Source organism: Nyctereutes procyonoides, unplaced genomic scaffold (assembly GCF_905146905.1).
Source record: "Nyctereutes procyonoides isolate TBG_1078 unplaced genomic scaffold, NYPRO_anot_genome, whole genome shotgun sequence".
Classification (NCBI taxonomy): domain Eukaryota; kingdom Metazoa; phylum Chordata; class Mammalia; order Carnivora; family Canidae; genus Nyctereutes; species Nyctereutes procyonoides.
Genome location: NW_026575059.1, coordinates 1 through 60016, shown reverse-complemented (window position 1 = coordinate 60016; position 60016 = coordinate 1). Strand labels below are relative to the sequence as shown.

At 40.8% G+C, this 60016-nt stretch overlaps 1 protein-coding gene and 1 pseudogene across 5 annotated transcripts; both read left to right on the top strand.

Annotated features, from left to right (window-relative positions):
* The first annotated feature begins 31360 nt into the window (after positions 1–31360).
* Positions 31361–48314, top strand: LOC129514397 (collagen alpha-1(I) chain-like). Of its 5 annotated transcripts, none has more exons than XM_055332956.1 (3): positions 31361–32548; positions 46138–46260; positions 47960–48308. In XM_055332956.1, the coding sequence occupies exons 1-3, from the start codon at positions 32108–32110 to the stop codon at positions 47972–47974; spliced, it is 579 nt and encodes a 192-aa protein (XP_055188931.1). In that variant the 5' UTR covers positions 31361–32107; the 3' UTR covers positions 47975–48308. The 5 variants fall into 5 exon arrangements, with proteins under 5 accessions (XP_055188931.1, XP_055188928.1, XP_055188926.1 ...); XM_055332953.1 differs by having other exon boundaries at positions 32108–33048; positions 48258–48314; XM_055332951.1 differs by having other exon boundaries at positions 32108–33048; positions 48206–48308.
* Positions 48277–49486, top strand: LOC129514396 (Y-box-binding protein 1-like; annotated as a pseudogene).
* Positions 49487–60016: the final 10530 nt, after the last annotated feature.

Below are 60016 nucleotides of genomic sequence, written 5' to 3'. Positions count from 1 at the left end.
TTTTTTTTTTTTTTTTTTTTCTTTTTTTTATTTTATAAATTAATTTTTATTGGTGTTCAATTTACCAACATACAGAATAACACCCAGTGCTCATCCCGTCAAGTGTACCCCTCAGTGCCCGTCACCCATTCACCCCCACCCCCCACCCTCCTCCCCCTCCACCACCCCTAGTTCATTTCCCAGAGTTAGAAGTCTTTATGTTCTGTCTCCCTTTCTGATATTTCTCACACATTTCTTCTCCCTTCCCTTATATTCCCTTTCGCTATTATTCATATTCCCCAAATGAATGAGAACATACACTGTTTGTCCTTCTCCAGTTACTGTGGCCAAGTTCAAAAAGGGTGTTGCCTGAGTTCTTCTCTGGGATTTTGATGGAATCTTGTCTCACATTTAGATCTTTCATCTATTTTGAGTTTATCTTTGTGTATGGTGCAAGAGAGTGGTCCAGTTTCATTCTTCTGCATGTGGATGTCCAATTTTCCCAGCACCATTTATTGAAGAGACTGTCTTTCTTCTAGTGGATCGTCTTTCCTCCTTTATCGTATATTAGTTGAGCATAAAGTTCAGGGTCCACTTCTGGGTTCTCTGTTCTGTTCCATTGATCTATATGTCTGTTTTTGTGCCAGTACCACACTGTCTTGATGAACACAGCTTTGTAGTACAACCTGAAATCTGGCATTGTGATGCCCCCAGATATGGTTTTCTTTTTTTAAAATTCCCCTGGCTGTTTGGGGTCTTTTCTGATTCCACACAAATCTTAAAATAATTTGTTCTAAGTCTCTGAAGAAAGTCCATGGTATTTTGATAGGGATTGCATTATACGTGTAAATTGCCCTGGGTAACATTGACATTTTCACAATATTAATTCTGCCAATCCATGAGCATGGAATATTTTTCCATCTCTTTGTGTCTTCCTCAATTTCTTTCAGAAGTGTTCTGTAGTTTTTAGGGTATATTTTGAGAACCATTTGAATGGTAAATGGTTCTCCAACCTTTTATTTTCAGGTTGTAGGTGTCCTTCTGTCTAAAATGAGTCTCTTGTAGACAGCAAATAGATGGGTCCTGTTTTTTTATCCAGTCTGAAACTCTGCGCCTTTTGATGGGGTCATTAAGCCCATTCACGTTCAGAGTTACTTGAACTTCTTCTTAAAGGGGAGTTTTAAGAGTCCCCCTTAAAATTTCTTGCAGAGCTGGTTTGGAGGTCACATATTCTTTCAGTTCCTGCCTGTCTCGGAAGCTCTTTATCTCTCCTTCCATTTTGAATGAGAGCCTTGCTGGATAAAGTATTCTTGGTTGCATGTTCTTCTCATTTAGGACCCTGAATATATCCTGCCAGCCCTTTCTGGCCTGCCAGGTCTCTGTGGAGAGGTCTGCTGTTACCCTAATATTCCTCCCCATGAAAGTCAGGGACTTCTTGTCTCTTGCTGCTTTAAGGATCTTCTCTTTATCTTTGGAATTTGCAAGCTTCACTATTAGATGTCGAGGTGTTGAACGGTTTTTATTGATTTTAGGGGGGGATCTCTCTATTTCCTGGATCTGAATGCCTGTTTCCCTTCCCAGATTGGGAAAGTTTTCAGCTAGGATTTGTTCAAATACATATTCTGGCCCTCTGGCCCTTTCGGCGCCCTCGGGAACCCCAATTAAACGTAGGTTTTTCTTCCTTAGAGTGTCATTTATTTGCCTTAATCTGTCTTCGTGGTTCTTTAATTGTTTATCTCTTTTTTCCTCAGTTTCCCTCTTTGCCATTAACTTGTCTTCTATGTCACTCACTCGTTCTTCCACCTCGTTAACCCTCGTCGTTAGGACTTCTAGTTTGGATTGCATCTCATTCAATTGATTTTTAATTTCTGCCTGATTGGATCTAAATTCTGCAGTCATGAAGTCTCGTGAGGCCTTAATGCTTTTTTCTAGAGCCACCAGTAGCTGTAGAATAGTGCTTCTGAATTGGCTTTCTGACATTGAAGTGTAATCCAGATTTTGTAACTCTGTGGGAGCGAGGGCTGTTTCTGATTCTTTCTTTTGAGGTGAGGTTTTCCTTCTAGTCATTTTGCTCAGTGCAGAGTGGCCAAAAACAAGTTGTATTGGAACACGGGGGAGTATCACTGGTCCGTCCAGCTGGTCTTCTGGGGGTGGGGCCTGCTGTGCTGATTTTCAGGTGTTAGCACTTGGGGGAGCTGCTCTGCCCCTGCCTGCTGCAGGGCTCAGCGGGGGTTGTTTACCCCGTGGGGCCCCAGGAGGAACAGTCGCAGTTGCTATGGCAACTCTGGAAGCCTGGATTCAGCCTCCGCAGGAACTACGGGGCTCGGGGCTCTCGGTTCTCCGTCCGCAGGGCCTGGAGGCTCCGGGGCGGGGCCGCTGATCTGCTCAGCTCGGGGCAGGAGCGTCCTCGCTGTCCTGGGCCCTCCCGGCCTCTGCCTGTCCCGGGGGAGGCCGGATCCTGGGCTGTGTCCCGGCGCCCTGTGCTCCGGGGCCTGCGCTGTGGGATTCGCGCTCCCGCCCCGCAGCCCCCTCCGCGGAGCCGCCGCCCGAGCCCCTCCGAGCTGCTCCGGTCGGTCCCGCGGTGCGCGCTGCAGCCCTTAGGGAGCTCGGAGCACTCTCCTGCGCTCGCAGGTGTCTGTTAGTGTCCCCGGGAGCCCGAGGGCATCCCCGCCCTCCTGGGTCCTGCTCCAACTCCCTGCGAGCCCCTTTCCGCCCGCCCGGGAAGGTTGGTGCAGCTCCTGCTCCTCCGGGACGGGGCTCTCCTGTCCTGGGGACACTCGCCCCGGCCTCAGCCGGCTCCTCGCGGGGCCCCTCCCCCTCGGAGGCCTTTTGTTCCTTTATTTCTTTTTCCCCGTCTTCCTACCTTGATAGAAGCGCGAACTCTGCTCACTGTAGCGTTCCAGCTGGTCTCTCTTTACATCTCAGGCCGAATTCGTAAATTTTCAGGATGGTTTGAAGGTTATCTAGGTAATTTGGTGGGGACAGGTGATTTGGGGACCCTGCTCTTCCGCCATCTTGCCCCTCCCCCTTCCATCAATAGGGAATGTTGAGTAATTAAAAATCATCTCTGGAAACTGTTGCTTTGGTCTATAATTTCTGAATTCCTAACCTCTTATTGTTTTGCATTTTCTATGTCTTCTTTCAAGCCTAATGTACTTGTGCCCAGGTGCATATATACATGGATTTTTTGAGTAGGTGACACTGTGTTATATCATTTCATTGTTAAATTAGGCTCTTTTCAGTAAATGTTAAACCTATTTAACTGAAAACATGATCTCTGGGTGGGTTGGTGGGGAATGACAAGAGAACAGAGCCACCACATAGAGATGAAGAATATGTAATGTATACTGACAGCGATCAGGACTTGGTGATGCAGAAAGAAATTCCTTGAAGATGGCCCATAGCAGCTTCCACCATAGAAGTAGGGGTCAATGGCAGATTGTGTCCTCAGAGACAATGACCTTTGGATGGTAGGAGCTTCTGCACTCAGAAAGCCAAGGAGAGAATCTGAGGCTGAGGGAGGCCTGGCTGTGAAAGCACACTACCAAACTCAGCTTGATTATGCAAACCAAAAACATGTCTTTCTTAAAATAAACAAAAAAAAATAAAAAAATAAAAAAAAATAAATCTCTAGAGTCTGATACCTGAACTGAACCCACTAGATCACACCAGTAGAATTTTGACATCTTACAGGATTTCAGTGCCTCCAGATTGTAATATGCAGTAATTGATGGCCAAAGAAAATAATCACCTTGGAGTCTGATCAAGTCCCTAGGTTTAACCATCTGGTTAGGACAGTTATTGGCAAGAACTCATCAATGCCATGAGGGATGCTGTTAGCCAACATTAAGTTCTTTAGAAAGTTCTACACAACCAATGACTGAGTTTCCTCTTCTAGCCTCTACAATGCACGACATGCTGTATCTTGGCAATGGTGAAAATAAGTCTAAGTGAATTAAAAAACACTAATCTCCCTTCTTCCTTAGATTCAGACCAGAAGACCAAGGAAAGTGTGCTTTCAGAAACTCGGCCTTTTGCCACTGCACTGGCACTTGCCAGAACAACCAGTGCACAGCTATCACACTGTCTGCAAAACCGGGACAGCTCTTTGGAGTTTCCCTCATGTGATATGTTATCACTCTAATGACAACTTGCCCTTCCCAATACTTTCAGGTCTCAGTTTGGTCTTTTATTGCCTTCCTGAGGAGAGGGACCTTGGAGAGGCCAAGTGTCCTCACACAAAACCTACCCCAAAGTGGAGAAATCATTAGACAGCCCCTGGCTTTGGCTGGGAAGTTTGGTAGTGTCATTTGATTTACCTACTGCAGAGTCATGAGGCAGACAACACAGAATGCATGTTTTGTCCATTCCACTTGTTTCCACAGAGACCCATGTAGGCCTGTTCAGATCAGTCAAAATGGACTCTGTGTGCGTGAATCATCTTCACATTCTGCCATTGTCTTCCTGAACTCACAGTAGTCTCAGGTCTCCTTCAACTGATCAAACTACTTAATCTAACAACTGAAAACATGTTTACCTAAGCATAAAGACTCATCCTGAGGCCATCTATGAATCTGCTAATTCTAAAGAGCATGTTAAATACAGCCACAGAGTTTGGCCTGTGTTATCTGTAAATCAGGTCTACTGAATTGTCAGTGTGGAAATTTACTGAGTACCTAGGACCTCTGCAACTTGCACTAGATTTGGGAATGTTATCTTGATGTGTGAAGAAATTTACCACTTTAGTTACATGCTTGCTACTACCCCAGTCCCTTGCATCACAGCAATTTTATGGGGGTAGCTAGAACTATCATCCTCCACACTTTACAAAATGGATTAGAAAGGTTTCTCCTCTACAGTTCGCATGTGCCCCAGGTCACACAATAGATCAGAAGTATAGAAGGTTTCTGGATCCCCTTGGTCTTTTCTGACTCCAGCCCTTATTATCTTTTCTACACTACAGGGAGAGGACATGAAGATAGAGCAATCCACAGTTGAAAGACTCTTGAAGGGAATGTAATCAGAGAAATAGAAGAGATTATTTGAGCTTTTCTTTTAAAGAGGAAGGGAAAATAGAGATAGTCCAAAGGAATGGAGGATACAATTCACTTAAAGAAAAATCAACAAATGGGAAATGAGTATGGTAAAAAGATTTCCATACTTGGGGAAGAGCATCTATGAAGGGGAATAAGGCTTTAGACTGATAAAGTAGGAGACAGGCGAGGATTCCACAGGCCTCTGAAACACTTGAAGTTTGATTTAAAGGGTAAATTCAATGAAAAAATCTGATTTAAATAAGTGATTATAATGTTTCAGTGTATGACTGTAACATGGATTTTGGGTAGAAACTATCCTGGAGACATTGACTAAAGAATCTCAATTGACTTTAGTCTCTTCTATGTACACCATCAAGATAGCCTAGCTCTCAAAAAGGAACCATGCATACTGGGCTTGGGTATACAAGATGAGGCCCTGAAGCTCTTTAAAAATTTTTAGTGTTCAATTTACCAACATACAGAATAACAAGTTTTCATCCTGTTGCTCCTATGCACTTGGGATATGAATTGTTCTTTGCCTTTCTATATCCCTAAAGACACATCCTGTGCCAAATATGAATCCATGAATCCTAACAGAATATGTTACATGACTGTCACAGAGGCATCTTCAAAAAATCAGCCGGTATAAAATCATGCAGAATCCTAAAGCAGAAACTAAATTCTGGGGACAGAGTTAACTTGGACAGTGAATCTGTTCTTGTGGTAGCATCTGTTTTAAAGGTGGGGAGTTCTAGCTTTTTCTGCACATGAATATGTGAAGCTGTGATTGGTGTCTCTCATTATGATTTCCCACGAACCGACATAGGCATAACTGATTAAGAACTTGACACACTGGAAAACACTTCATGAAATCAAAATTTAAGGAAGCTACTGTAGGAGTTAAAAGCCCCATACATTAGAAATACTTTCTGAGTTCACCACACACCACCCACCTGAATACTCCTTGCAAAATACTAATACTACTATGACTACCAGTAATAATAATAATAATAATAATAATATAATAATAATAATAATATCAGTCTCTTCATCCCTAAAATGTGGATAAAAATAATGTCTAAATCTTAGAAATGTTCTACAGATTAAATAAGATAAAATATGTAAAATACATTTCTAAAAAAGCAGTTAATAGAACTAGGAGAAGTTCCCCTGAGACTAGTATGAGTATTATTGGAGCCTAGCTAATCGCAGCTCACTGGCAACACCCAATTTTGTTAAACGGAGTTTAGATTCAGAACCTGGAGACACATATCATCAATCCCTCCATAGTTTTGACATGTCTTCATTTTTTCTTTAGTGTAATCCATGTCATTAGGAATTAAGATGAGTCTAATGTCATGTCTGACAGTATGCTGTTATAAGACAAATGTTTGTTTTTTATATCATCAGTGACAGAAAAACCACCTGTTGAATCCAAGCCAGTGAGAGATAGTGATTTCCAAAAAGGCACAACTGCAGAATGCTACCAAGTCCCCATCTGGCATGGGTCCATCCACCTACATGTCTACAGTTTACTAAGTCATTGAAGACTGGAATCTCCATAATGACACTTGACACTTCCTTTTACTTTAATCTTCCCATGAGTGAAAAATAAACCCTTTCCACGACCCAGCTATCTCCACTTAAAGTTTTTTCCTCCATCCCATATATTCATATTGAGGAAATCTTCCCACAAATTATCTCCTCTATCTTCAATGCCTACCATATCTATCATATTACATAGTTTTGTATTGTGTTGTTTGTATTTATATGAATAATAAAAATTCCATAACTCAGTAAGTTTGACAACCATTTCCTTTGGTTATGATTCACAGAACACTTCAGTGGAGGTTCATCTGAGCAGTTCTGGTCTCAGCTGAGGTCACCTGTGTACTTGCAGTTAGCCTGCAGCTCCTCTGGAGCTAACCGAGGTGTCTGTCTATTGGCGCTGGCTCTCAATTGGTCCCCATGTCTTCAATAAGGTAGATTCTCCTCCTTTCATATGGTGGAGGAAGAGTTCCCAGAAGCAAGAGGGACTTTTCAAGAGGTAATGTGCGAGAGGACTGTGCAAAGGACCACGCCAAAGCTGGTGGTTTACAAGACGAGGAGGCATTATTTCTTGAGACCACACATCATAAAACTCACGGCAGCACCACTACCACACATATCCTTTCCTTCACTGGCTTTTCACCCTCAGTTCTCTACACTGGCATTTCCTAAGGGGTATTCCAAGCATGGTAGGTAGAATCTTTGAAATACTAACTCATTTTTTACCTCAGGTATTCCTTCCCTCATCCTTCTTCCTGTCTTAAGTTGCCTTAAGAGGCAACTAAATCACCTCCTCAGGCCATAGAAGCCTGAGGAAAATATGAGGAAAAGGGAGTTCTTTGTTGCTTATGAGTTTTACAGATTTAGCTTTCTAGGAAACAAAAATGATTTGTGGCATAGAGTGGAAGATTTATGTGGCAATCTCATGGGAAAAGCCCAAAACCACTAGGCTTGGGGTACATGGGATATCTGCACCATTCCTGGATGGAAACCAAAAGGAAGCAGAAATTCCTCACAGAATAGCGAGCTGACATGTCTACGAGAGATGGGGCCCTCTATGTCCACGCAGAGTTTCTTATACCTCAACGTGGAACAGATCAGTTAGTAAAAGTATCTCCATCATTCCCAGAGTAGTATGGAAGAAATAGAAAGCCACTGGGTCTGAAAGACATGCCTCAGCAACAGGAGTACAGACCAATTTCCCAGGACCAGAGAATCAAACTAGACATCAACTGAGCTACTTAGTACTACAGAACTGTACATTTCTTACACATGCCAGTGTATAGACTGAGATTGGTGTCAGTGCATATAGAATATATGATCCATGGATTGTTTTCCCTTTCCCAGAAAGGGTTCCCTTGTCAAATAGGTTTGGGAAGTTCATGCTTTCCTTTTGGAAGTCAAATGTGCCCGTTTATTCCACATTTAGTTGACATTATTTGACCCTTTCGAAGTGACCCCATTAATTAATGATCCTTGGAACATTAATAAACATTTCTCTAAATTTATTTCTTTTTTTTAATAAATTATTTTTTTATTGGTGTTCAATTTACCAACATACAGAATAACACCCAGTGCTCATCCCGTCAAGTGTCCCCCTCAGTGCCTGTCACCCACTCACCCCCACCCCCCGCCCTCCTCCCCTTCCACCACCCGTAGTTCGTTTCCCAGAGTTAGGAGTCTGTATGTTCTGTCTCCCTTTCTGATATTTCCCACACATTTCTTCTCCCTTCCCTTCTATTCCCTTTCACTATTATTTATATTCCCCAAATGAATGAGAACATACACTGTTTGTCCTTCTCCGATTGACTTACTTCACTCAGCATAATACCCTCCAGTTCCATCCACGTTGAAGCAAATGGTGGGTATTTGTGGTTTCTAATGGCTGAGGAATATTCCATTGTATACATAAACCACATCTTCTTTATTCATTCATCTTTCGATGGACACCGAGGCTCCTTCCACAGTTTGGCTATTGTGGACATTGCTGCTAGAAACATCGGGGTGCAGGTGTCCCGGCGTTTCATTGCATCTGAATCTCTGGGGTAAATCCCCAACAGTGCAATTGCTGGGTCATAGGGCAGGTCTATTTTTAACTCTTTGAGGAACCTCCACACAGTTTTCCAGAGTGGCTGCACCAGTTCACATTCCCACCAACAGTGCAGGAGGGTTCCCTTTTCTCCCCATCCTCTCCAACATTTGTGGTTTCCTGCCTTGTTAATTATCCCCATTCTCACTGGTGTGAGGCGGTATCTCATTGTGGTTTTGATTTGTATTGCCCTGATGGCAAGTGATGCAGAGCATTTCCTCATGTGCTTGTTGGCCATGTCTATGTCTTCCTCTGTGAGATTTCTCTTCGTGTCTTTTGCCCATTTCATGATTGGATTGTTTGTTTCTTTGGTGTTGAGTTTAGTAAGTTCTTTATAGATCTTGGAAACTAGCCCTTTATCTGATATGTCATTTGCAAATATCTTCTCCCATTCTGTAGGTTGTCTTTTAGTTTTGTGGACTGTATCCTTTGCTGTGCAAAAGCTTCTTATCTTAATGAAGTCCCAATAGTTCATTTTTGCTTTTGTTTCTTTTGCCTTCGTGGATGTATGTTGCAAAAAGTTGCTGTGGCCAAGTTCAAAAAGGGTGTTGCCTGTGTTCTCCTCTAGGATTTTGATGGAATCTTGTCTCACGTTTAGATCTTTCATCCATTTTGAGTTTATCTTTGTGTATGGTGAATGGGAGTGGTCTAGTTTCATTCTTCTGCATGTGGATGAATAAATTTATTTCTTAAGTCATACTTTAACATTCCACTCCCTGCTTAGAAGCCATCAATGGATTTCAATAAATCTTTGATGTTTTCCTTTTTTTGTCCAAAAAAAAAAAATGTCATCTTTAAAATCCTCCCAATGCAGCCTGCTCTAGTAATTAGTATTGTCTTCACTCTTTCCCAGTGCAGATCCTTTAGTGTAGCTGGGTCAGACATTTCCTTGGTTCCTGAACAAAGCACACTCACTTTTCTACTATAATTCTCACCTCTTCTTGGACTCTGCATTGACACACACTAAGTAGGCTAGCCATTTGGGTTCTCCAATCCGAGTAATTTCACAAAGCCTTTCTGATCTCAATTTAATTTTTCTTTATAAAATATGAGCACCCAACCCTACTAGACAGTGGCTCACATGGTGCTTTGAGCATCAGGAATTATGCTGATGCGTTCATATGTTATAGAGAAAATCCAAATTCCTGTGGTAAACAACTGTATCTTGTGTTAGATTTATACTACTTTTAAAGCCTGGCTAAATGTCTACTCAAAAAAAATGTACGAATTAATATGTTCATTTTTCTAAGAGTATAGAGATTTTCTAGAGACTGGTAGATACTGCAAGTTTTAAAACATGAGGTTGAACACAGCACATGAAATTTTCGGGCAGCGACAATAAGACATAGGTTTGAGTAATTGTTTTAGATATGACTTCACAGGCTGAGTCACATGTTCTTGGATAGACTATTTTTATTCATTATGCAAGCAACGTGATATTGGTGTGATATATTTGGGAATAATTGCATGTTTGTATGAAATTCTTTAAATATCAACAATCCAGAATAAAAGGGGCAAAACACATAGCTGGGTAAGGCATCTGTGAGTTTTTAAACCAAGGAAGATATTGGAAAAAAAGGAAAGAAAGAAATTGACAAGAAGAGGAGATAGAAATACAAGGAGGCATAGAAAAGCTGAAACTGAACTAATTTGTCAACTGTGACTCATAGAAAGGATTTCTGACATAGGGAAATAGATAATAAATGTTAGTTTTTCCCTCAGGATACTCAAGCATAATATCTCTGAGAACAGCAATTCATTTCTTAATTTTGAAGAGAAGATCCTGAGAACTCTGATAAACTGTAAAAGGATCTAATTGCATAATCTAGAATGAATGACAGGCAATTAGGTGTTCCCCATTGGCCTTTACCATACCTGGGAGTAAGATGTGTGTAATCATTAGTTAATATGCACTTAGTGATACAGTTAAGGTTAAACATGTCTAAAAGTAAAATAAAGGTACTTAGAATGACTATCTTACTTTATTCCAGAAAGAAAGTTACTCACAGGCTACCAATATAAGAAAACTAATTCTCATAATTGGCTGGATCAATTACCATGATGAATAACTCTCTCTCTATATCTATATCTCTATCTCTCTATATCTATCACACTCTCTATCTCTAATAACACTCAGTTTTTATTCATATGAGGAACATGTAAGAATTTGGTGAATGGAATATATCTCAGTACAAGAAACCAGCTTTTTTTCAGAGAGCACTGAGCAATGCCTTTTATATTTTTCTGTAATTCTTTCTATGCTAGTCGAATGGGCCAATAAATACTCTGAAGATTTATAGTAGATGGTGACTATTTTCCACTTTTGTTTTGTTTTACTTACCCATAGCATAACTGGTGCTACGAACAAATTGGTTTCTTTGTAATCTTCGGCCTCAATGTCAGTATTAATTTAGTTGGCTTACTCTTTTAAAGAATGAAGTCATTCCTTTGTCAAATAAAAGAAACAAGTAGAAAAACCAAATTGCCAAAGGAAAATTGTAATTTCTTAAAGTGGATAAAGAGAAACTGCTTTATAGGAATGGGAGGATTTCCAAAATGTAAAAGCATAAAACTAGTTGGGGAAAAAAAAAAATAACAAAGCAACACCATCCTCAGGATAATAATTATCTCTGTGCAAGGAAAGACTAGGATTAGGAGAAAGGGGAAAGAAAGAAACTCCAAGCACACATACATTCAATTTAAATTCTTGGCTCTATTTAAAAATGCTTACACTTCACCATGTGCTTCATACTAATGAAGAACATGTTGTAGGTAACTTGATCATATAAATATCTACAACATGCCCATGCATACACAAACGCACACATTGAATTGTATATGTAAACACACAAAACACTGTTAAATGAATAAGTAAATAAATGACAGAAATTTTAAGATTTTCAATGTTTATTCAGAAAGAGATAGATAGAGGGCAGAGACACAGACAGAGGGAGAAGCAGGCTCCTCACAGGGAGCCAGATGAGGGACTCAATCCCCAGACCGGGATCACACCCTGAGCCAAAGGCAGGCAGATGCTCATCTGCTGAGTCACCCAGAGGTCCCTAAACTACAGAGATTCTTAGCATTCAGCAATTTTATCTGTGATTCCTCTGTATTGATGATCTGGTTCACTCAGTCCAAGTGGCTGAACAGTGGTATTCCAGTATATGATGATACATTTACGTGTGGTCACATCTAAGTTAGTCAAACTTTCTAGAGGCTTACCTAGTTGTTGGGAGCGGTCCCGCAGTAAAGAAGAAGCAAGGTTCCAAGTTGAGCCAAAGCTCCCTGTTGTCCCTGGCCAACCCCGCAGTCCTGCGGCGCGAGGCATGGTTTTGGTTAGGCAAAGGCTCCTTGTCATACCTGGCCAACCTGCTGGGGCTGCACCTAGCTCTTCCCCTTATGGAAAATAATGTGTATATATGCTTCTCCTTTAAAATGTTATCGAGACAAGTTCCCATAAAGCAAGCAAGAAGGTGGCCTGACACATGACCGCCTTGGCAGACATTACTTAATAAACAAACTTCACTGTTTAGTCTATATGTGGCCTTCCTGCTCTATTGCTTAAACAAATAACAGGTGTCAGTCTTAAAAACAATGTATGTTTGTGCGCGAGATGTACTTCTCCTTAAAGAAATAAGCCGCCTGCTTACAGAGGCTATATAAACTCTACATGCAAAAATAAAGCTTGTCCATTGCGGCCATCAGCTGCATGAAACCTCCTATCCCATGAACTTTTAGTCTCTTGTTTCTTTCTCATCCCTTGTTCGGTCCCTAATCCTGACCTTGAGCTCTGGCCGCGACACCTAGTTTATTAGCTTTCAAAGACCCTGATTTTTTAAATCATCTCCATAAATGTTTTTCCTAGGCTTATTAATTTGTGTTTTGTTTTTTTAATTCTGTTGCTTCAACTTTCTTACTCTTTTGATTTCTTCATCTAGCTTCTTGGATTAAATGCTAGCTCATTGTAGTAAATATATTTAAGACTATTCATAACTTTTCTAAGTATTGCTTTAGCTATACCTCACAAATTTATTTTTCATATTTTAGTCTGTTGATAAAACCATTACAGTTTATGATTTTCCTTGTGAAGTCTTTTTTAACCTAGATCATTATAAGCTTCATGATTTTTTTTTTTTTTTTTCACTCTTTTCTAACCTGTAGGATTTTAATTACTAGTTGTAATAGTTAATTTCTAATTAAACTGCACTGTAATCAGATAATATGGTTTGAGTAACTATGACTCTTTCATGACTGAGAGTGTACAGTTAATTTTATAAATATTTACAATGTTGCATGCATGCTTTAGGAGAATGTGTATTCTCTCCTTGTATTCTCTTTTGAGTGCAGGGATATGTAAGCTCACAATTATGTCATACGTGTTACTCAAATTCTCTATATATTCTCCGAATGTGCAGTTTCTGAGAGAGGTGTTAAATTTTGCCATTATGCTTCTGTGAGCTTTTCACTTTTATTTTGTAATTCTGGGTTTTCGTAGTTGCTGGCTTTTGGTGTTTTATGGTTTAAGTATTATTATTAGGCACATACAAATTTATAATTTCTATAGCCTTTTCATGAATTATAAATTATAGCTTATTTGCTTTATTCACATTAATGCTTCAACTTCATATTCGACTTTGACAGATATTGTTGCACTAGTTTTTTTTTTTTTTCATATATGCTTAATTATATTTCTATTTTTTTTCCTTTGAATATTTCCCCTTTACAATTTTTTAGGTTGTGTGTGTAGCAGTGTCCCCTGTAAGCAGCATATAACTGATTTTTTATATCCACACTGATAATTTCTGATATTTATTAAAGCGATTTAATCTATTACATTTATTGTCATATAGTGTATTTCGAGTTATACTGACAAACCGTATTTTGTATTTCTTTTTCATCAAAGATTTCTCCTGGTTCCTTTTTTCTTCTTTCCTAAAATTTTGTTAGATTCATAAATCATATTTTTGTATCCTCTGTGTCAATTTTTATTTATTTATATTAGAATTTCTCAGCTATTATGTCTTTGACCACTTTGTTCCAATATTCCTGTATTATCTTTTACTAGAATCCATTAAAATTTTATGAAACAATGATTCTCAAAAAACACTCGATCTGAACAACCTTTTCACTTTTTTTTCTTTGTACTGCATCCTGGGTAAAATTCTCAGTTCCTTTTTCCAGTTTATTAATTCCTTAACCTTGGTCATTCTAGAGTTTATTCTTTTACTTTCATATTTTTTCTTTTTCCAAGTTTTCTCCACACCTATATGTTTTCTGGGATTACTAAGCAGATCTTTTCCTATCCATACAATTTTACAGTATTTTTTCAATAAAGATCATTTCAGGGGCACGTCAGTAGCTCAGTCGGTTGAGTATACAATTCTTGATTTCGGCTCAGGTCATGAGATGGAGCCCCCACATGGGGCTCCTCACTGGGCGGGGTGTCTGCTTGAGATTCTTTCTCTCTCTCTCTCCTTCCCTGCTTCTCTCTCGCTCATGTGCTCTCTCTTCATTAAATAAAATCTTTTAAAGATCATTTCATGCATTTTCCCCTCTGATTTTGGTACCAAGAAGTAGGTCTTACTGTGACAAATACCTAAAAATGCCAAGGCAGCTTTAGAACTGGGTAAAGGGGAAGGCTGTAGAAGTTTGGAGGGCCACACTGGGAAATGCCCACATTGCTGTGAAGGAACTATTGGTAGAAATAATAGATGTTGAAGGCGATTCTGTAAGAGTTCAGAAATAAAAGCAAGAGCTTCAGAGATAGAGACTCTCTATCTTCTTAGAGAATACACAACTAATCAGAAACAGATTGTTCGAAATATGGATGTTGAAGATCTTTCTGTGAGGTCTCAGATGGAAATAAGGAACGTGTTATTGGAAACCATTAACAAGGAGAACCTTGTCACGAAATGGCAAAAACTTGGCTTAACGAGTGTTCCAGTATTTTGTGGAAGTTTGAACTTGGAAACAATAAAATCGGATATTTATCTGAGTAGACTGCTCAGGAAAGTTTTAAAGGAGCTTGTTTCCTCCTGACTGCTTATACTAAAATTCAGGAAGAGAGAAATGAGTTGAAGAAGGTATTAAGCAAAAAGAAGTCAGGACTCAAAGATGTGGAAAATTCTCAAGTTTCCTAATTTCTCAGTTTGTCATTTCTGCTCTAGGACTCATGCTCATGCTCTTGCTACCCCTAGACAGTTTCCCTTCTTGTCCTCTTCCCATCCATGTCCGACCTATAGAGTCAGCTTCCCAACAAAGTCTGTCTTTATTTGTTCAGTTCAGTCATGTTGGCATTTTCTCTTGTGAATTTCTGTAGCCTTATAATCATTTTCCTGTGATTTTTGTGACATGTGGTCTTTAAGGCACGTTTCATTTTTTAATTTTACATTTTCTGAAATTGAAATTTCAATTTTACTCTTTTGTCTGTGTATATATCTATATCTTTTCAGCAATTCTCTCTATTTACACATCAAATGCTTTTTATGGATAACACATATGTAATCCACGGGTTCTAGAATATGAGGAAATAGAAAATGTGACTTCTGAATGGTTCTCAGGTGGTTCTCATGGCACCTACAAGAGCAGGCCTAGAGCAGTGGGAAATTTAAGCAAACCAGTGGAGACTTGCTCTGGTCACTCCACAGCCTTGAACAAGCAGCTTTCTTTTTTTTTTTTTTTTTTTTAATTTTTATTTATTTTATGATAGTCACACAGAGAGAGAGAGAGAGAGAAAGAGGCAGAGACACAGGCAGAGGGAGAAGCAGGCTCCATGCACCGGGAGCCCGACGTGGGACTCGATCCGGGGTCTCCAGAATCGTGCCCTGGGCCAAAGGCAGGCGCCAAACCGCTGCGCCACCCAGGGATCCCTCAACTCTTTTTTTATACTTTTTGCTTTATTATTTTATTTTTGGATCTGAGCAAAAAGTTTTGTGAAACCAGAAATATTGGTATAAATGTGTAGTATGTTTCAGCTTTGTCTCTCTTCGGAGAACACAGGCTTCTGCACCCAAAGAGACTGGCACAGTTATGTCTAGATAATTGGGTCAGCTTATTCTTGATTGGTTTGTGTGCAAACATGCAGACTACATCCATAGTCATCACTCCTCTTAATCTTTCAAACATCTCTGTGCCAATCTCCTAAATGTTAGTTCCCTTCTAACATTTTCTTAAAAAAATGCTGCCTCAGGCCTCACAGAATGAACAGAAATTTTATAGCATTAATCGTTCTTTGCAGACAGCAAATTTTAGATTTCTTTCCAAAGCACATGAAGGGATTTTAAGAAAAGCTGTAAATGGCTATAATTTAAGAAGAAAGTATTATCCTTAAGAGAAGATTAGAATTTGGAGGAAAAACAACCACAACTTTTATCTAGAAACTTGTTATCTTCTCCCTCTGCCCCTTCTCCTGCATGCTCTCAATCAATCAATCAATCAATCAATCAATAAAATCTTTATTTCAAAAGAGGAAATGGGCTCACACATTTGTGGAGTCTGGCAAGTCTCAAATCTATAGGGCAAGCTTGCAGGCTAGAAATTCAGGTAAGAATTGATGTTATAGTCTTGAGCCCAAATTGCACAGGCAAATGAGAAATTCAGGCAAGGTTTCTATGGCACAGTCTTGAGGCTGAATTCCTTCTTCTATAGGAAACTGGTCTTTGCTCTTAAGGCCTTCAACTGTTTGGATGATGCCCACCCACACTACGGAATGTAATCTGCTTTACTCAAAGCCTACTAATTTAAATGTTATTCACATCTAAAAAATATATTCACAGTAACGTCTACACTAGTTCTTGAACAAACTATTGGGCACCATAGCATAACCACGATAACATATAAAATTAACCATCACGGTGTGTCATTACCTATTAGGCTCTGTTTTCTACCTCTTTTCCTCACTCAGCTCCACTTCGTTTCACCTTACTCCACCAAATAAAACGCAATATGATTTCAGCCTTGTGAGGGTCTCCAATCTGCTACAGACCTAAAATCTCTGAACTAATCAGGAGTTCAAAGAGCTCTCAAATGACACAGCCACAAAGACCAAATTCCCAACAGCTTTGTGTATCAGAGGTTTTCCTGCATGGTAGGTTTGGTGGAAGAGACAATGAGTGAAAGAAGCAAATGTATATGTGGCAGGTTGATCTCAAAATGTTAATACACATTTGCCACTGAATTCACATCATGGATGGTGTATCATTTGTGTCATTATTGCTCGAAGTAAATTTTCATGAAGTCTTTAAACCTGTACCCTGATACATATGTCAAGACTGATGGAGTGTGGCTAGGTAGGGTAATGGATCTGAGCTGCTCTTTCATTCTATATTTGGAATCTCAGTAGTCATCTCCTGGATTTTTTAGAGCAGAACTGATACAGCATTCAGGGGCATTTCAAACTCTCGAAATGACATTTGAAAGCATTCAAATGAATACAGGTAGCTGCATAAAGTAAGCACTAAAACGTGAGATTAACTATTGCTATGCTTCATGAGCCCTTTCATGTTTTTCTTCTAGCACCGTGGTAATAATAAAACTTAATCGTAGCAGCCTTGGCAGTTTAAAAACAGCACATAGGTATTTCCGCATTTGATTCTTCCTCCAAATAGCACCATGGACAAATATTGTTCTACAGATATGAAACTGGGGATTCAGAATTCAGATTTCACTTGCTGAAAACAAATAGTAAATACTGGGTCAGAAGTAGATCACAGCTTTATCCACTACATCATCTAGTCTGTTAAACATTCTCAATTGCTGTCCTGGGAAATAAAAATCAATATGTTTCCAAAGTAAATTATGAACCAACAGCCCCAGAATGACTTGTGTTAGAGGTAAGAGTTCTTACACAAGAAAAAAAAAAAAAAAGCAACTATTTGTGGCATTACCATGAAAGTCTCTTACTGTGAACTGTCAGAGAAAAAAGTTAAATTTACATGACTCTCATTGATTTAAAATGTAACATAAAAAAACTAGAAGAAAAAAGAAATGGTGTTTTGTGTTATGATAATAAAGGAAGTAATTTTGTGTCTGGTAATTGCATTGGAAAACATTTAAAAAATAAGTACAACTCAAACTTAACTAGATCTTTGAAGAAGTAGAGGAAGGAGGAGATTCATTCTGAGGATCAGCTTGATCTTTGCTTCTTTCACAGAGATCAAAAGATGTATTGTTATTTGAGAGGGAAAAGCAGAATTCCATTAGGACTGAGATGAAGGATGGTGGGAGCAGAGTAGCTGCTTTCCAGTACTTCCTAATTGGGTATCCTGTCTCCAACAAGATACTCTTAATTGATTCTTCAAAATCTTAATTCCAGTAATTAAGCCATTTAGACATGGGAAGGATGTTAAACAGAGTCCAGTAAGAGCAACAGGATTCAAAGTCACTTCAAATGACTAGAGTGGCAAAGAGATGAAGGGATTGGAAAACAGGAAACTTTTTTCCTGGCCCTCTAAAGTTAATCTGCAGTGCCTCAAATGACTTCATTTATCATTCATGGGCCAGATAATAGGTCTCAGAAATCTCAGAACTGGTTCTCTCTATATAAATCCATCCTTTGTTTTAGATACAAAACCTAATTATTCCCATTCTGTCCTCAGCACGCTGACTTCTGAGCCCAGCCCAACTCACAATCTGCGGACTCAAAGTGTAGTTAGGGGCCTGAATTATGTGACAAAATGTTCTTAGTTTTACTAAAATCAAACTCATCACACATAATACAGTAAGTTCTGAAGTTGGTTTTGTTGTTGTTGTTTTTAAAGCACAACCACAACAAAAGTAAGTGATAAAGCCCCAACTGTATTTCCTTTCCATGACAATGAACAATGAAATGTTCTCTAGTTTCTGAGAGGATCATATGTTCTATAGAAAGTAACTTAATAAAAAAAAAAGATCATTTAAGAAGGCACATCTTAGAGCAGTACAGACATTTAAAATTTGGGCCACGTATTTATGTTTTAAACTGCAGTTCTTACTCATTCTCTATCTTTTGCCACTTGCTTATCTCATTGGACAAGCATATTCTCAATAGCCTTTATCTCTTTCTCCACATATGGAATACCAATCACATACAGTTGAAAATCAGGAAGAAAATTAGCATTCTATAAACACCAGTTACTTTCTTTCATGGTGCTTCACTTTATTTACTATAGAGCTTTTATCGATATTGCCTGGAATGACTTGCTCTTTAGTTGAGTTTATGGTTGATTTTTATCTCAACAGACTGTAAGTTCCATGAAAGCAGAGACATTTTCTGTCACGTGTTCTTCTAGAGCCTGAGCCCCAAAGAGATGTGCTTGGCACATAGTTTTGTTTTGTTTTTGTTGTTTTAGAGAGAGAGAGAGAAAGCTTATGCATGGGCGGGGTGGGGGATGGGCAGAGAGAGGGAGAGAGAAAATCCACGCTCAGCATGGAGCCAATATGGGGCTCCATCTCATGACCCTGAGATGATGACCTGAGCCAGAATCAAGAGTAGGACACTTAACCAATTGACACTTAGCCCACCTGGGTGCCCCAAGGTATTCATGTATTTTAATAAATTCCAGGCACAGGACTAGACACATTGTGGACATTACCTCATTTAATTCTCAAAGTGATCTTGAAATGTAAATATATTATCCCTTTTTCACAATGAGGAATCAAGGCTTAAAGGAATTAAGTAACTTGTGAAAAATCAAACAATAAGGAATTTGGGTCTGCTGTGTGTTCTGTTTGGGGACCATGTTATAAGAAATGTTCCCAAAGTAGGCCATGGCTATAAACAAGATGATTATGGGTACTAAACAAAGTGGCATTAAGTAACAACAGCATCAGACCATAAAAAAATTATTCCCTTTAAAACTTTGTGGGATCCCTGGGTGGCGCAGCGGTTTGGCGCCTGCCTTTGGCCCAGGGCGCGATCCTGGAGACCCGGGATTCCCACATCAAGGCATGGAAAGTCTCAAATTGGTGCCGGTTTGTAATTAACTTTATTACATTGTCTCCGGTTTGTATTTATTGCTCCCGCAGTAATTGCTTCTCTCTCTCTCTCTCTGTCTCCTTATTTCACTTAAGGGCAGGTAAGAATATAAACCCAGACTTTGTTTGCAGTGTATAAATTTTCTACAAGTTACTTAAGGCAATTAGTTCTGGTTTCTGATTTGCAATAGTTACATAGTTCCATCATAAATAAAATTTTAGATAAAAGCCTTAAATTTACTTAAGGAAAAGATTAATTAGATAAGAGTACAGGTGGGCAGCCCAGGTGGCTCAGCGGTTTAGCGCAGGCTTCGGCCCAGGTCGTGGTCCTGGAGACCCAGGATCAAGTCCCACATCGGGCTCCCTGCATGGAGCCTGCTTCTCTCTCTGCCTGTGTCTCTGCCTCTCTCTCTCTCTCTCTCTCTCTCTCTGTATTTCTCATGAATAAATAAATGAAATTTAAAAAAGATAAGAGTACAGATGATACATTTGCAAAATATGGAGGTGGCACACAAAATCTGGTTTAGAAAACCCTGCTCTAAAGCAAATTTACAAAGCCCTAAAATAGAAACAATCAATATAAGGCATTGCTATGATAGGGAAACTCAGACACCTAAAATAATTATCTCCAAAGAGCTTTAAAAGTGGTGTGCTTGAGGTACAAAAAACTAACTCTACATACCTAGGGAAAATACCACCGTGATACAAATGCTGGGCATATGATTAAGTTATAGTTCCTGACTAATGCTGCCAAAAATACAGTGGGGGCATATATAAGTAATCAGAATACAAGTCAGGAAACAAAAAATGCCCCAAAGAAGAAATACATGTGATGTGAGAAATCACACCTTGTTCTCATTAAATTTGTTAATTGTAATTAATAATGACATATCAATTATATATTTGTTTAAAGTTATAATATATGAATTATATAAATGTTATTAATTAACTTACTTAATTTCAATTAATCTTGTCATACATGCTCAGAATAATAAATATCCTTTGTAAGTCTTTTAGGTGAAAGGAGAAATAAAAACAGCTTTAATCTCATTTTACATAGTACACAAATGTGAAATATTCCCACTTGCAAAAGTGCTGGGCACTCTTTCTTATAATTGCAAGAAAAGCCTCAATGGGTTTGGCAAACATGACCTGCTGAATTGCCAACCGTCTAAAAGTAATCAAATTCATAACCCTGGTAAAGCTTCCCAATCTTTAATATGGCACCAAGTCAGTGCTTCACTAAGGTGTGGTGCTGCCTGAGAAACTGTCCTCACTTATTCTACTTCTGGGTAAACCTTTAACAATGAAGGGACTGGATTGGCTCTTATACTCTTTATGCTGACATCTGTTTACAGGGAGTAGCAGAGTAAACTCACGTGGTCCAAAAGCCTGGGCTTCCTGTGAGGCCACCTGTCCGTCGCTTGCTACTTTCCGCAAACAGCTTCAAAGGTATAAGCTAACACAGGACATCTGCTGCTGTCCTACTCCGGAGAGGCCATCTGATGACATGGAGAGCATGGACCTGAGAGCATAGGCTCTGCGTTCAAATTCTAACCCTGCCGTTTATTTGAGCAAGTTGCTTAATTTCTCTTGGCCTGAATTACTTCAACTGCAAATGGGGTGAAAGAATCTTATTAGGAGATGTTGAACATTAAGTGAAATAAAGCAAGAGAATATTCGGTGAGGTTATCCGGCACATAATAAAACCTCAATTATCATTAGCTACGATTAGCCTGCATTATGAAGTACAGTGTTGTCTCCTCAGGGCTTTCCAGAGCCCTGGGGAAACATGAGCCTTTTAATCTTCCCCTCTTGTGCCCCTTACCTAGTGGAGTGCTTCAGGCATGTGACTCGGGGCTATTTCCTCAGCCCCTCAAGTTCTCTCCCTCTCTCTCTCTCTCTCTCTTCTTCTCCCTCTCTTTCTCTGCTGTATCGCCCTTGCCAGGAGAGTGAATCTTGAAGTACTACCTCCCCCAGTGGCTCAAATACTTTTCCTTCTGCTCTACAACCAAAGAGAAAGGCGGCATTAAAATTCAAACAGGGGGGATCCCTGGGTGGCTCAGTGGTTTGGCGCCTGCCTTTGGCCCAGGGCCAGATCCTGGAGACCTGGGATCCAGTCCCACATCAGGCTCCAGGCGTGGAGTCCGCTTCTCCCTCTGCCTGAGTCTCTGTCTCTCTCTCATCAATCAATCAATCTTTAAAGTTCAAACAGGGATTTTGTGATTTCTCCAGAGAGGCGACTTTCACATATCCTCTGTAGAATCAGTCTGGAATGTTCTTCTCATTTACCACTCTCTTCTTTAGCTGGCATTTAATACAATGCTTGCCCTAATCTTTTTATAGCCACTGACTGCGCCTCCCTGGAAACTTCCACATTTTGTTTCTGATAAACAGCATGTTAGACATTTGCCCAAACAAAACAAAGAAAGTGTTTGAACTCAGCCTGTGCTATTTTTGCATACTTTTACTTTATAGACAAGTGCTACAATAAAGACAACGTGTAAGTTTAGGGAGGTAGAGCATGTAAGACCCCCAGACTTATTGGCCTGTGTACAGAACAAAATGTTTAATCCTTCAGAATATCTATCTGGAGGAAGAATCATTCCTGAAATGTTATAGCTTCAGTTGTGTGTGCTGAGTGTGAAGCAGGCCCCCAGTGGCTGTAGCCATTTGGCTTTTGGAGAATCAACTGGACCTGAGAAACCACAGAACAAGATCTTCTCTAACTTGTTTTTTAGTGGTAAAAACCTGAGGCTGGATTGTTCAAATATCCTTAGATTCTCAACACATACCAGAGTCCCCTTATTGTAAATTCCCTCTTGGGGCTTAAGCAAGCATAAGTGGGTATCTGTTGCATATATATGAAAGAATCCAAAAAAAAAAAAAAAAAAAGAATCCAACTTTAAAACTGAAATTTTAAAACTTTTAAGGATATTAAACTGGTCATCAATATATTACGCTTCTATATGTCTTAGCACATTTTTTTCACTATAAAAAACTCATCTACTTGTTTCAAGAGCCAACAGGTAGGGTCAACTGCCTCTACAAAAATATCAGTAAAGAAAAACACTCTTATTCAGTGAATTTCTCAATGTAATGTGGCATATAAAATATGCACATACATAGCTTTTCAGATTTTATTTTACCTTCACCAAAATTATGTTCTCATTAAAATGACCTAAATCTTTTGAATTAAAAGAACAGGAGTTTCTTATAATATTCAATATTCAATAATCTTGTGATATTACTAATATATATATATATGTCAACTCTAGGATTTTAGGCAGTGACATGATATACTTTTGCAAATGTGTATCATTTATTTGAGGCAGATTTTCAGGAATTTGTACTGGGAAGTCATAATAGCTGTTTTACTTCTTTTTGTAATGTATATCTTGAGAAATTTACTCCCCCTATACTTCCTGAAGTTCTTCTTTGTCTATTACAATTATCCTTCCAACATACCACACACTTTCCTGTCGCTGCACCTTTTTTTGATGCTCTCTCCCCTCAAGTAAGTTTGCAAGGAAAACTTCGATTTATCTTGCAGAACCTGATTTAAACATCACCACCTCTGGCAAGTATTCCCTATGGACTTTCTATCTCTACCTCTTTGAGCAGAAGCAATTTTTTACTTTCCGTTTATCTTTCATCATATCACTTTGTGAAACCATCTAGTATTTTTATGATCTGCTCTATTAGTAATTTCAGGTCTGTCATCCAAAGTTATCTATAAGTCCCCTTATGGCAAAAAACAGGTCTTCTTCATAATTGCGTCTTTCTAGCACACTAGACAATTTCTCATTGATAACCGACGTTTAGTACATGTTTGTTGTTGTAAACAAAGAAATTTCAGCTCAGAAAAATGTGAAGAAAATTTCAGGTGATCCTAGAGTAATGGTTCTGAGAATTATTAAAAGGTTCTTAAATACAGTATTAGGGCTTTTTGTGGTTTAGATGTATTTTTTCCATTTATGATTCTATTAAAGTTTTAAAAGTGTTTCAAAGTAGTTTTATCGGGATCCCTGGGTGGCGCAGCGGTTTGGCGCCTGCCTTTGGCCCGGGCGCGATCCTGGAGACCCAGGATCGAGTCCCACATCGGGCTCCCGGTGCATGGAGCCTGCTTCTCCCTCTGCCTGTGTCTCTGCGCCTCTCTCTCTCTCTCTCTCTGTGACTATCATAAATAAATAAAAATTAAAAAAAAAAAAAAAAAACAAAGTAGTTTTATCAATTTCTATTCCAAGCAACAGTGTATGAGAGTTCCAGTTGTTCCATATCTTACGAACACTTAGGGTTTTCACCTTATATTTATAGATTTATATACACACACCACATATTGCTGGGCTTGGCTTGACATCTTATTCAGTATTTTTGTTTCTAGTGTTTATAAGTGAAGTTAGACTATTTTAATCAATCTTTTCTTAATTTGATCATTTATTTCCTCCATTCCACTTTGCTTTTTTTTGTTTTGTTTTGTTTTTTTGGGGTTCTTTTTGTTTTTTTTTCCATTCCACTTTGTGTATATTCTTCCTTTTTTCTAGTTTCTTATATTGAAAACTTAGATTCACACAGATTCAATCTCTGTATTTGTGTATTTATGTGTGTATATACATGTGTATGTGTGTAGAGATATATTTATGTATTAGATACATCTTAATATATTAATATTTATATTGCATATCAATCATATATCCTATATATTCTTATTAGTCTTTACTTCTTAATATGTATATTAATATGTAATATAATTAATATATCAATATTGGCTCTATTAATATCAGGCAAAATAGATCTTAAGATAGAATTATTTTCTGAAGATGTTTAGGTTCTAATAATATATATTTAATATATGTACTATATATGTAATATATAATACATATATAAGCTAATATATGAGATAATATATATTAATAGCATAAGCATATCTTATATCTATATCCTGTTACTTATATAACATGCATTTAATATATGTACATTAATCATACATTATATAAGTCTATAATATATAAGTTTAAGATCTAAAGATATCTATCTAATATATATAGAAATAAATATTAGAATTATATATGAAAGATATTTGATTATATATTCGACTATTTTTCATTTATATGTAATTTAATATATAATCATGTTACTATATGATATATAATTGATATATATTATTGTCTATTCACTATACATTAATATATTATATAATTTATACTTTCTGCATAATCTGCCAAGATAGGTGAGATTCTTTCTCACCACATTAACTTTCTGTGCTTATGCTACTTGATTTGTCTTGATTACTTAAAATAAAACCCAGAAGTTCTTACTTCTGAGACAGCTAAGATTGCTTATAGTTACCCTAACTTCTTATGTTTATTTATAAATACTGTGTTGTCATTTCAATTAGCAAGAAACCAAGCTACAACCATTCATTGTTCTCAGGTATTTATGTTAAAAGTCAAATGACCAATCTCTTTTGCTAATGCTTTTGAATTTTCTTCTCAAAGCCAGCCACAAAATTTAGAAAAATCAAGGGTAAATGAATGAACAAATCCAAGATACCTTTTAAACTATTTTGTTTTCTATTTTTTTTCCTTACCTTACAAACGGTGACAGTAGGAAATACTACTAGAAATAATCTTTTTCGTTTGTGTATTCTATTTCATTATTAGCTCAGTACTATCACAAAAGCTATGAGAGAAGAATTATGAAATCAGACAAGTTTCAACTTTATTGGTTGTTACATTCTGGTAAAAATGTTATTAATCTAAATATATTTATGAGATTATATACTTTATAGAAAAGCACTCATATATCACACACAACATGTTACTACCCTAAAGGAAAACAGATAAAATCCTTATATAACATTTGTATATCATATCCAAAAATAGGGTTTTACTTTCCTCCATTCTGATGTTGTTGGTTACTGACTTAATTAACCATAGTAGTTCATCCTTATCCTCAACAGGTAATATTGATTTCCTTTCCTGCTTGCCCAAAAGCTCTGACATGAGGCAGAGGCCAAACACTGTTTTTTATAAGGTAGGGCAGTTTCAGAGCCTCATGAAAAGGACTGTACTAGGAACTCTAATAATGCCTCAAGAAATGGACTCAAAATATAGCACAGAAGCAGCAGCTTTTTTTTTTTTAAGATTTTACTTATTTATTCATGAGAGACACACATAGAGAGGCAGAGACATAGGCAGAAGGAGAAGCAAGCTCCCTGTGGGGAACCCCATGTGGGGCCCAGTCCGGGACTCTGGGATCACTCCCTGAGTCAAACGCACATGCTCGACCACTGAACCACCAAGGCATCCCATGGAGCAGCAGTTTGAAACACACCGAGATTGATTTCCTCATATCACAACTTGTGCTGGGGGTGTAGGGATCTTCAGGAGACTTCTCCAAGAACAAAAGAGCTGATGGATGCAACTGCACTCCCCTACCCCTCAGCCTGTATATCTGGATGCCTGCAGGATTCAGCATGAATACTCTCCATTTAGCTTGCTAATACTTCATGCCTTACCCCAGTATTCTCCTGTGGACCTGTCCACTTCAACAACACCCTCAGCAGGAGTCAGTCCAAAGCTATGTCACAAGACTGGCAGTGTGCAAGCAGCCCTAACAGGGACCAGCACCACTTCACAATGACTTCTGCCCTAGGGAGAGGGAAAGAAACCACACATGCAGTTTGACTGCAGCCCCAGCAGTGGGCTGGGGCCAGACATCTGTTCTGACTATAGGCTCCACCCACCAACAAAAGCTTCCCAGGGGACAACATAGGGAGCCTGCCCTCCAGTTCAGTGAGACTGAAGCTCTGGAAAACTGCTGGTCTGAGTAAACTCAAGCCCAAGGTGGGCCCGAGACTGACCCATTAACAACACAGAGACCAAGCCCTAGCCACAATAGGCAAAGAGAACCATTGCAGACTACTGGACTAAAGACAAACACGAGTGAGCCACAATAGTAGGGCACAGACAACCCACATAGGAGACACTTGGGAAGCATCAAGTTCTGGTGAACAGGGGACATTGCACTGCAAGGCACAACAGGACCTCTTTTTCAAAAGGTCACTATCGTGAAGAGCAGGATATGTAGCTGACATTCCAAACACACAGAATCAGACACAGAGAATTAGACAAAATAAGGAGATAGAGGAATATGTCCCAAATAAAAGAGCAGTACAGTATCAAAACAAGAGAGCTAAATAAAATGCAGATAATATGCCTGATAGAGAATTTAAAGAAATAGTCATAGAGATACTCACTAAATTTGAGAAAAGAGTGGAGAACCTCAATGGGACACTCAACGAAGAGATAGAGAACATAAAATGAACCAGTCAGAGATGAAGAACTCAATAACTGAAATTAAAAACACACTGGATAGAAGAGAGGAAGCAGAACTCAAGGAGGCAGAAGAATGAGGTCAGTGACCTGGAAGGCAGAGTAACAGAAAGCAATCGAGCTGAGTAAGTGGTAGAAAAAATAATAATAATAAATGAAAATAGATTTAGGGAACTCAACAACACCATCAAGCATAATATTTGCATAATAGGAATCCCAGAAGAAAGAGAAGAGGGGGTAGAAAATGTATTTGAAGATATAATAGCTGAAAGCTTCCCAAATCTGAAGAAGGAAACAGAAATCCAGATTTAAGAGGTACAGAGAGCCCCCAACAAAATCAACCCAAGGAGGTCCACACCAGACACACAGCAATTAAAAACAGCAAAAAGTATGGGAAAAAGAATTTTAAAAGCAGCAAGAGAAAAGAAAATAGTCACAAACAAGGGAAACCCCATAACGCTATAAGCTGATTTTAGCAAAAATTTTGTGGGCCAGAAGGGAGTGACATGATATATATATATATATATATATATATATATATATATATATATATAAACGTGCTGAAAAAAAATCTGCAACCACAAATATTCTAACCAACAAGGCTATCATTCAGAATAAAAAGAGAGAAACAGTTTCCCAAACAAAAGTTAAGGGAATTCATCACAGCTAAACCCACCTTACAATGAATGTTAAAGGGGAGGCTTTGAGTGAAAAAGAAAGACCATAAGCAGGAGTAAGAAAAGTAAGAAGCAAAAAGCAGTGAGTCTACAAAAACCAGTGAAGGGATTCATGAAATAAAAAGATGCAAAGTATGTCATCATACACATAAAATGTTTTGGAGAGAATAAAAATTAAGTGCTTTTAGAATGGATTCAAACTTAAGGGGACCATCAAGTTAAGATAGACTGCTTTATGCATAAGATGTTATTCGTAAACCTGATGGTAACCACAAATCAAAAACTGGCAACACATATGCAAAAAATAAAGAGAAAGGAATCCAAGTAACCCACTAAAGAAATCAGCAAACTCTGAGAAAAGACAAGTATGTTCTCTCTGTACCTACTTTGTTGAGGGTTTTTATCATGAGTGTATGTTATACTCTGTCAAACATTTGGTCTGCATCTACTGAAATTATTATTATTTTTAAAAGATTTTTATTTATTTATTCATGAGAGACACATAGAAAAGAGAGAGGCCAAGAGACAGCCAGAGGGAGAAGCAGGTTCCATGCAGGCAGCCTGACATGGGACTTGATCCCGGGTCTTGAGGACCACGCCCTAGGCTGAAGGCCCTGCTAAACCGCTGAGCCACCCAAGCTGCCCTATTTTTTTTTTTTAAGATTTTTTATTTATTTACTTATGAGAGACACAGAGAAAGAGAAGAAGAGGCACAGGCAGAGGGAGAAGCAGGCTCCATGCAAGGAGCCTGACATGGGACTCGATCCCAGGTCTTCAGGATCATGCCCTGGGCTGAAGGCAGCGCTAAACTGCTGAGCACCTCAGGCTTCCCTCTACTGTAATTATTACATGGGTTTCATCCTTTCTTTTATTGATGTGATGTATGGTATTGATTGATATGTGAATATTAAACCACCACTGCATCCCAGGAATAATATCCTACTTGATTATGGTGAATGATTTTTTTAATGTACTGTTGGATTCTGTTTGCTAATATTTTGTTAAGGATTTTTGCATCTATATTCATCAGAAACAATGGCCTGTAGTTCTCTTTCTTTTTCTTTCTTTCTTTCTTTTTTTTTTTTTTTTTTTTTTGTAGTGTCTTTATCTGGTTTTGGTAGTAGGGTAATACTGGCCTCATAAAATGAACTTGGAAGCTTTTCTTCCTCTCTTTTTGGAACAGTTTGAGAAGAACACGTATTAACTCTTTAAATGTTTGATAGAATTTGCCTGTGAAGCCATCTGGCCCTGGGCTTTTATTCAAACCCAGACCTTTTTCCAAAGTCCTTGCTCTTAACCTGTAACATATACATAGACAAGAATATGCTGTGGATAGCAAGACATAAATGTTGTGAGACAGAAGAATATTCAAGCTTCACCCTTCGCATTCATATCTTCATCCAAGTCCATTATACTTCAATGAAAAGGCCCCATTTCAGATTTGTGAGGATCTTCTGGGGCTTCTTTTACCTATCAGTAAAATTTTCCTACAGTTTTGTTTTGTTTTAATCAAAAGAAGAAGAGAAGTTAGAAATGGAAATGATAGAGAATAGTTTTCCCTCTCTGTCTAGACAAATGCATTTCTCTTAACAGCTCTCTTGAACCTTGGTGAAGATAGAGACTCTAGAGCGAGTAAAACTGCTACTCTTCCCAACACCTGCTCTCACTGTATGAGCACTAGGGATAATCAGAGAAGTAGATCTTAATGTGCATCACATGCTTCACTAGACTGGCATTGTTCCAGACAAATAAATTACTTGACTACAGAGGGGCAGTTATATTGGAATTTCAACTAAACAATAACAATGATAATGGCAAAAAATAACAATATTAATAACTATGGATTTGTGGGCTTTCTAAATTGTTCAGAAATGTGAGGTCCACAACTCTGATGTGTCTGCTGTCCAATGCTTGATTTGTGGTATAGATCAAAAACTTTTCTCTGGGTGGCTCAGTTGGTTAAGCATCTGCCTTTGGCTCAGGTCATGATCCCAAGACGGTGGCATGGAGTCCCCACATCAGGGTGTCTGCTCATTGGGGAACCTGTTTCTCCCTCTCCCCCTGCTTACCACTCCTCCAATTTGTGCTCTCTCTCTGTGTCAAATAAGTAAATAAAATCTTTTTAAAAAAACCTTTCCCGGGGATCCCTGGGTGGCTCGGTGGTTTAGCGCCTGCCTTCAGCCCAGGGAATGATCCTGGAGACCCGGGATCGAGTTCCATGTCAGGGTCCCTGCATGGAGCCTGCTTCTCCCTCTGCCTGTGTCTCTGCTTGTCTCTCTCTCTCTGTCTCTCATGAGTAAATAAATCTTAGGCCAAAAAAAAAAAAAAAAAGTTTTCCTGAAAAGTCCCATGAAATTTACATACAGTGAAATTCAGAGAACCCAATTTTTTATTGTCCATTTGTTCAGGGACTAATTGCCATATTAAAATCACCCTCTGTCAGGTATTTTTTTCTAATGTATATTGCTTTCTTATTTAATCAGACTTACACATCTTATTTCCATTGAATATGGAATTCTAATTCCTTATTATTTAACCTTAACTCAAATCTTGCCTTCTCTTTTAATAAATTAGGACATACTAGTCTTGCAAAATATTATTTCTAATTATCAGTTAGTACATTCCTGTCTCTTCTTTCATCTGACAGGTGAGACATACAATCACTCAATCTTCATGCAAAGATATATGATGATGTAATACAGATTTTACACAATACTGTGTATGTTATTGCTATTACATAATTCATTTTAGTGTTTCCATCCATCAAAATATAGCGCTCATCTGAAATTTCTCTAATTTTTTTGCCTCTTATGTACAGACATATATAAATGAAGTAACTGTCTTACATGTTGTAAGACTTATTTATTTGTATGTGGGGATTTATACAGTGATTTGTCTCAAAGAGAAATTGAAATAATTTTTAAAAATGGAAAACATAAAAATTTTAATGTGAAGACTACAGGGAAGGCTTTAATGAAGGAGAAGGCTGACATACTTTCCTGATAATGACAACACAGACATTGTAAAATTTCTTTGCGAGGACAATGAGAAAAAAGATAGGAGGGTGCTTTTATAAAGTCATTGTTATTATTACTCAAGTCAATGAGCTGTTAAGTACAAGCTTAATTATGACCTATGTTCGTCATCTTGATACTTAATGCACCAGATGCACTTTTCCTGCTTTGTCAATTGCCTGATCTGTCAGTCGACTGAGCGTTCCCTGCCAAATGTGACTGTCTTCCATCTCCAGAGGAGATAGTTGGTTTACCCACATCTAGACTTCATCGTTTTCTTCCCAAAATATTTTGTTCCCGGACACAGGTTCCATCAGAAATTTCCATCAGGTTGGAAATTTGTTGTTTACTCACCACATCCTAGGTCAGAAGAAACAAAGGAAACAATATCTCATCTTGATAAATGATTGAGATATGTCAGATGACATACTAATTTTAAAAGTTGTTAATCCCACTTAAACATAGATGACGAATTAATTGAAACGTGGGCTAGCCGGCCTGCTCTGCACTGCATCCGGGTAGTGCCTTTGCTCTCAAGTTAACCTGATTGCGCAGAGGTGCCCTCGTTTCCTGACTTCATCCCCAAACCATCACGATTATTTCAGTTTACCTTCTCCTTTTCCCAGAACATCTTGTTTGCAGTCCTGCAAAGGGAGTGTTCGGTGCAAAGACAATTAGGCATTGTTATCATTGACATACTAGTAGGGGAATGCCTCTGCTGGAGGTCACCCACCAGGACGCACAAATCCGTGGCCCACACCCGGGCAGGCTGGGCTCGGAGGCAGGTGGGTCGCCGCTCCTTCCAGACCCAAGCCCAGGGCGCTGGACGGTCGTGGTTCACCCAGGGTGGGGGCAAAGTGCCCGGGGTAGCAGCACTTCTTATTTTTGGTGGAAACTGCCCCTCGCTCCGGCTTTCGGGACCTGGGGGTGGGCGCACGCATCGCGACTGTCCCTCTCTTAAGTGGGGCACTCCGCGAGCCCCACCCCCGCCCCCGGTCACCTCTGCGCGCCCCCCTGCAGCCCGCGCAGCGCCCCCCAGCGGCGGCGTGGCCTCCGGCCGCGGTGGCCACGGAGCTTCCGGCGAGCTCGCCAGTTGTCTCCGTCGCCGCCTGGGAATCTGGGGCCCCGAGCGACTGCGAGCCCCGGTCTCCGTGGGACCCGGGGAGGACGCGCGGCCGCTGCGCCTGCCCCACCCGCCACACCTGGGAGCGGGGAGGCCCGGGAGAGGCGGGGCGCGGCCAGCGGCTGGCTCGGGGCGGAGCAGCGCCGCCGACCGCCCGGGGCCTGGAGCGCCGCGGAGGGGGAGGGTCTCGGGGCAGAGCTCTCCTCCTCGGGGGAGGGACCCCAGCCGGGGTGCACAGCCGCGGGAGCCAGCTGCCGAGTCGCCGCCCGTGGGTCATGGAGCGGGCCAGCCCCGGCGCCGGGGGGGCGCAGCTGCAGCGGGATCAGGACTCCGTGGAAGCGTGGCTGGATGATCACCGGGACTTCACCTTCTCTTACTTTGTCAGGAAAGCCACCAGGTAAGGAGGGGACCCCCGGAGGACGCGCCCGGGCGCTGAGTGACCTGGGGGCTCAGCCCGCCCCCTTCCTGGACCTCCCCCCTTCCTTCACCCTTGAACGCGCTGTGTTCCCAGGCCCTTTGCCTTCGGAGAGGGCTTTGGTCCCGCTGGGGCGTAGAGACCTCGACTCCGTGGCCGGTACAGTCGAGACGCCCGAGCGTGGGGTTCGATCCGACGGTGTTGGAGCCCCTTCCCTGCAGCCCCTCCGGGAGCTCCATTTCCAGCCTGGTCGCAGCGGCTCCGCTCCGCCCCCGGCCCCCGTGCCCGGCCCTCGGCGGGGCGGGGAAGCGGGGGGTGGGTGGGGTGAGAGCGCGAGGAGCCCCGAGGCAGCACCGTGCCGGAGTCGTCCCGGAGTGAGTGCGGTCGCCTCTCGCCCCCTCGCAGTCCCTCCCGGGCTCGCGCGCTTCCTTCCACTCTCTCCGGCTGCGCCCAGGGCTCCGCGGCGCGCACGGAGGCGCTGGGGAGGGCGGCGGCGGCGGCGGCGGGCGGAGGCGGGGCGGCGGCGTCCCCGCAGCCCGAGGAGCAGCCGGGCGGGCTCCGGGGCGCACCGGCTGCAGGCGGCGGCCGTCGGGGGCGCCGCGCGCCTGGCGGGGCTGGTGGGGCGGCCCCGGGATCCCCCCGCCGCCGCGCGGGCTCGGCTGTGCCGGGCGCTCCCCGCCAGGGGGCGGCGCAGGGCGGGGCGGCGGCGGGCAGCGGGCAGCGGGGTCGGCGAGCAGCGAGCAGGCTTGAGGGGCCGCCTCACCTGGGCTCGTCGTCGCCCGGGCGCCCCCGGAGCCCAGGGCCTGCGGAGGCCGCGGGGGCTGCGCCTCCAAAGTCCTGTGTTCGCTATGTTGCCCTTTGGAGACCAAACAAGGTAGTTGGCTGAGCATCCCCCCTTGCCACTTCCCTTGGGGGCGCGGCTGGGTGCGGGGTGGGGGCGGCGGGTCCCGGCGGGGGTGGGGGCGCTTCCCTGGAAACGGACTGTCTGATGGGCTTCTCCGCCTTTGTTGTCTTCCGGTGTAGTAGTACTTGGGGATCTTAGACGCGGCTCTGGTTTGTTTTTTCACAAAAGGCTGTTTCTCCTAAAGAGTTGATGTGGATGTCCTCACTGTCGGGCTTTGGGGACGGAGCCTTGACTTCGGGCAAATCTGCTCTCCAGGGCTTCGTTGCCCCGCCCTCCCCGTAAAGTCTCCTTGCCCGCCTTGGCCGTCTTCCTTCGAAAGTCCTGAACCTGGAGCCAGCAGAGGATAAAGCCCCGAGAGAGAGTGACGTGTGCTCGAAGGACGCTGTTCTGCGGTCGGGCCGGGCACTCGGGCACCGGGCTCCGGAATTCTTGCCTGCTGCGGGCCGCGGGTCCCAGGGCTCCCCTGCCACTCCGAGGCCCTCTGTCCCCAGTTCCCTTCCCCCTGGCCCACTTCCCCCTCTCTGCCTCATTGAATGGGGAGTGGGCAGGAGACCTGGGCTGATCTTTTTTTTTTTTTCAGTGTGTCAGGGTGTTCTTTGGAGGTGTTCTGTAGGCAGGTTATTAATAGTTGAAAGGAAAACCTGACGGGTCTTACATAAATCAGCATAAATGTCCTCTCCCCCCCCCCCTTAAGATAGGCACTTAGGATAGCTTGGTGGTCGGTGTTAAATAGTCGTACGTAAGAATGCTTCTCTCAGAGCCTGCCAGAGCTTTGCTAGTAACTTTTCATCGGCAAACAAATGGAAAGAGTTAAATTTACTTTGTTTTCCGCATTACTTTTTCTCCCAAGTAGCATAGACTTAAAATCCTAATTTCTCAGAGTTGCTGCTCAGTGTAAAATTTAGGTCATCTGAAACTCTATATAAAGGCTTTTTTTTAAGCGATGGTTATTATATTATACTTGTTGACAATAGACTGACCACCTTTTTTGAAACGTATGTGTGTATTATATATTCTTGTATATCTAACTGTAAAGGTTCATGTTGAGTAAAAGTCAGAAAATGAAAGTGTAAAATATTTAAAGAGTAGTACAGGCCATTAATTTTAAGAGTTATAAAGCGCTGAAAGCTGTCAGTTTAAAGAATATAATCTAAGCTGTGTGTAGTCAGGGGTTCTGGTTTGGGCTTATATTTGGTGGCATTAACTGGAGATTTAAGAGAGATTAGACAGTAGTTGATTCTAAAAATTCCAAATTTCTAAACCAAGTGTGATTCATATGGTTGTGGTAAAAACTTATTGCAGACATTTTGACTTTAGAGCTAGGATTTTTTTTTTTTTTTTTTTTTAACTAGAGGCTCACATTACTTTGCTTTTTTCCCTTCTGTTCCACGCTGTAAGTGTTAAATGAGTCTGTGATTCAGGACCCCATGAAACAGATTGTTCTGTAGAAACATTTAACATGTTTTAAAATTTAAAATATTTCACTCAGCATCATACCCTCCAGTTCCATCCACGTCGAAGCAAATGGTGGGTATTTGTAATATTCCATTGTATACATAACCACATCTTCTTTATCCATTCATCTTTCGATGGACACTGAGGCTCCTTCCACAGTTTGGCTATTGTGGACATGGCTGCTAGAAACATCGGGGTGCAGGTGTCCCGACGTTTCATTGCATGTGTATCTTTGGGGTAAATCGCCAGCAGTGCAATTGCTGGGTCGTAGGGCAGGTCTATTTTTAACTCTTTGAGGAACCTCCACACAGTTTTCCAGAGTGGCTGCACCAGTTCACATTCCCACCAACAGTGTAAGAGGGTTCCCTTTTCTCCGCATCCTCTCCTAACATTTGTGGTTTCCTGCCTTGTTAATTATTCCCCATTCTCACTGGTGTGAGGTGGTATCTCATTGTGGTTTTGATTTGTATTTCCCTGATGGCAAGTGATGCAGAGCATTTTCTCATGTGCTTGTTGGCCATGTCTATGTCTTCCTCTGTGAGATTTCTCTTCATGTCTTTTGCCCATTTCATGATTGGATTGTTTGTTTCTTTGCTGTTGAGTTTAATAAGTTCTTTATAGATCTTGGAAACTAGCCCTTTATCTGATACGTCATTTGCAAATATCTTCTCCCATTCTGTAGGTTGTCTTTTAGTTTTGTTGACTGTATCCTTTGCTGTGCAAAAGCTTCTTATCTTGATGAAGTCCCAATAGTTCATTTTTGCTTTTGTTTCTTTTGCCTTTCGTGGATGTATCTTGCAAGAAAGTTACTGTGGCCAAGTTCAAAAAGGGTGTTGCCTGTGTTCTCCTCTAGGATTTTGATGGAATCTTGTCTCACATTTAGATCTTTCATCCATTTTGAGTTTATCTTTGTGTATGGTGCAAGAGAGTGGTCTAGTTTCATTCTTCTGCATGTGGATGTCCAATTTTCCCAGCACCATTTATTGAAGAGACTGTCTTTCTTCCAGTGGATAGTCTTTCCTCCTTTATCGAATATTAGTTGACCATAAAGTTCAGGGTCCACTTCTGGGTTCTCTATTCTGTTCCATTGATCTATGTGTCTGTTTTTGTGCCAGTACCACACTGTCTTGATGACCACAGCTTTGTAGTACAACCTGAAATCTGGCATTGTGATGCCCCCAGCTATGGTTTTCTTTTTAAAATTCCCTGGCTATTCGGGGTCTTTTCTGATTCCACACAAAATCTTAAAATAATTTGTTCTAACTCTCTCTGAAGAAAGTCCATGGTATTTTGATAGGGATTGCATTAAACGTGTAAATTGCCCTGGGTAACATTGACATTTTCACAATATTAATTCTGCCAATCCATGAGCATGGAATATTTTTCCATCTCTTTGTCTTCTTCCTCAATTTCTTTCAGAAGTGTTCTGTAGTTTTTAGGGTATAGATCCTTTACCTCTTTGGTTAGGTTTATTCCTAGGTATCTTATGCTTTTGGGTGCAATTGTAAATGGGATTGACTCCTTAATTTCTCTTTCTTCAGTCTCATTGTTAGTGTATAGAAATGCCACTGATTTCTGGGCATTGATTTTGTATCCTGCCACGCTGCCAAATTGCTGTATGAGTTCTAGCAATCTTGGGGTGGAGGCTTTTGGGTTTTCTATGTAGAGTATCATGTCATCGGCAAAGAGGAGAGTTTGACTTCTTCTTTGCCAATTTGAATGCTGCCTTTAATGTCTTTTTGTTGTCTGATTGCTGAGGCTAGGACTTCCAGTACTATGTTGAATAGCAGTGGTGAGAGTGGACATCCCTGTCTTGTTCCTGATCTTAGGGGAAAGGCTCCCAGTGTTTCCCCATTGAGAATGATATTTGCTGTGGGCTTTTCGTAGATGGCTTTTAAGATATTGAGGAATGTTCCCTCTATCCCTACACTCTGAAGAGTTTTGATCAGGAATGGATGCTGTATTTTGTCAAATGCTTTCTCTGCATCTAATGAGAGGATCATATGGTTCTTGGTTTTTCTCTTGCTGATATGATGAATCCATTGATTGTTTTATGAGTGTTGAACCAGCCTTGTGTCCAGGAATAAATCCTACTTGGTCATGGTGAATAATCTTCTTAATGTACTGTTGGATCCTATTGGCTAGTATCTTGTTGAGAATTTTTGCATCCATGTTCATCAGGGATATTGGTCTATAATTCTCCTTTTTGGTGGGGTCATTGTCTGGTTTTGGAATGAAGGTGATGCTGGCCTCAAAGAACGAGTTTGGAAGTACTCCATCTCTTTCTATCTTTCCAAACAGCTTTAGTAGAATAGGTATGGTTTCTTCTTTAAACGTTTGATAGAATTCCCCTGGGAAGCCAACTGGCCCTGGACTTTTGTGTCTTGGGAGGTTTTTGATGACTGCTTCAATTTCGTCCCTGGTTATTGGCCTGTGCAGGCTTATTTCTTCCAGTTCCAGTTTTGGTAGTTTGTGACTTTCTAGAAATGTGTCCATTCCTTCTAGATTGCCTAATTTATTGGCGTATAGCTGTTCATAATATGTTTTTAAAATCGTTTGTATTTCCTTGGTGTTGGTAGTGATCTCCTTTCTCATTCATGATTTTATTAATTTGAGTCTTCTCTCTCTTCCTTTTAATACGGCTAGCTAATGGTTTATCTATCTTATTAATTCTTGCAAAGAACCAAGTCCTGGTTTTGTTGATCTGTTCCACAGTTCTTCTGGTCTCGATTTCTTTGAGTTCTGCTCGAATCTTAATTAACTCTCTTCTTCTGCTGGGTGTAGGATCTATTTGCTGTTTTTTTCTCTAGCTGCTTTAGGCATGAGGTTAGCTTTTGTATTTGAATTCTTACCAGTTTTTGGAGGGATGCTTGTATTGCGATGTATTTCCCCCTCCGGACTGCTTTTGCTGTATCCCAAGGATTCTGAATGGTTGTATCTTCATTCTCATTAGTTTCCATGAATGTTTTTAATTCTTCCTTAATTTCCTGGTTGGCCTTTTCCTCTTTTATCAGGATGGTCCTTAACCTCCACGTGTTTAAAATCCTTCCAAACTTCTTCTTGAGATTTAGTTCTAATTTTCAAGGCATTATGGTGTGAGAATTCGCAGGGTCGATCCCAATCTTTTGTTATCAGTTCAGACCTGATTTGTGACCTAGTATGTGGTCTATTCTGCAGAAAGTTCCATGTGCACTTGAGAAGAATGTGTATTCAGGTGAGTTTGGGTGTAAAGTTCTGTAGATATCTGTGAAATCCATCTGGTCCAGTGTATCATTTAAAGCTCTCGTTTCTTTGGAGATGTTGTGCTTAGAAGACCTATCGAGTGTAGAAAGTGCTAGATTGAAGTCACCAAGTATAAGTGTATTATTATCTAAGTATGTCTTAACTTTGGTTATTAATTGATATATTTGGCAGCTCCCACATTTGGGGCATATATATTGAGGATTGTTAAGTCCTCTTGTTGGATAGATCCTTTAAGTATGATATAGTGTCCCTCTTCGTCTCTCACTACAGTCTTTGGGGTAAATTTTAGTTTATCTGATATAAGGATGGCCACCCCTGCTTTCTTTTGAGAACCATTTGAATGGTAAATGGTTCTCCAACCTTTTATTTTCAGGTTGTAGGTGTCCTTCTGTCTAAAGTGAGTCTCTTGTAGACAGCAAATAGATGGGTCCTGCTTTTTTATCCAGTCTGAAACCCTGCGCCTTTTCTTGGGGTCATCGAGCCCGTTTACGTTCAGAGTTACTATTGACAGATATGAGTCTAGTGTCATCATATTATCTATTCAGTCCATTTTTTTGTGGATTGTTCCACTGAACTTCTTCTTAAAGGGGAATTTTAAGAGTCCCCCTTAAAATTTCTTGCAGAGCTGGTTTGGAGGTCACATATTCTTTCAGTTCCTGCCTGTCTTGGAAGCTCTTTAACTCTCCTTCTATTATGAATGAGAGCCTTGCTGGATAAAGTATTCTTGGTTGCATGTTCTTCTCATTTAGGACCCTGAATATATCCTGCCAGCTCTTTCTCGCCTGCCAGGTCTCTGTGGAGAGGTCTGCTGTTAATGTAACATTTCTCCCCATAAAAGTTAGAGATTTCTTGTGTCTTGCTGCTTTAAGGATCTTTGCTTTATCTTTGGAATTTGCAAGCTTCACTATTAAATGTCAAGGTGTAGAGAGGTTTTTATTGATTTTAGTGGGGGATCTCTCTATGCCCTGGATCTGAATGCCTGTTTCCCTTCCCAGATTAGGAAAGTTTTCAATTTTAAATACATGTTTAAATACATGTTTTGTCCCTCTGTCCCTTTCAGCGCCCTAGGGAACCCCAAGTAAATGTAGATTTTTCTTCCTCAGGCTGTCATTTATTTCCCTTAATCTATCCTCATGATGTTTTAATTGTTTGACTCTTTTTTCCTCTTTGCCATCAACTTGCCTTCTACATCACTCACTCATTCTTCCACCTGGTTAACCGTTGGCATTAGGACCTCTAGTTTGGATTGCATCTCATTTAATTGATTTTTAATTTCTGCCTGATTAGATCTAAATTCTGCAGTCATGACGTCTCTTGAGTCATTTATGCTTTTTTCTAGAGCCACCAGTAGCTTTATAATAGTGCTTCTGAATTGGCTTTCTGACATTGAATTATAATCCAAATTTTGTAACTCTGTGGGAGAGAGGACTGTTTCTGATTGTTTTGAGGTGAGTTTTTCCTTCTGGTCATTTTGCTCAGGGCAGGGTAGCCAAAAACAAGCTGAATTGGGAAAAGGAGAAAAAGAAGAGAAAGAAGGAAAGAAAATGAAAGAAAAAAGAAAAAAAGAGAAGAAAGAAAAAAGCGGGTTGAAGCAAACAAATCAAAAAGCGAAAAACAAGGGGGAGTATCCTCTGATTCTGTATACTGTAAATCCCTTGACCTCTCCTGGAACTTTCCAGTGTTGCTTGGTCAATAATTTTATTTTCCCCTGTCCCTCTAGGTGGTCTTCTGGGGGAGGGGCCTGCTGTGCTGATTTTCAGGTGTTAGCACTTGGGGGAGCTGCTCTGCCCCCTGCCTGGTGCAGGGCTCAGTGAGTAACGTTTATCCTGTTTATCTGGTGAGGCCACTGTGAAGCTCAGTGGGGGATGTTTACCCCGTGAGGCCCCAGGAGGAACAGCCACAGTGGCGGGGCCAGCTCTGGAGCCCTGGAGTCAGCCCCCGCAGTAACTAGGAGCTCTCAGTGTGCAGGGCCTGGAGGCTCCGGGGCGGGGCGCTGATCTGCTCAGCCCGGGGCAGGAGCGTCCTTGCTGTCCTGGGCCCTCCCGGCCTCTGCCTGGTCCGGGGGAAGGCCGGATCCTGGGCTGTGTCCCTGCGCCCTGTGCTCCCGGGCCAGTGCTGTTGGCATCGCGCTCCCCCGGGGGCACAGCCCCCTCCCCGCCACCGCCCGAGCCCCTCCCAGCTGCTCCGGGTCCAGCCGTGCGCCTGCTGCAGCCCTTTAGGGAGCTCGGCTGCGGGGTGTGGCGCGCTGTCCCCGGGGCGCAGGTGTCTGTAAGTGCGTCTGGGAGCCTGAGGGCACCCTCGCCCCTCCTGGGTCCTGCTCCAATTCCCTGCGAGCGACTTTCAGTCCGGGAAGATGGTGCAGCTCCTGCTCCTCCAGGTCGGGGCTCTCCTGGGGCCTTCCTGTGCTGGGGGCCTCTGCCCGGCCTCAGCCCGGCTCCTCGCGGCCCCTCCCCCTCGGAGGCCTTTTGTTTCTTTATTTCTTTTTCCGCTTCTTCCTACCTGGATAGAAGCGTGAACTCTTCTCACTGTAGCATTCCAGCTGTTCCCTCTTTAAATCTCCGGCCTAATTGGTAGATTTTCAGGATTTTTTGAAGGTCATCTAGGTAATTTGGTGCGGACAGGTGACTTGGGGACCCTGCTCTTCCGCCCTCTTGCCCAGAATACTTTTCCGACGTTCTTTCAGCTACACGTATTTCGGGCACTAATGACTTGTAATCAAAAAGTGACTTAATTTTTCACATCAACCCTTTTAAGTTATTATTTAAGTTATTTTAAGTTAAATAACTTAAATAACTTCCGAATGCTGTTCAGTTAAAGAGACTGCGATCTGTAAAAATCGGTGTTTTCTATCTGATTTTCCGTCTGGAGGTAGGGGAATCCATGGGTCGGGGTTATTGGATAATACCCCCGGGGAAGATATAAACAGATAGGCCTCGGTGATATGTGTATACGTGTGTGTATAATCCCAAAACAGGCAAGAATTTTTAACAGAATCCTTTGAAAAAATCAATAGAAAAGCCCTGTGCCCTTTGCTGAGAAACTAAATCACTATTTTCCTAGTGACGATCTTTAAGGATGAGAACGGTGTGCTGTCACAATCGATTATGTGAGCAGACGTGCTTTTTTTTTATTTTTATTTTTTGTGCTTCTAAAGATATCCTGAAATCTGTTTAATTAGACACTGAAGGCAGGGCATGTGGCCTAACTTCAGTTAAAAACAATCAAAGGGCAATGAAACGCCGGGACACCTGCACCCCGATGTTTCTAGCAGCCATGTCCACAATAGCCAAACTGTGGAAGGAGCCTCGGTGTCCATCGAAAGATGAATGGATAAAGAAGATGTGGTCTATGTATACAATGGAATATTCCTCAGCCATTAGAAATGACAAATACCCACCATTTGCTTCAACGTGGATGGAACTGGAGGGTATTATGCTGAGTGAAGTAAGTCAATCGGAGAAGGACAAACAGTGTATGTTCTCATTCATTTGGGGAATATGAATAATAGTGAAAGGGAATAGAAGGGAAGGGAGAAGAAATGTGTGGGAGATATCAGAAAGGGAGACAGAACATACAGACTCCTAACTCTGGGAAACGAACTAGGGGTGGTGGAAGGGGAGGAGGGTGGGGGGTGGGGGTGAATGGGTGACGGGCACTGAGGGGGGCACTTGACGGGATGAGCACTGGCTGTTATTCTGCATGTTGGTAAATTGAACACCAATAAAAAATTAATTTATTAAAAAAATAAAAACAAAGGAAAAAATGCCTGTAATTTAATATAAAAATATGATGCCATCAGATACTCCAAAGATATCCCTACCTTAAATATTAGTGCTTAAAACTAGCTTCTTAAAAAAAAAATAGCTTCTTTTTCTTTTCTTTTCCTTCTCCACCTTAGCTAACTTTTTTATGTAACTGGCTTAGGAGGTCTGTGCAAATCAATTAAGGTTTGGGATCGAGATGGTTTTTACTGCAAGATGAGAACATTCACTCATTACAGGCCCCCAGGCATGTGGAAGATGATCTTCAGTAGGACAGTAGCCGATATACTTCATGTTCATGAAAATTCAGATAAAAGGTGATGCTATTCGGAAGACCAGTTTTGACAGGAAAAAACTACATTTTGGCTGCAAAGGTTAGTTAGATGCTGGAACATGATACTAAGAGGAATATCTTCCTTATTCGTTAGACTTTAAAAATGTTCAACTTATTACCTCAGGGTTTGGTATCAAATTAAAAATAGATAAATGGAGGCTTTAATAGTAGCCGTCTGTCTGGAGAGTTTTTATTTGGTTTGTCTGGAGAGAGGAAGGATGGCTTAGATTATCTTTGAATGTCTCTTTTGGATATTTCATGAGGGGAATGCTGTGGGTGGGGTGGGAAGATACAAATCACATGAGCAGATGATCTAACAGCTTCAGTGAAGTGTTGAAGACTGGGAAGGGGAACGAGGCACTTCAGAGTTGGAGGGAACAGGTAGCCTGCAGAGAGGAACTCAGAAGTCATTTGGTTCAGGGTGTTTTGAATAAAATAAATAGTGGTTCTGTTCATGAACAAAAGAAGTATCTCAGCTACGAATATGTAAGCAACTATATAGTACGTTGCTGTCTATGGTCTTGCTGCTATGAGAATGTAAGTAATCGTGAGTCGATATGTAAAATTGGATGTATTGAAAGTGACAGGTTTCATCAGAAGTTTAATATAAAATTCAATGGTGCTTGTCTCCTAAGCTGTGATGTGGTGTGAGATGGTTATAGACAACCAGAGTCCATACATCTAATGGACCGGAAATAAGTCACTAATACTGAATAATGGGACCTAGTTGGAGGGAAAGGGCCTGGGAAAAAGCTGAAATATACAAAGAGCAAACGATGCCCCTGGTCGAGTGTGCTTACTCTAATAAGTCCCAGAGAAATCTTTGTTATGTTTCACATGTTTGAGGAAAGAATTCCAAATGTCAGACACACGTGATATATATTGTACTTCCTACTGGGCGACAAATGTATGACTTAGAGGTAGTTTCTGTAAGTAGTGCTATCCTCTCCAACGGAGATATGTCCCTGACAGAGCCAGTGGGGTTTCCCTACATAAAATAAGTTGGATTGTGTGGATTCCCACAGTAGTGGTGTTCCGGATGAGGGTGTCTGTTTGTGTAAATGGAGGTCTCAGTCCTTGGATTCCCCAGAAGATTTATGTGGGGATCTGCACTCCAATGAGATAGCCAGAAAGAATGTAGTAAACACAAAGCAGTTCATTAAAGCAAAAAAAGTACACTCTCAAGGTGGGAGAACAGGCAGGTTGTGAGAGGTGGAACTGGCCCCTAGGTTGTTCTGGGATTGGGTATTACTGGGCCTCTCTGGGCTGGGAGGAGCTGTGATCTGCAGTGAGGTGGTCTCTTAATGGAGGCTGCCTCCAGTCATTTGGGAAGCTCCTCCCGCAGGTTGGGAGTGAGTTTGACCCTCTGAGGTTTGGCAGCCTTCTCCATGGGGGGGATAGAGAGTTGTACCCATTATGCCAATACATTATAATGAGTCTAGGAGTTCCCTTGGGGCAGGGGTGGAAGGGGAGAGAGCATGCTCTACACCTGAGTCATTTGATCTGCCCACCCCAAGGTCTTAGAAACTACAAAGGAAGCCATTGTCTTCCCAGGATTTTAATGTGTAGCTTATTTGTCACCAGCCTTGCCTCTGCTCCCCTCTCCATCATTCCCCTTTAAAGACTGGGGACCGGGGATCCCTGGGTGGCTCAGTGGTTTAGCGCCTGCCTTTGGCCCAGGGTGCGATCCTGGAGACCCGTGATCGAGTCCCGTGTCGGGCTCCTGGCATGGAGCCTGCTTCTCCCTCCTCCTGTGTCTCTCTCTGCCCCCCTCTCTCTCTCTCTATCATAAATAATAAATAAATAAATATTTAAAAAAAATAAGACTGGGGACCCTGCCTTAGGGTGTTCCTTCCACTGCTTCAGTCTCCCTTCTGCGAGACAGTCTCAGATTTTAAAATCTGATTCTAAGAAAATTTTTCTTTCAAGTATCTAATGGCATTGCTGCTCATTCTGCTTAATTTAGCTCTTTGTCAAGGCAAACAGTTTTGTTACTGTAGCTACAGGCGAACCGGGAAAGGAGACTTTATACCCAATTATCTAACGTGATTTATTTACTGATTTATTCACTGTCCTTAAAGAAAAGTGAGTTGATGTCCTCTTTGAGGAGGGGTATAGACAGTTCTTTCTATCTATCCCAGCAGTGTTTCTGGACACTTCTTACGTTACCCAATGGGCAGTGAGGGGTAAGCAGCAACATAGCACAGTTTTCAAGTGCCTCCCAAAGGAGATCTCAGTATGAGCTTTCCTAGCGAGAAGTTACAAATTCCCATGGCTTCTCACCTAAACATATGAGATATAAACAGCAGGTGTTTATAGTCCTGAGTTCTTCTTTTAGCAATTATAATATCAAAAATTAAATTTTTGCTTCTCAGTGAGGTCTTGTATTTTGTTAGCAAGATTTATTGAGGATCCTTTGGCATTTAAGAAAACAGGAATTGAGAAACATGGCAGTGAATGGTATGAAGACAGAACAGGGAAACTGTATTTTTTTCTGGACAATATATGCTAAAATCTTGACATATCAGTGTTTGGAGCTCAATGTAGCAGATGTTTTGATGTAACAGTTTTTTGGAGGTAACTTGACCTCTGCAGATGGCTTCCTAGTCTGTACATCAGCATGTGGCTGGACCTGTGCAGTTTGTTTGATGTCCATGCCCCTCATTTTCTTGGTTGCTTCTGTGCCACTCCCGGGGCCTTTCTAATTGCCCTCTATGTGCTGTTCTCTCTGGGTGGGAGCACTCTTATCTCCAGCCCTCCACTGGCCACTGGCCGGTGCCTGCCTTCTTTTTTTTTTATAGGATTTACTTATTTATGATAGACATAGAGAGAGAGGCAGAGACACAGGAGGAGGGAGAAGCAGGCTCCATGCCGGAAGCCCAACGTGGGACTCGATCCCGGGACTCCAGGATCACGTCCTGGGCCAAAGGCAGGCGCCAAACTGCTGAGCCACCCAGGGATCCCCAGTGCCTACCTTCTTTAGAGCTCCTCTCAGGTCAGAGAGGCTGTATCATCTCTTCCGAGATTGCTCAGCTCCCCTCACTCTGCTTCCTTCTACTCTGCTTGAGTTGTCTTCACAGCTCTTATCTTTACCCGAAGTTATATCCTATGCTTCTTTGTTCTTAAGTGCTGCAACGATGTCCAGTTCCAGCTGTCTTGTTCACTGAAAGATTCATAGTGCCTTAAGCTGTACCTGGCACATGGTAGGGACTCAGTGAATTAAGTCCAGTGAATTCATGATTGTCCAAATGGATCATTTGGAAATTCAGACCTTATTAGGCTGATGGTGCTTTATTTTATTAAATGAAGTTTTGGAGAGGTAGAATTTGTTTATCCCCACCCCAGGTCTGCAAAGGTGAATTTATATTCTTTATTGGTGTTACTTGGTATTAGAGATCTGAAGTGCTGATTACTCACTCCTTTCCTCCTCCCCTGGATTCCAATGGAATTTAAACACATAGTGAGTTGGATAGAGATTGATATATGCATTATTAAACTGAGCACCGCCTGATAGCCTACAGCGCTGGGGCCTTGGAGAAGCTTGATTTAAAGCAACTTGGTTTCCAGAATGTAAAATGGACTACCCACTCCTTTGGCAGTTACCTCTCTCCCTCCAACTGAATGTTGAGTGGGTCTGACCAGGAGGCCTTATGGCATGAAACAAAAGATAGAGGGCCCACCGACCTCAGCAAGCCATGAGCAGGCCATGAAAAGACAAAATGGAACCTATTTTATTTATCTGCTAGTTAGAAATGTGAAAATGTGGCTCAGTGGATGTCAGATTCTACTGGTTTCATTAGCAAGTTCTCTTCATATGGAAGTGATTCAGGAAAGAGGTGGAGAGTGAAATTGAAAGGATTGTTCCAGCTCCGCCCCCCTCAACTGGGAACCAAGCAGTATCCCCTTTTCAGTGGGAAAAAGGGGACAGGTTGCAATTATGGTTGTCCCCTGGGTGATTGCAGTTGCAACACGTATATTAAAATATACCTACTAACAAATAATTTTAACCAGAAAAGAGCTATCAACACAGGATGTTTCTGAGAGTTGCTTGCAATTGTGAGTCATCTAGACATCTGCCAAATAAAATAGTAGGTTCTATTTGTTCGTATGTTTAAGGGGAGGAATGGATGTTAATCCAGCATCTGTTCAACACCTGTCAATAAGAAATGTGTATCCTTATGAGAAAATATCATATCCTACTCTTGATATGTTTAGTATGACTAATTCTAACTTCATGTACAAACTCAGGAGCTTTTTATGTTTCAGGTTCGTGGGAGTAAGGGAGAAGTTCTATACATTTTGGATGCTACCAACCCTCGACACTCCACCCGGCTTCGCTTTTTTCATGAGGCACCGTCTCAGAAGCAGAAAACCTTGGCTGCCATTCAAGTAAGCTTATTTGCATCTTATTTGTACTATGTACTGTGAGAGGAATGAACTAATTTATAACTGCACTGCCTGTTTTAAATTTATTCCCAATGACCTGCTTCAAATAACAGTAACTAACTCATAAGGCAGAGAAATCTCATCTATTCAGCATATGCGGAAAATTGACACCAGATCATTATCTTTATGAGAATTCTTGAGGGAATGAATCACATGGTCTGATATTGTCTTGGCAGATCTTGTTTTCAAGTACTTTTGATTCATTCAGTGAACATTTATTGATAGTTTCTTTATTTGATGGTTTATTTGGCTCATAGGACAATATTCTGTGTTATTATTTGGGAAAGGCTTCATGGAGAAATTTTACTTGGGTATATCCTCATGACTAGATTTTGAGCTTCTCGAGGATAGGTATTAGCCAGGGTGTCCCAGAGAAATAGAACCGATAGGATCTATATATCTGTCTTTCTCTCTATCTGTTTATATATCTCTCTATCTATCAAAAGATTTATCCTAAGGAATTGGCTCACGTGGTTATGGAGGCTGGCCAAGTCCAGAATATGCAGAACAAGTGTCCCACTTTGAGTCTAGAGGCCACAGGCTGTCGTAGAAGAACCAGTGTCTCACTTTACACACTGTTAGGCTGGAAGAGCAGATATTCTAGTTTGCAGATCATCAAGCAGGAGAATCCTCTTATTTGGAGGAGGATCACCCTGTTGTTCTGTTCAGGTCTTCAACTGATAGGATGAGGCTCACCCACACTGGAGGACGATTTGCATTAGTCAAGTCCATCTATTTAAATGTTAATCTCATGCCAAAACACCCTCACAGAAACACCCAGAATGATGTTTGAACAACTATCTGGTGATCCTGTGGCCCAGTCCAGTTAATACATAAAATTAACCATCCTCAGTAGGAACCGTATTTTATTGAATTCCATATGCCTGTATCCTAGCCTAGTACTACACATTACATTGGGCTCTGATAGAAACTGTGAGTTGAACTTAGATGATTCCTCAGCAGAAATTCAGCCAAGATGAGAAAAAATTAAGCAAAAAGTTTTTAGAGGAGTCCTCTAATTGAAACTCCTTCATCAGATGGTTAATAGAACAAAGAAACATTGCAATTTATTGGGAAATTGGTTGATTGCATGTGAAAGCACAGCTCCTGGTACCTAAGCTGCAAAAAGAAAAAGCAAAGCTATGGTTGGCAGAAGTGAGAGAGAAGGAAAAGAATAAGGGAACTAATATTTCTTTAAGAATTTACCATGTGCGGGCAGCCCCGGTGGCTTAGCGGTTTAGCACTGCTTTCCGCCCAGGGCGTGATCCTGGGGACCTGGGATCGAGTCCCACGTCGAGCTCCCTGCATGGAGCCTGCTTCTCCCTCTGCCTGTCTCTCTCTCTCTCTCTCTCTCTCTCTCTCTAATAAATAAATAAATAAATAATCTTTAACAACAAAGAATTTACTATGTGTATTGTTCTAGAAGCTTCATTGTACATCATGTCATTTACTCTGATCAGAAAGACTGTAAGTTTAATAATTTGCTGAGAGTTAAGCTGATTTCACTCAATTCTGAGTGTAAAGCCCACAGTCACAAGAGGGAAAATGCACAGAATTAGGTTTTAAAGTAACCAGAAAGGATAGTCATCTAGAATATTCCATTTCCTGATGTTATTAGCTAACCATATTTTTTTCCATACAGATAAGCATTGGATAACCAATGTAATTACTGTCTTTTTTTTGTCTGGATAAATGAGAGATGCCTCTTACAAAAGGCTAGATTGGGCGGGAAAATAGAATCATTTTGGCAGCTGGAGATATTCAAGCTACTTTTTAGGTTATTCACGATATACATTGATCCAACCACAAATTTCAACTGATCTTTTTAAATGTGTATACATTAATTTTTTTCAAGCATTTTGTATTTTTTTATGGCTTCCTGATGCAGTCCTCTTACAGCACCTCCAGCGTGACCTCACAATTTTTATTTACAAATTCAGTTCAAGTGTCTCCTTGTGAATGTTACTGATACAAAAAGCCTACATGTAAGTTCGATCCGGTAGCCGGGAGCGGAAGCGTAACCCCGAGAGCCCTGACAGCCCCACCCCCCGCCACGCCTAGTTTACCATCACCAAAAACCCCGGGAGGGAGCCGCAGCTGCCAGCAGCCGGCCCCAGTCACCATCACCGCAACCATCGACACGAGGCCCGAGACCCAGCAGCCGCCCCGCCTCCCCCCCCAGCCGCCACCCCCCCTCAGCCTGCCGCCGACACCAAGAGCCCGGCACCACGGGCAGCGCGCAGGGAGCGCGGCCCGGCGGCCTCACATCCGGGGCGCCTGCCGGCGGGGACAAAAGGTCATCGCAACGAAGGTTTTGGGAACAGTAAAAATGGTTCAATGTAAAGAAACGGATATGGTTCATCAACATGAATGACACCAAAGAAGAATGTATTTGTACACCAGACCTGCCATAAAGAAATAATACCCCAGGAAGTAACCTTCCGCAGATGGTAGGAGATGAAGGGAGAGACTGAGGAGTTTGATGTTGTGAACGGAGAAAAAGGTGCGGAGGCAGCAAATGTTACAGCCCTTGGTGAGTTCCATCAAGGCAGTAATATGCAGCAGACCGTCACCATTATTAGACGCTATCCACGTCGCAGGGGTCCCTCCACGCAATTACCAGCAGAAATACCAGAAAGTGAGAGTGGGGAAAAGAACGAGGATCGGAAAGTGGCTCCCGAAGGCCAGGCCCACCGCGCCGGCCCCTACCTCAGGCGACGGTTCCCACCTTACTACTTGCGAGACCCTACGGCGTCGACCACAATAATTCCAACCCTCCTGTGCAGGAGAAGTGATGGAAGTGCTGACAACCAGGGTGCAGGAGAACAAGGTAGACCAGAGAAAGAATAGTATCGAGGTTATAGACCACGATTCCGTAGGTCCTCCTCGTCAAAGACAGCCTAGAGAGGATGAAATGCGAAGAAATGGAAAATCAAGGAGTGAGACCCAAGGTCAGCAGCCACCTCGACGTCGGTAACCATGCGCAACTTCAATTACCGCGCACCAAGGACGCCCAGAAAACCGTAAACCACAGATGGCAAAAGAGACAAAAGCAGCCGATCCACCAGCTGAGCATTCGTCCGCTCCCGAGCTGAGCAGGGCGGGGCTGAGTAAATGCCGGCTTACCATCTCTACCATCCTCCGGTTAGTCATCCAACATAAGAAATAAGATGAAATTCCAGCAATAAGAAATGAACAAAAGAATGGAGCTGAAGACCTTAAGTGCTTGCTTTTTGCCACATTGACCAGATAAATAGAACTATCTGCATTATCTATGCAGCATGGGTTTTTTATATTTTTTACCTAAAGAGTCCTCTTTTTTGGTATTGATAAACGTTTTTTTAAAAAAAAAAAAAAGCCTTGTTTTTCCTCATACACCTTTAAAGGTTTTTTAAATGTTCATATCTGGTCAAGTTGAGATTTTTAAGAACTCATTTTAATTGTAAAAAAGATTACAACTTGATTTTTTCAAAAAAGTCCACAAACGGGCAAACACACCGTTAATAAAGGTCTTAAATAAATAAGAAAAAAAAAAAAAAAAAAAAAAAAAAAGCCTACATGTAAGACTCATGGAATTATACTTTAGGGAAACCCACTGTTTTGTATTCTTTCTTTATTATGTGTTTTAGAGAATGTTATTCTGTTTAAACTACATTTTTTTTTCTCCTTATGCTTAAATAGTAACTCTAACCTTTGCTCAGATGCCTTTTGTTTGTGACCTTTCTTCCTATTGGTGGTTATGTCTGTATCATCGATAACACTCTACGTTTGCCCAGACTCCCAAAGTATTGCCTGCTCAGCTTTGAGTTCCCTTTAACTGTATATTTTGCTTGCAATGATCCCTTTAGGTAATGGAATACTATGTCGGTAGGTGTTTATCTCTACCTTTTACCCACATCACTCCTCTAGCCCCTACTTATGTATTTCTTTATATGGGAACCACCTGCACGTCTCTCTTGTTTAGTAGCCAGTGTTGCGAAGACTCACAGAGTTCTCCCGGTCATTCGGTCATTCAGTGTAGTACCTGTCTTCTGCTATGTCAGGTGCGCTTCCTTCCTTGAAATAGAGTAGGAATCTACAGAAGATGACTGTTGGCAACTTTGATACTCTCAGAAATTATTGTTTGATTTAAGAGGAGGTGAAGTGGGGGTGGGATTGGAATAGGATTCATAAACTAACTAGAAGATCTGTGAAGTTTCATATTCAAATTAATTAGAATCTGTTTAGAGGCCACTGTGAGAGTCTTTTGGTGCTCAAGTGATGACAGTGTCTGTAATTCCTTTTAACGTTATCTTGGCTTTTCCTTAGAGTAGGACTGAGTGCACTCTGTGTTACTTGCCACAGAGCACAGTATGGATCTTTGTTCGCTCCCTTGGCGGAACGTCCGTTTTACTTGAACGGTAGCTGGAGTAGCAGACTGTTCAGGGTTCAGAATCACATCTGAGCTGGGGGCAGAGGACATTATAGTTGGGTCACAAGGCTGACAGTGATGTCAGCCTTCCGATTCGGCGGAATAATCTCCTGAGGGTTGCATTCCAGAAACATTGAGCTGGTAGAAGATCATAATGTTTCCTGCATAACATTATGAATCACTTACATTCCAAATTGTATCTGAAATTTGGGGTATTCAGGAAATATTTTTTTGAGCTATATGTCACAGGAGTGGAGTAAATGAGAAATATTTGTGGCTATGTGGCTTTCTTGGTGGAAAACGTCAATAGTTGGTCCAATTTTTTTGGACAAGGGATTAAGAATTTGAAGTCTATTTTGGCAGAGAATTGGAACTCCTTTTTGGAGACTTGGTTTACTTGTAGTTCTGCAATTTATTTGATTTTGGAAGGTTTGCTTTGGAAATGATTATTTAAATATATGAATTATTGAAGGATCTCATAAGCAAAAAGTTCTTCCCACATGCACACATTTCAGAACAATTCATTGAACTGTATGTTCAGACTTCTGAAAAGTATTTCCAACTGAACCAGAAAATTCTAAGTGTGAAAGATGTGGCTTAAAATGAACCAAAAGAATTCCTAGGCTCCATAAAAAAAATGGGTGGTTCTTATTAAGTATTAATTTCGTTACACCAAAGGAAAAAAACTGTATTATTTGAAGAAATATTTGACCTCCTCAGTATTTTACAGGCTATTAAAAATTTCTGATCTTTTCCTAGAAAATTATTTAAGTACAGAATTACATCATTTAAAGTCAAGACTTTGAATTCCTGGAATATTTTAGATCTATTGCTACATCTCATGTTCTTAAGGACATAGTTCCAGGCATCCCTTCCCTGGGACTTTTTTGCAGTATATTATCAACATAAATGAAAAGGTGGCTTGGTGTTATAAGAAAAAGGAGCATATGGAAAAACATTTGGGTTTTTGGTACACCTCATGAGAGATGTCAGGTTGTGTGGATGGACTTGGACTGAATATGTTGAGAGAGCACTAGGTATTAAGCCAAACTTGTGATGTCAACAAAGCTTTGTCCCAATTCTGATGTCAGTTTCGTTTTCCCATCACCAGGAGAGCTATTTTATTACATATTATTTCCTCTCCTTTCTCTGCCTTGTGCAAGGATGGATAGTCTTAGGCAGTTTATCTTGGAGTCTTCTGGTGACACATGATATCCATCGGTGGTGGAGCCGAGAGATCAAATGTGGATTTCCTGTGAGAGAAGCAACTTGAATGTTTCTAAAGCACAGACAAGACTTTCTCCATTGTCATCAAGACATTGAGATCCACGGGCTTATTAAATGTTGTTGATGCAGCATTCAGATCGCAGGGGCACCAACCTAGCAACCAAAAAAAAAAAAAAAAATCAAATGGATTTTTCATTTATACCAAAAATTATAAAGTTTTCCCTAATTCAGTTTCTTTTCTGTTTTTTTATCAGATTTATATAAATGGTTTTTTATAATTTTTCTAGACTCTGTTACAGAATATTAAGGAGCAGCTAATGATTTCTTTTGTAATACCATGATAATATCAGTTAAATTACTTGCAGATCTTTTAATGGATTATCTTATAGTAAAGTACATATTTGTCTTTCATTAGGTAAAAGTTTAAAATAAGTACAATTACAAGCAGTTGGTCCTATGAAATTTTAAGTACTAGCCCTACTGTGGCTACATATTCCTATGGGAAGTAAAATTATTATATTACTTATAAATATATTATTTTAATTCAATTGTAGTTTATCAGCAAGTCAAATGACTATTTTTAGAAATATCCTTAAGCTGTATAGAGTGATAACTTTGAAATACATCAGTTAATCCTTAATGATGATGATGGTGATGGCAGCTAGCACAGAATATGTACTATGTGCCAATAAGTGGTCATGTGTATTATAACCTTAATATATACCATGAATATGTGAGGAAGGCACTAGAATTGTCCCCTCCTTTGTCAGGTGAGGATGCTGATACAGAATGTAAGTAACTTGCCTGAGCCACAGGGCCATTGAGTAGCTGGATAGGAAGTGAGGCCAGGTGCTTTGTCTTCCCTGTCCACCGTGTAAACCTCTGTGCTCTAATACCTCAGAGTTAATTTGTAAAAGAGTAAACACAGATTTTAAAAGCCTTCCATGCTTCTGAATTGACTATTTAGATATTTTTGAAACTACTGAACATTTGCAAAACAGTTTCATTTAAGAATATACATATTTTATTTTATTTTTTTGAATATACATATTTTAGAGTTATTTAGAACTTGTGTTCTTTGATTTTTTTTAAGTTCTCAAACCATCCTGAATTCATTCAAAAGCATTGCACCTTCTTTTCTTTTATACAAAAGTCATGCTTAGGCAATATGTGTTTTAGCCTCCTTTTCCCTTTGGTGAGGGAAATTTGCTTTGTAGAAGGATGAGGAAAAGTTAGAGTCAGTGGGCAAAACAAACACTTGATAGAGAAGTAGAAAGAATGCAGAACTGAGCCCAGTTTGGATTCTGTTAAGAAAGGCAATTTTAGGGATCCCTGGGTGGTGCAGCAGTTTGGTGCCTGCCTTTGGCCCAGGGCGCGATCCTGGAGATCCGGGATCGAATCCCACGTCGGGCTCCCGGTGCATGGAGCCTGCTTCTCCCTCTGCCTGTGTCTCTGCCTCTCTCTCTGTGTGTGTGTGTGTGACTATCATAAATAAATAAAATTAAAAAAAAAAAAAAGAAAGGCAATTTAAGTACCTAATTTCTGGCCCTGACCCTTGTTGGCTGAACACTACACTTGATGCATTCATTCAACTGATAGCTCGAGCATCTGCTGTAGGACCTATCCTGAACACTGGATATGTTATAGTTCAAAAGATAATCTAGTCACTGTTTCCAGAGTGGTAAAAATAATCTTGGAAGTCTTCCTTTTTTTGTGAATTAATGATGATAATACCTACCTCGTTGGATTTTGTGAAGATTAAATTAAATAAGATAACAGAAGCAAAACACCTGGCCCCTATGTGTGCCAATGTAAGTTAGCAAGTATTTTTATCACTACCCTTCCATGTGTATAGTTTTTGTCTCTGTGGTTTTGTTTCTGTATAAAACAGAGCAAAGTCTGTTTTATTTCTCTAACATCTCAAGGTAGCTGGTATGAATTCCAAGCATGCCAAAGACGTTTAAGTAAATAATCACCACTCAAGGAACAATGTGCTATGCGGATGACAGTCCTAACAGGCCTACTCCCAATTAGGACAGCAGCAGCCTAGTGCCCTGCTCCTGGGCTCCTCAGTTGGATGCACAGGGAAGCATGTGTTTGCTTAGGCCACTTGAATATTGTTTACCCGGGGCCATCGTACTGGCTATGGCTGGGTGGCCTGTCTTCTCTTTGGAAAGGTTACTAGGACTCTATAAATGTAAGAAATGTCCTGTAGGGAAGATATCTTGTGTGCTATGCAGAGACCTTTATTAGATATGGTGGTTTGGCAACTTTAGAGATAGGTTTAAGATCATTATTATTATGCTAAACCGCTTTCAGCTTTTTAAGAGAAGCAGGTTTTGTGCAGGCCGATTGTTTCTTAGTCAATGTTGTGCCTGCTGTCAGCTACCTTTCCGAATGGGGAATGCTGGATGTTAGTAGGTAGGGTCTTTAGAAATCATTTAAGCGAGCCTACACCTTCCTGATTTGTAAGCCAGTAAAGTCTACCACTGAGGCATCAACCAAAGAGAAGCTCGAGTGTTTGTTTCCTAACTGAGCTGCGGCCTTTGTTAACAGGATTGGTGATACTGAAAGTATGAAATAGAATTTAAAATAGGAATTCTGTGAAATTATTTTTTTTGGGAGGAAACGTGCTGAATCTTCGATTTTATATTTACATTTATTATTATCACTAATTTAAAATTAAATTCTATTTAATTTCTAATTTAACATTTTAAATGAATTTGAACAAAATTGTTTAATTTAAGATTTTCCCAATACCTCTAGAATAGAAATCCAGACTGAGTAATATATCCATGGGCTCACTTAGAGAAATGATTTACTTATATATGTGTTTTTGTCACTGAACGGAGTTCCTCAAGAACTGAACTGAGGAACACAGAACAGCTATGTTTATTTTCCCACTGCCCACCCTGGCAGTCGGGGCTCAGTGAATGCTGGGTGACCTGGCCTCCTCCGTTCCCTTTCATTTCTCTCCTGATGCAGCACACCTAGTCCAGTGTGCCTTTTCAATTCTATGTGGCTAGAAGTTTTACATCTATGAACGTGTGTCAGTGTCTGTGTGCACGTGTGCTTGTGTGTCAATGAGGACTAGTAATGCATGATATTGGATATTGAGCCCTTGTTTTTGAAATGATTACCGATTCTCAAAATGGTCTGTGCGCTTAACACATGGGATTGTTAACATTTAGTGTAAAATTGATTGTTCCTAGATGGTTTTGTGTTGTGAATTCTTTTTGTGCTACATTCTCAATCATATGTCATTAGAGGAATGTGATTTTGGCAGTTCTCATCTCAGCGACTGTTATTTGGTGCAAGCGTTTAAATGTTTAATGGACGGGGACCTCCTCCAAGTCTCTTAATAATTTCTTAGATTAGCAGATCATGTGAAGTTCTTTTAAATGAGCTCATAAAAATGATCTCCCAGTATTCTTGTAAAGAGATTTTCCTGCCATCTTCTGATATAGAAGTATAAATACAAGACCAACATATAAAGACTAAATGTGATTATACAAGTTATGTCAGTAAATTCTGACAGTATCGTCCTTCAGGTAAAAGAAGGTTATTATGGGTGACAATGCATGATTCATAACAATCACATTTTCTTTCCCTTACCTTTGTCAAAGAACTAAAGACCAGTTTGGTGCATATAATGTTTCAAAGAAGTTTCCTGGAGTGTTGGGATTGATCTTCATGCCTCCAGATCTTGGTCCTTGCAAGTTTGTCCCAAGCCTGAGACACACATCTACTCATTAGGTGCAGCAAAAGCTGATTTCTGAACTCTCAAGAATGTGGGACGTAACCTGGGCTGCAGAGAATCCAATACCCTGATCCTGTTAAATCAATGATACTCCTTCAGAATGAGAGAGTAGCTACAGAACAAAGAGTCTTTATTCCTTTTTGAGTCCTCTTTTTAGTCCACTGCAAACGTTTAGTCAGGAAGCCATGCTTTGTTAAAGAACAAATGTTTTGGGATCCCTGGGTGGCGCAGCGGTTTGGCGCCTGCCTTTGGCTCAGGGCTCGATCCTGGAGACCCGGGATCGAATCCCATATCGGGCTCCCGGTGCATGGAGCCTGCTTCTCCCTCTGCCTATGTCTCTGCCTCTCTCTCTCTCTCTCTCTCTCTGTGACTATCATAAATAAATAAATTTTTAAAAAAATGAAAAAAAAAGAACAAATGTTTTTCAATTTCAAAAGCTTCTCTTTACAATCGAAAGTGGTGGCCTTGATTCATTTAATTTCTATAGTATTGCATTTATAAGAAAACATCGTATAAAGAACAGAGACCATATTGCAAACAAAGTTTCCTTACGACAGGTAGGAAAGTTTCCTTTACTAAGAAGCATAGGATTTGGAAAGGAGAGAAAGAAGAGAAGAAGAGTATAGGTATTAGTGACCTACCCACCTACTTGGTAACTAATGCCCTGGGGAGAGGGAAGAGGGAATGCTGTACACTCCTTTGCAAAGCCTTATATTCTGCTTTTTGTTGGTGTTATATAATCCCTGGGCAGAAAAGCAATGTCTGAGGAAGTATCTGAAGCCTGCCTCTTTCAAAGAATCCTGCATACTGTGGCATGATGAGGAAAGTCAGTGATAGCTTTTGGGTCTCCAGCAAGGATCACAGACTTGAGACAATCAGAAAAATGTAAAAGAGCCACTGTGGGGTCATGACAGGATCCAAAGGCATTAACAGACCTGACACCACAGAATAAGCCAGACCAGTCATACCTCAGTAGGCACTCTGGTGGGCCATCCAGTGATGAGAGAAGGAAAGGAAAATTCCAGAAGACAGAATGTGGACCTCTTTATACCCACCATGCTGGCATGGACCCAGAAGCCAGTTGTATGGGAAAGAAAGTTAGAGAAGACTCTGTAGAGGGGAGAAACAGTTGTGACTAGCGTTTAATAGATTTTTTCCCCAAAGTATTTTGAATTCAAGTTGAATTAATCTTATTTGGCCAGTGTTACTGTGTTTTTTCCTGCTAGTAAAAGGACTCAGATTCTGGAAGACTTGTGAGATTAAATAACAAAGGCAGCTAACTTTTCTCTTAGCAGCTGAATTTACATTTAGTTCTATTATGTTTATGTCAGAGACAGGAAATTTCAGGATTTTCTAAAACCAGCCTTCCTGCTAAATGTTGTCAGAATTTGGCCACACACAAGAGACAACAAGGATTTCAATTACCCTCCATCCATAAACAACTAGAAAACTGGACATAGTTTAGGAAGTAACTACTTTAAGAAACTTGATGGTATTTTGATAGGGATTGCATTATACGTGTAAAATTGCCCTGGGTAACATTGACATTTTCACAATATTAATTCTGCCAATCCATGAGCATGGAATATTTTTCCATCTCTTTGTGTCTTCCTCAATTTCTTTCAGAAGTGTTCTATAGTTTTTAGGGTATATTTTGAGAACCATTTGAATGGTAAATGGTTTCTCCAACCTTTTATTTTCAGGTTGTAGGTTGTCCTTCTGTCTAAAATGAGTCTCTTGTAGACAGCAAATAGATGGGTCCTGCTTTTTTATCCAGTCTGAAACCCTGCGCCTTTTGATGGGGTCATTAAGCCCATTCACGTTCAGAGTTACTATTGACAGATATGAGTTTAGTGTCATCATGATATCTATTTAGTCTTGTTTTTGTGGATTGTTCCACTGAACTTCTTCTTAAAGGGGAGTTTTAAGAGTCCCCCTTAAAATTTCTTGCAGAGCTGGTTTGGAGGTCACATATTCTTTCAGTTCCTGCCTGTCTTGGAAGCTCTTTATCTCTCCTTCCATTTTGAATGAGAGCCTTGCTGGATAAAGTATTCTTGGTTGCATGTTCTTCTCATTTAGGACCTGAATATATCCTGCCAGCCCTTTCTGGCCTGCCAGGTCTCTGTGGAGATGTCTGCTGTTACCCTAATACTCCTCCCCATAAAAGTCAGGATTTCTTGTCTCTTGCTGCTTTAAGGATCTTCTCTTTATCTTTGGAATTTGCAAGCTTCACTATTAAATGTCGAGGTGTTGAACGGTTTTTATTGATTTTAGGGGGGATCTCTCTATTTCCTGGATCTGAATGCCTGTTTCCCTTCCCAGATTGGGAAAGTTTTCAGCTAGGATTTGTTCAAATACTATTCTGGCCCTCTGGCCCTTTCGGCGCCCTTGGGAACCCCAATTAAACGTAGGTTTTTCTTCCTTAGACTGTCATTTATTTGCCTTAATCTGTCTTCATGGTCCTTAATTGATTGTCTCTTTTTTCCTCAGTTTCCCTCTTTGCCATTAACTTGTCTTCTATGTCACTCACTCGTTCTTCCACCTCGTTAACCCTCGTCGTTAGGACTTCTAGTTTGGATTGCATCTCATTCAATTGATTTTTAATTTCTGCCTGATTGGATCTAAATTCTGCAGTCATGAAGTCTCGTGAGTCTTTAATGCTTTTTTCTAGAGCCACCAGTAGCTGTAGAATAGTGCTTCTGAATTGGCTTTCTGACATTGAAGTGTAATCCAGATTTTGTAACTCTGTGGGAGAGAGGGCTGTTTCTGATTCTTTCTTTGAGGTGAGGTTTTTCCTTCTAGTCATTTTGCTCAGACTTTCTTCAGAGACTTAGAACAAATTATTTTAAGATTTGTGTGGAATCAGAAAAGACCCCAAACAGCCAGGGGAATTTTAAAAAAAGAAAACCATATCTGGGGGCATCACAATGCCAGATTTCAGGTTGTACTACAAAGCTGTGTTCATCAAGACAGTGTGGTACTGGCACAAAAACAGACATATAGATCAATGGAACAGAACAGAGAACCCAGGAGTGGACCCTGAACTTTATGGTCAACTAATATACGATAAAGGAGGAAAGACGATCCACTGGAAGAAAGACACTCTCTTCAATAAATGGTGCTGGGAAAATTGGACATCCACATGCAGAATAATGAAACTGGACCACTCTCTTGCACCATACACAAAAGATAAACTCAAAATAGATGAAAGATCTAAATGTGAGACAAGATTCCATCAAAATCCCAGAGGAGAACTCAGGCAACACCCTTTTTGAACTTGGCCATAGTAACCGGAGAAGGACAAACAGTGTATGTTCTCATTCATTTGGGGAATATGAATAATAGTGAAAGGGAATATAAGGGAAGGGAGAAGAAATGTGTGAGAAATATCAGAAAGGGAGACAGAACATAAAGACTTCTAACTCTGGGAAATGAACTAGGGGTGGTGGAGGGGGAGGAGGGCGGGGGGTGGGGGTGAATGGGTGACGGGCACTGAGGGGTACACTTGACGGGATGAGCACTGGGTGTTATTCTGTATGTTGGTAAATTGAACACCAATAAAAATTAATTTATAAAATAAAATAAAAAAAATAAAATAAAAAAAAAAAAAAAAAAAAAAAGAAACTTGATGGTAGGCAGCATAGGGGAATAATCTTGGAGGAAAGAGAAAGGAATGAGGTGAGCTCTACCTTTGTCTAGACCTTCTGCCTAGAAGAATTTCTACTGACGTTCAGGAAGGGGAATTCTAACAAAACTTGTGTATATGAATGAATTGAGGAGATAGAAATCATCATTTGCGGAAGCCAAGGCAATTAGAATTTGTGAGGCAGACTACCTAAGAGGAGGGAGCTATGCAGAAGTGCTCAGGATATTTTCATGGAAGTTGCATCAAGTCTTTGGCTGAAAATGAATTTGCAAACCCATCACTGGATATGAATAATTTCAGAGAACAGAACAGTTACCAGCGAGTTGAACAATTAATTCCTGGAGATTGTAAAGGTCTGAGAATCATTCAAGTTCCCATAAACCCAAGTAAAGAGACCTTCATGAATACATGGTACATTTAGTGGAGAGCCCAGAGAAGCCTCATCTTAAAAGTGGGGCTAAATGAGCATTAAAGGTATTCTAAATTCACCCAAAAAGATGTCACAAATGCAGTACTCAAGAACATAAAACCATGATGTCCCACATCACTAAAATCACTGCATATATGAAGAAGCAGAAAAATGTGACCCATAACTTGAAGAAAAGTCAATCAATGAAACAGACCCAAAATTAAAAATATAATCAAATTAATTAAC

Coding starts and splice junctions, on each gene's coding strand:
- LOC129514397 (XM_055332951.1), top strand. CDS start 32,108: ATGATCACCGGGACTTCACCTTCTCTTACTTTGTCAGGAAAGCCACCA. Junction 33,049..46,137: donor CCCTTTGGAGACCAAACAAG/GTAGTTGGCTGA, acceptor TTTATGTTTCAG/GTTCGTGGGAGTAAGGGAGA. Junction 46,261..48,205: donor AAACCTTGGCTGCCATTCAA/GTAAGCTTATTT, acceptor TTCCTGATGCAG/TCCTCTTACAGCACCTCCAG.